This window comes from Diplotaxodon limnothrissa, linkage group LG9 (assembly GCF_057381915.1).
Source record: "Diplotaxodon limnothrissa isolate DT_005_m linkage group LG9, D_limnothrissa_male_GT1.1, whole genome shotgun sequence".
NCBI lineage: Eukaryota > Metazoa > Chordata > Actinopteri > Cichliformes > Cichlidae > Diplotaxodon > Diplotaxodon limnothrissa.
In genome coordinates this window covers 18,699,588-18,754,344 of record NC_140604.1, presented here as the reverse complement: position 1 = coordinate 18,754,344, position 54,757 = coordinate 18,699,588, and the positions used below count along the sequence as shown (strand labels likewise).

At 40.0% G+C, this 54,757-nt stretch overlaps 4 protein-coding genes and 1 long non-coding RNA gene across 5 annotated transcripts; 2 read left to right on the top strand and 3 right to left on the bottom strand.

Annotated features, from left to right (window-relative positions):
* Positions 1-527: 527 nt before the first annotated feature.
* Positions 528-7,567, bottom strand: LOC146625427 (patched domain-containing protein 3-like). The gene is made up of 4 exons (XM_085362066.1): positions 6,848-7,567; positions 4,629-4,750; positions 2,327-2,472; positions 528-2,098 (listed from the first exon to the last, which is right to left on the bottom strand). Exons 1-4 carry the CDS (start codon positions 7,565-7,567, stop codon positions 528-530), a joined length of 2,559 nt encoding a protein of 852 aa, XP_085218192.1.
* Positions 7,568-15,804: 8,237 nt separating this feature from the next.
* thnsl1 (threonine synthase like 1) lies at positions 15,805-20,161 on the bottom strand. The gene is made up of 3 exons (XM_085362065.1): positions 20,107-20,161; positions 17,630-19,033; positions 15,805-17,128 (listed from the first exon to the last, which is right to left on the bottom strand). The coding sequence occupies exons 2-3, from the start codon at positions 19,001-19,003 to the stop codon at positions 16,325-16,327; spliced, it is 2,178 nt and encodes a 725-aa protein (XP_085218191.1). The 5' UTR covers positions 19,004-19,033; positions 20,107-20,161; the 3' UTR covers positions 15,805-16,324.
* A 593-nt stretch (positions 20,162-20,754) lies between these two features.
* On the top strand, positions 20,755-23,485 carry enkur (enkurin, TRPC channel interacting protein). The gene is made up of 5 exons (XM_085362064.1): positions 20,755-20,837; positions 21,809-21,954; positions 22,041-22,273; positions 22,378-22,524; positions 23,309-23,485. Exons 1-5 carry the CDS (start codon positions 20,755-20,757, stop codon positions 23,483-23,485), a joined length of 786 nt encoding a protein of 261 aa, XP_085218190.1.
* A 2,329-nt stretch (positions 23,486-25,814) lies between these two features.
* Positions 25,815-54,491, top strand: prtfdc1a (phosphoribosyl transferase domain containing 1a). The gene is made up of 9 exons (XM_085362812.1): positions 25,815-25,865; positions 26,300-26,406; positions 27,135-27,318; positions 44,696-44,761; positions 47,010-47,027; positions 49,962-50,044; positions 50,404-50,450; positions 51,847-51,923; positions 54,444-54,491. Exons 1-9 carry the CDS (start codon positions 25,815-25,817, stop codon positions 54,489-54,491), a joined length of 681 nt encoding a protein of 226 aa, XP_085218938.1.
* On the bottom strand, positions 33,380-40,152 carry LOC146625424 (uncharacterized). Its single transcript, XR_014906506.1, has 3 exons — positions 39,297-40,152; positions 37,540-37,572; positions 33,380-33,489 (listed from the first exon to the last, which is right to left on the bottom strand). It is a non-coding gene; the product is annotated as an uncharacterized LOC146625424 (long non-coding RNA).
* Positions 54,492-54,757: the final 266 nt, after the last annotated feature.

Below are 54,757 nucleotides of genomic sequence, written 5' to 3'. Positions count from 1 at the left end.
AGTCTGTTCACCATTTATCATGCACCCAACAGTAGTGAGATGCATACTGTTTCCTGGAATGTGCATGCATGGGACACTGTAACAGCATAAGGATCCCACAATGCAATGCAGACAAAACATATAATGCACTGAAAAATATTCACTGTAGCTGAGATCCAGTGTCAATAAGACTTTAGTTTAAGTGTTCATACTTGATTTTATTGTTTACATTTGTCAATAAATCAGTGGAGCATCTCAAACAAGATCAAACAAGGTTGTTTTAGCCACTGGCAATGTGTCTAAAACAAGAATAAATAAACTGGGAGGGGCACTGTCTCAGATTTTGGAGTTCTAATTTAGACAATACAACACATTCATAAATGAATATCTTACATCATAGTCTAAATTCTTTTCTAAATTCTTTTCACTTGTAAGGTTGTTATTTAAATAAATCTAACTTATACTGAAATCACTTACGTTCAAAGCAGCTGTTCTAATTTCATCTAAAATTGAATCTGACTAAAAGTCCTTACTGTAGCCACTTTTGGTTATAGTTTGGTGACTTTCACAGTGTTCTCTTTGCTCTCTTCCTTTTCTGACCTGCGTGTGAATATTGTCAGGATTACTGGGATGAAAACAAGGCTGTGAACCATCCCGATAAACATGACAAGAAAAAAAATCTTAAAAAATGTTCTAAAGGTGTTAAACTTTGATACAGACAACACTGACACCCCGAAAATGGTGGACAAGCCACCTTGGAGGACGGGGAACCCCAGATGTGTGAGAGCATCCACAGCCTTTGCGTTAGGATCCGTCTTTTTGCTGGAGACGAAGGCGTAAGACACGTGAGCGGAGAAATCGACAGTGAAGCCAATGCAGACGGTGAAAATGATCATGGATATGGAATCCAGGCTGATGTCCCAGAGCGCCATGAAGCCGGTCACGCCTACAGTCACTGAACCAATCGAACAAGTCACCAGAAATGAGCAGATAGGCTTAGGAATGAGCAGGAGAGAGACGATGAACATCACAGCTGCGATCACACCAACATTTTTGATCGTGCTGCTCACTACAACATCATACTGGTCAAAGAAGATGAATTTCTGGTTATAGACTAATAAAGAAGCTGCTCTGCAATCAGCTGAGGTGGACCGAAGTGCTTTAAGTGCATAAAGTTCCATGCTGCCACTGTCAATATCAACCATCTGTACGAAAACTCGGGAGGCGTGGATGACATCTCCGGTGATGTTCACATCTTGCTGGTAGAAAGGGAATAATTCAAAAAAATGAGGGAGATTTTTGAGGAAGGCATCTTTATCATTAAGGGTTAAATTATTTGCCTGCCCATACAACAAATAAGAGTCCAGCCAGGATGAAAAAATGCCTTTATCTACAATGCGGAGCCCTTTAAAGTCCTCCACGCATGCCTGGAGTTCGTGCCGCTTGGTTTCATCCCAGTATGGAAAAGGCTCACTGATAATAACCATCACAGATGGGCCATAATCATAGAAATAATGCCGATCCTTCCTGTTGAATGTGTTAACAAGGGAGTCATCAGCTGCCAGGTCGTGAAGCTCAAACCCCTGCTGTACATGGAGGCATCCATAAATGCTTACAGCTAAATATGCCACAAAGAAGATGATCACCATTCCCTTGACCCAGGGTTTGATCAAAAATGGGCCGTAGTAATCCTTAAAGAAATAGCTGACTGGTTGCATCTTCTCTGCTCCAGTGCTCTTATCAAAGTCACCTCCCACGCAGCAGATGCTGTATAGCTCAGAGCGATTTTTAGGTCTGTCTGATGGGATTCGCTTGCAGGTCAGCCAGTGCCTGTTGCTGCCTTCCCGCCGCCCATTTAAAGCCAAGAAGGCTCCAAAGAAGGTGATGGTGTAGATGTAACAGAATATGATTGAGGTGCTGGTGTACAAGCAGAAGGCCTGCATGGATGGGAAGTAAGACTTGACACCTATGAAGAACTTGAGAACATCGGTCACAGCGGTGATGGTGATGGGCATGATGGCTTCTTTGTAAGTGTGAGCCATCCTCTTTGGGACCGGGTCATTCACATGTGTGTGCCGCCAGTCAGACACCATTATGAACATGTTGTTCAGACCAATTCCTGGAAAAAAAGTGATAACAGTTCATGATAGTTTTACGGTACTCACATGACTCACATGCTTATAAATGAATAAAGTCACCACCTTATAAAACACCACTGAAACTTTTTTTATGTTGTCACCTTTATTACTTTTATTACACTTTTAATTACTTGGCTGGTTTTGCACCTCCAGCTAAAAGCTAAAACTAAAGTGTGGAAGGAAAGAAGCCAAGAGTGAATTTTTCTCACCAAGTAAAAGGAAAACGGCGTTTGCGACGGTGATAACAAACGGCACTCCGATGTAAAGCAGCAGGCCAAAGCCAGACAGAACTGCCAGCACAGCGGAGAGGATACCGAAGACAGCCACCCACACCTTGTTCCTCACATTGTCCAGCCTGCCAAGGAGGAATAAATTGTATTTAAATCCATACAGATGATAAAGATAACAGTGAACTGAGGGCAAGGTCCAGTTTTTCTGGGCAGCCTGTAAAGGATCATTGTTGGATGTTTTATAACAAAACAACTTCCTAAATATGACCTTTTATTGTGGATGTTCTTACAATTTGTAAAGTGAAGCTTGTAAAAAAAAGCCTGTTGTTCATAGTTAATACAGAGGTGGCAACACCTGACACAATCTGAGCCATAAACCTGATAAACAATAGCTATCACACGCTCTGAAAATGTCCCGTCATAAAAAGAGAAACAGAAGGTAAATATACTGACCTGATTGTTAATTATTATCTTTCCCTGTTACTCAAGTTATATGTTATATTCCCTGTTGTTAATTATTACCTGGTTAAATATCCAGGAAAAAAAGATACGTGCCGCCTTAAAAATCTGTGGAATAAGATTATAAAAAATCTACATTTAAGCTAAATATAGAAATGTAGTTTTTTTTAAGAAAAATATGGAAGATTTCATAAATGTTTTTTAAATTGTATCTTCAGAAAGTAATCATTTGGTAAACATGGGCAGTTGTATGTTAACCTAACATGTAAGACCATGTTCTAATAATATTTTTATGTAAATTGAAAAGTAAGTAAGAATTTTACTGATTAAGTGCACAGCGTGTTGTTGATTAATTGAAGTTGTTAGTGATAATAAGTCAAGAAACTTTTAAAGACTCTACAATAATACAGAGAAAATCCCTTTGAGAAGCCACTTGGTGACAGTGGGAAGAAAAAACTCCCTTTTAACAGGAAGAAACCTCTGACAGAACCAGGTTGAGGGAGGGGAGGCCATCTGCTGTTACCAGATGGGGAAGAACTGCGGAAGCGAGTCAGAGTAATATTACCAATGATTAAATGCACTGTTGTGTATAAACACAGAGTGATTGAGTAAAGATTAAATATTTGGATGCATCATGGGAGCCTAGAACTAGCAGTGTGACTAAAGGAGGATTCAGGGACACCTGATCAAGTCCTGCCTATACTGTACGTGTTGTCAAAAAGATAAATTATAACCTAATCTTAAAAGTGGGGAGGGTGTCAGTCTCAGAAAATAGAGGACATTTCATGTGACATGAACTGTTTTTAAAAGCACTGTTCACCATACGTTCTTATGTCTTCAAACAGTTTGAAGATAGAGGCATCAGCTGCTTTAAATATGAAAAATGGAAACAATGTTTGGCTCTGATAAAGGTAAAAAAAAAAATGCCTCCGATGTGTAACTCTGAAGCTCTAAAGCTCGGTAATTGAGATTGTGTTTCTTCAGTTGGATTATAAATCAAAGTGCAATAAAAACTTTTCCAAGTACAAAAGATTTAAGTGAGACATTATTGCTCTTTACCTCAAGACAAAACTAGGCCAGCAGCTTCTCTCTTTGACTAAGCTTCTGGCTGTAGCTTGATTTTCAACAACTAAGCATGTGAGTCTTATCAGTGTTTAATAGGAGGGGTGATAATTTGCACATGTTTTGCAGCAACAGGAGCTGGGCACCTTGTAGTAATTGAATCAGTCATTAACTCCTCTATAGGAGGAGTTATTCTAGAGTCAAACGTGAGGCCATCTAACAGCTAAAACTGAAACTAGATCATGAGACATCCAGATCCAGGCCTCAACCTGACTGAAATGGTGGGACTTTAAGAGAGCTGTGCATAGATTTCAATGAGCTGAAGCAACGCTGTAAAACAATTGCTCACGTTACTTCAGATTATTAAGGCTAAAGGTGGTTTTACAAGCTTCTGACTCATGGGGGTGTAGTTAGGTTTCCACACATTGCTTCAGATTCAACTTCAGCTTTTTGTTTGTTAAATTAATAAAGACACTGTTATACATTGATATAGATCCTGGTTATTCTTCACCTCAGGCTGTATTTCCATAACTGTTAAGTACCAGATTAGTTTTATTGTCCTTAGAATTTAAAGAAGGTCTATTTCTTTTTACTAGAACTGTAACTATGAATTCAAACTTCTTAATCTACATGAAAATAGCTCAAAACAAAAAAAAAAGTTAATTGTACTGCACTACATGTAACCTGACCTGGGTCAGACAAGCGCTCTGCATCCTGGATTTTGCCACTTACTGCGTGACGGTTGCTGATCACTTCTTACCTCAGGCAGGATATCACAGAGACGGTGACAGCACAGGCATAAGCGATGAGGAATAGGGGGAAGCCATCTGTGGTGTGGCTGTCAATCTCATCCTGCTTGGATTTCGAGGTGTAGTAAGACACCTACAAAAGAGCACAGCAGAAGGAAGTCAGCTTGAGCGTTTAAGTCACAAAAAATGATTGCACATGGAAGTCCTGGCAGCTGTTACATCAGTGTTACTCAACAGTTTGGATTTAAAAGGGCAGTTCACCCATAAAAGTCAAATATTTAGATTTTTCCTCTGGCCTGTAATGCTTGCCTGTTCCTCCACTTAGACTTTTCTACAGTTTACTTCCAAAAACTAGGAAATTCAATCCAAACAGTCTATCTTCTCATGAATATAATGCACTATGTGATAGCAGTACAGTACTTTTACAAGAAACCCTGCAGAAATGTTTTTTGTTCTTCAAATCATACAATGTTAGTTCAACAAGGAAATCTTCAGACCTTGTAATGAGCATGTTTAATGTTGGAACACATCTGCCAACTAAAAGAAATGTGTGCATAGTTCACATTACAACCATTTTCAGGTTATAAATGACTCTATTATTCAGGAATACTTTCTTAATGGCTCAGTTTGTGATTATTCCATTTTTGTAGTTTCCTTTCATCTTGAGATCAAGAGCTTGGTCCGCATAGCCGACAATAAGTCAGACTCGTTTCCAGTGCATGATGGACTCTGCCAGGGCTGCCCTTTGTCACTGATTCTGTTAGTAAATTTTATGGACAGAATTTCTAGGCCTATCCAAGTGGTGGGAGGCTTTCACTTGGGTGGTCTGAGAATCTCATCTCTGCTTTTCGCAGATGATGTGGTTCTGTTGGCTTTATCGGGTGATGGCCTTCAGATCACACTGGAATGGTTCGTGGCCAAGTGTAAAACGGTGGGAATGACAATAAACACCTCCAAATCTGAGGCGATAGTCCTCAGGTGGCGTGCCCACTCCGGGTCAAGGATGAGATCCTGCCCCAAGTGGAGGAGTTTAAATATCTCAGGGTCTTGTTCATGAGTGACAGGAGAAGGAAGCGGGAGATTGACAGATGGATTGGTGCTCCGGCTGCAGTGACGCTGTACCGGTCCGTCGTGGTGAAGAAAGAGAACCCAAAGTAAAAGCAATGCTCTCAATTTACCAATCAATCTACGTCCCTACCCTCACCTATTGTCACGAGCTGTGGGTAGTGCCCGAAAGAACGAGATCGCAGATACAAGCGGCAGAAAAGAGCTTCCTCTAAGAGAGGACTCCACTTGGCCCACTGAAGATTTAAAAAGTTATTTTCCAAAAAAATACAGGGGGAAGACATGAACTAGTTTGTGCATAAAGTGAGAGAATGTCAGTGTCAAACAACATAAAAGTAAAGTAGTTATTCCTAAATCATATTTTGTTTAACTAAATAAAATGAGGCTTAAAACTAGAATTACATTACAATAAGCTGTTAAACCATCACTGATAATGGCATTATGAATTAAAAACACTGTAACGTGACATTTTGTGGGGGTGTTTTTGCATGACTTTGGTATTTTTATGGAGTTTTTCCATGCTGTTGGTAAAGAGAACAAACAACATAAAAAAGGACAATAAAAAAAGAAACAACCACTCAGTGTGGCTGGTAGTTTTCCACTGCTGATGGCACGTACTTGACCTTCATCCAAATTGTCTTTAACTCAAGTAGAACATTAAACCGCACAATGCTTCCAATGCTTCTTTTTTGTCAAAAAGCTTTTGGTGGCACATTCCAATGAAGAAAATCTTTCTGTAGTCGGTCTGTGGTCAAATGTATCTTTCTGTGATCATTTTATGTTGCTTTAGTTTTGTGATTGAGGTCATTGTTTTTGCCCCAATTTTTGCAACCATGTGACTGGAAGAGTTTGGGCTAGAAGCACAAGTCTGCACAAAACTTTTTTATTTTTCAAAATTTATGAAAGATTTATTAAAAAAATAATAATACTCATTACCAAACACAAAAAGCATCATTTGATGGCATTGTTAAAAGTATTTGTGGCTTTTGCAAAGCATTTCATCAGTCATGTGAAAAATAGTTCATCGTAAATGCACATCGAATAAATACACCCAAGAATCTCTGTTTGCGTTTAAGCATTCAGAGAGGTTATGTTACTTGCTTCAACTTTAAAGTTTAAAAAAGAAAATGAATAATAAAAACATGAGTAATGATGTGATACTCACATAAATGTGTTCGCTGTCTGTGTTGTCTGATAGGAGCTTTTTAAATTCTCTCAGCCATAATTTTGAGGCTTCAGCTGTGCTTTCCCGATCATCTAAGTAGTAGAAAAGTTTGACAGCTTCAGCATTTCTGACTGAGTCGCTATCATCTGTAATAACACCACCCAGCACTGCACCTAGAAAGAGTGGAGTAGCTTTGTGCATGTGGACTGGATAGGTGATGCTGGTCTGATTGGTTAGACTGTAGCTGAGGATTTCAAGGATGATGTTTGAAACACACTCTCCGTTGGCTCTGGCACACAGTTCATTGAAGCCCAGTCTTCCATTGTCCACAGTGATATCAAGGATCTTATTGTTAAGTGAGATGATGTCCTCTAAAACAAGTGTGTCCAGTAGATTACGGCTGTTCCTAGCCATAGCAATGAGGGATGCAAAGCTGCCCTTGTCATACTGCCTGTCTTCAGAAAACATGGAGTAATTGTAGGGAAAGTTTTCTTTCACAAAGGCTCTGGTTGCCTTTGAGGGTCCTTTAGTTGGCGTAAACTGGCGCTCAAGACTATTGTCCTGTCTTCCCTCGAGAAAAATGAAACCCCCGCTGAGTGCTGCTGAGAGTAACACAGGAACAATGAAAAAATATAATGGATAGGATCCTACTTTTGATCCAAGATTTTCAAAAAGCCGTGACAGAGGCTTTGTCAGGCAGTCAGTGCGTCTAGAATCCATCCTTAGTGTTGCAGGGCAGTGACACGGATCTGTTGTGACTGCACACTTATAAAGGGTGTCAAGATAAGCTTAATCCTAATATTTATTGCTTCTGGGAAGAGCTACCCTTATTCCAGGAAAAACAAGATGACATGCAAATTATTCAGTGTTCAGTTTTTATTCTGTGACAGTAAAACGATAAGGCAAGCCTTTAGAATGATAAAAGGAAATGTTGTGATATTTTGATACCACGGTTAGCATTTACAGGATATTGTTTTATACAGGAAAACTGTTACTCAATAAGGCCCATCTACTAGTTGTTTTTCTCTTTCTCTGTGACCCAAGAATTAATGTGTAAGACTCACAAGCTGGTACCCCAAGGTCGAAAACACCACAGAGATGAGACCACTTCCTTACTCCCATCCTCCCTTCCTTATCTCTTAGAAAAAGGCTCGTTAAAGGCTAGGTGGTTTGTTTCAGAATTCACTAATGAAAGAACTCTGTATTTTATGTCTAGGAGTGTATTTTGCTGGGATGATCATAAATTATAGCTGAACTGATAAACTACACACAGGATACTTCTTTGCTCAGAAGGCAGGAAGACGTTTCCTTATTTAGTCTGTACCGGTTTGAACTGGGAAAGCTGACACACGAACCTTTTTTTTCCTCTATATAAACTGCTGTGTATCAAATAAACCTTTGAGTCGATTTGGGAAGACAACCTGAAGCAGTCTGTGTTTCCTTGTTCTCCCAAGCTGCTCCCGGCGCTGTAACTAACCCAGCTGAATGGCATACCTGAGTGTTACTTTAAATAATTAGGAATCTTAGAAGGAAAGGACAGAACTCTGCTTATCGCTCACGCCACGGAGGAAACCCGGGACGGCAATTTCCTTCAGGAAACAAGCTAATTAGTGAACCTAGACAAGGATTACCAAATGCTGACCTTGCTCTGACTTAATGAAAATAACCAGGGCGGTGAAAAATCCGATTTTATGACATTATGTTGCAACTATACCTGTAAAACTGTGTTATAACTATGTGACTTTATAACTAAATTACTTTGTAGTTGTGTCATGTCACTAAAATTACTTAAGAAGACTCAATGCTGAAGACAAACAAGCTCATAAAAAAATTTGATTACTTCTTAAATTAGTTAGTCATATCAAAGTATCCCTTTCTGTGAAGACTCTTTTGACATTTTGAAATTTAAAATGAGTGGTCAAAGCATTTCTGTCACCAAGCTGTAGCATGTAGCTCCTCTCCTCCTCTCCCTTAGCTTCCCTGCTTAGCCTCTTATGTCCTTGTCTAGTCTCGTGTTTTTTGTATTACTTATCCCTGGAACATTCTCTCACAGTCCGTTCTCTAAAACCTAAAAGAGGAATTATGGATTTGATCAACTGGTCCCTAAATGCAATTGACACCCCTTTCTCAACGAGAAGTTTGGCCTTGGGTGAGCCTGAGTGCTGAAGATATCTACCTATTCGGAACCATGGTAACAGGGTTCTGGCGAATCAGAGCTGGCTTGGCCCTGACTTATCGAAGAATTAAGAAAGCGAAACCGGCTGTTCAAACCCCCACAAGGCTGCCCGCTGGGATTGAAACGATGGGAAGAGGTGAATAAAGCCTTGATTGATTTCACTGATTGATTGATTAAAGTCAACTCCCTGTGAACTACTTGAACCTTCCATTGCTGCTGCTATGATGCAACCTAAATCTCCTGTTATGACCATTTGTACCCACTGACCTTAGGGAACATCGACTTCTATGTCAAACTGTCCAGATGCTGGAAATCCCCAGAATTACCACAAACACTCTGGTTTGTGGTACTCTGGTCTATAGTACACTTCTACAATACATTTTGTATCTCAAAATGTACTATAGGTGTATGAAGGCTTGCAATTAGCTGTGAAATTAACATAAATTCACACTTTTCTCACACAGTACCTTTGTCATGTACTTACATTTGTTGCTCCCAACCCAAACACATCTGGCCAGTGACCAGACTAAACATTATCACGTGGTTTGTAGTGACACATTTTGGTTCACATGGAGTTTTTGTGACCACAGAGACTCGTCCTCTGACAATTTTTAATTGATTGTAATTCATTATAATATATTTATAATTCAACTGCACGTGCACCCCAGGCAGTGTCCTTAAAGTCAACATCATAGAACTATGACAGGAATGACTATTCGGTCATTGGATTTCCAGCTAACCACACCTGATTGTAACCTAAGCTTCACACTAAATTTACTGTACTGCAGTGTTGTGGATTTTGTTATGTATTTGCCTACAGAGAGTGATTCTCAACCAATGCAAACATGCTTCCATGCAGTCCAAATGCACCTCACTCGACGTGGATGGCACTGGGCATCAGTCAACAGGAAACAGTTAAGGAATTGACAATGAAGTTCACCAGGAATGGGAAAATTTAAACAATTGATGATCAAAAATGTTCTGCGAACAACGTGCAGGCAGTGTTCCAGTCAGTTTCCTTCCAGCTCTTTGTGTCTTCTAACCTTGCTCTTTTCCATGATGGACCAACAACAGCACTTAAATTCAATAGTTGCACCATAAACGGTGTTATAGATGCTGCCTTCATCTGACAACAGATGTTCAGCAGGTAGACAGGCAGTTCCTAGCTGGGCACAAAATGCCGTGGACTGCCAACGTGCTACCACCACTGAACTATAATTTCCCCCATAATGTTTCAAGGGACAACTGAAGGTCAGTTATAAAAATGTGTTTGGAATTTAGCAACACACACAAGGTGTGAAAATCCAGGAGGATTAGTTTTACACTTCCAAGCTTGTCTCCATTGATATCATTTAACCCCTGTCATTCAGCTGTCAGTCAGAGCCCTGCCTTCGAGCCACAGCTCATATCTCATCTTGCAGAGGTCCTTCATGGGGTCATCAATTTCTCATTCTCTTGGTGATTCTAGCAGACAGTTGGCAGAAGACTGCTGGAGACATCAGTTAAATCAAATCTTTTCTTCAACTTGCCTTTTGTCTTTAAGGCTATTAAAGACTGTAAACAATAGACACAAACACTGGTGTTTGTTCTTTAGCTCTCAGTTTGCATCAGCATGCAAATGAGTTGTTCCACTCCAAAAGCTACCATCTTCAGATGGATGAGTAAAAGTTGACACTTTCATTAGCTTTTCTCTCCCTCCTGTGTTAGTGAATGTGTTGCAGAAAACCAGGAAAACCTGGCTTCATTTGATGTTGACAAGCAATGGTTCTACTCTGAGCTCCTCACCCTACCTCTAAGGGAGAGCACAGGCACCCTTCAAAGAAAAAACATTTCTAAACCAGTCATGACGACCTTTGTAATATCATAATCGTATCATTAACGAAAATCAAATGACGAAGATGAAAACCCAAACCTCCTAAACCCATACAATGTTTATATTAAACTTTATTATTAATGGCTTTCCACCCAAACACTCTCACCAAAGCACGCAACCAGCTGCCAAGAATTTAACTCAGATCTTTGCAATGGTGGGCGAGTGTTTTTACCTTTGCTTCAGTACCAATATTTAGTGCCAGAATTATATGCCAATGCTTTCCTTTTTTTTAATGTGCCAAGATGGACAAGGATTAACTGTTCCCCCTGTGGGTTTTATTCTTGGCAGAGTGGAGAAGACTCTGAAATAGCATTTATTCAAAGCATCAAGGGACAGTAAAATGACACTGAACCAATGCTAATGACTTTCTGTGGGGATGTTTGAAGCTGCGGTTCATTTATACAACAAATGAGTGTAAAATTTGAAAAGACAGGGGAAACATTCTATATTTTTACACACATTAAACTCAACCATGGAAAGGCTTGCAGTTTTAATTTGACTGTGCCACATTGCCAGCCACTTCATTAGAATTGCTATTGTAAATATCATATCAGCCAATTACATGGCCTCAAGAGAACATGCTAAATTTCAAACCAAGCATCAGAATGAGGAAGAAGGATCTCTTAACTGGCTTTGAACCTGGCATGGTAGCTGAATCCAGATGGGCTGGTCTGAATATTTTAGGAACTGCTGATCTACTGGAATTTTTACACGCAATGCTTTCTATGGTTTACAGGGAATGGTCATAAAAAGAGAAAACACTCAGTGGGTGGTAAAAATACCTTGTTGATGCAGTAGGTCAGGAGAGAGTGACCAGATAGCTTACAGCTGACAGTAAGGCAACAGTAACTGAAATAAACACTTGTTACAGCAAAGGTATGCAGAAGAGCATCTCTGAATGCACAACATGTTGATCCTTGATGCAGAAGACCACACAGAGTATCACTTCTGTCACCTAAGAACAGGAAACTGAGCCTACAATTTGCACCATCTTACTTGAATTAAATTAACCCTCCTGCCATCCTTTAAAAAACTCACACCCATCACCCTAGGGACCATTCTCAGCCACGCCATAAAAAGACCATATATCCATATTTTATTCCACTTTAAATTAGCCAACCTTGTAAAACTACTTCTCCCTGAAATATTCATGTAAAGTTTTAATTATATTTTCGTTGTTTTAACCCTTCAAATCCCAGTGTTATTACATGAGCGCCCTGTGTTATAAGCCCCAAAAACCAAAAAACGAAACTAAATATTTCCACAAAAAACCAGTTGAAGTAATATGTGATTGTCATTATAAGTAGGCCTTTAGATGGACCAAAGATTGGCACCAACATACATTTTGACCTGCCATTATTTTTTTTGCATTTTTTTTGCAATTTAAAAATTAAAACTTCAAGGCCCTGAGTCTTCATTGACATCCAAGAAAAGAAGAAAAAATAAAATCATATGATGATAATTTGGGGTTGAAAAATAGCGTTTATAATGGAAGTCAATGGGCAGAAAATGGTCCCCAGGGTGATGGGTGTGGGGATTTCTGCTGCTCAGCCATTTTAGGCTGATTTAAGGAATTCACACTGGAATATTAACATTGACAGGTAAAAACTATCCTGTGGCAAGTTTGGTTATATTCCACTGAACACAGTGGAAATGGCAGCCATTTAACACATAGCAGTGGCACAAAAAGGTCCCAAGAAGGCAGGAAGGTTAAATTCAATTAAATTAGCTGAATATTATTGCTGACCATGTCCATCCTTTTATGGCCACAGTGTACACATCTTCTGATCACTGTGTCACAAAGTTTAAATCATCTCAGACTGGTTCCTTAAACATAAGAATGAGTTCACTCTACTCAGATGACCTCAACAGTCATCAGATAGCAATCCAACAGAGCACCTTTGGGATGTCTGGGAAAGGAAGATTTTAATCGTAGATGTGGAGCCGACAAATTAGCAGCGACTGTGTGATACTGATCACGTCAAAAGGGAACAAATGTCTGAGGAAGGTTTTTAACACCTCATTGAGTCTGTGCCATTAAGAATTCAGGCAGCTCTGAAGGCAAAAGGACAACACCACTGCTGATCGGTCTGGCCTGGCCCTGCTGAGATCCTCCTTGAAGTGTTTTGTTTTTTGTTTTTTTTTAGTAGCTCCAGTGCTTCACCAATCGTATTCTATCATTTTTAGTTGTGTTTAGTTTAGTATGTATTCTTTTTTTTTGGCGGGGAAAAATCCCAGTTCCCAAACCGACTACAGCTGACTGCAGTCGTGCAACACTTCTTCATAAACACCACAGGTTAATAAATTACCTGGCAGTGCTGTTGTTTTATAGGTTATATAAAGAATCTTTATAAAAGCAAGCAGCTAGAAGCAGAAGCACAATCTCAACATGGTCCACTGGATTTTCTTTCTAAACTCCTGCGATGCATTCATTTCTTCTTCTCTTTTCTATTTCCCTTCACTGTTAAAGAGGAGTTTCCATTATGCCAGTGGTTCACATTAAAGAGATGGGAACAGGCTGCTACCTGCAATTCTCCTTGCTCACCCAGCCGTGGGTCACTAGGTGCTGAGCGACAGCTGGCTGTCTCGTTCCCTCCACCACTCACACACACTAACAGTCACACACCTGCACACCACACTCATGTGGTTCCAGACTCCTTCCCACCCATTCTTTACATTCACCTGCCAAGCAGCTTTATAAGGCCAATGTTCAGAGCGATACAAACCGCAGTCATCGATCAGTCATCCTGTAAGTGTGGAAGAACAAACACACACACACACACACACACACACACACACACACACACACACACACACACACACACACACACACACACACACACACACACACACACACAATGTAAGCAACGACAAAGTGATTGTTAAGAAACAATACTGACTCGGTTAGACTTTTCTGATTGAAAAACAGTGGGATCAAGTTAGGAACACCAATGCAAGACTAAAGGTTCTAATAATGAATTACGACATTCCCTTAAATAACAAAAGAATAAATAAAAATGAAGGTTTTATTGATGTATGATGTTTGATACAAATTTGAATGGGGAATACAGTCAGGGGCTTTAAATTTGTGTGTTTTGCCCCCTTTTTATACACTCTCAAAGTATGAGTGTAGGAAGTACAAGACAGTCATAAACATGACTGTGCTAAAAAATACAAACAATAGCAACTACAGTTAATGGATAATGAAAAGGCAATCAAATGAGCTGATAAACCATAGCTCTAGAAGACCTAATAGGTACTACACACTGTGACTGTGATATTAAAGTGTTAACCAGATTGCCAGTTACTATTACAGAAAATACTTCTTCTCACTTCCTGCAAAGAGAGATAGTGATCCAGATCAGAGGGCATGCTAGCAAAGTGCTTTGTCAAATCCGGCCTGACTTTCCATCTATTTTAACAACTGCAGCCATAAGCAATCCTGCAGATCTATGAAACGTATCTTCCCCCTTCCTCTTGCCACAGCTGCTGAGGCAGCACCTGGATTTAAATGACTAGACTCATTTCTGAACGCCTGATGGTGACAGCTGAGGATGGAGAAATTACCCACAGACCTGTTTCTATTCTTTCTCATGTGAGAGGCATCTGGGAAGAATAACTGTAAATTGTTTCATTCCTTTATAACCACCACCTTAACAAGTTCACGTGCTGCATTCTTATCATCAAAATCCACGACGATACCATACAGTAAAAAAGTCTTTGACCACTTGTAGTTTGGTGATATTTTGTTAAGGAAATAGGAAACTTTAGTGGCCTTCATGAATAGTTCACAAGGACATTCACAGCTCTTCATGCCTTTTGTTTCTGTTCTCAGTCAAGATGATTGGGCCCTGAGGACACCAGTTAATGATCGATGGCGCTCCATTGTTCTTTCTTCTGTCCAGGTATGTTTTTACTGCACTGGCAGTGTGTTTGGGACCATTGTCATGCTGATAAATTAAGCCGTTGATAATTAGACACTATTCAGATCCATGGTGGATCAAAATCTGAGAAAATTTGACAAATCAGTTTTGACAAGATCGCCACCTTTGACTGAAATGCTAACTCCAAACCATGACAGAGCCACCATCATGTTTTACAGATGCCTGTAGACATTCTGAAAAGGGTCATGTTCAAGGACTGGACTGAAAATGGGTGAAAAAGCAGTCAATTACCAAAGATCTTAGAAAGCCCTTCAGAAAGGTTGGAGGACTATTGCTCAAGACCACTTTTGAAACAACTGCAAAAAAGTCTAGCTCCTTGGAATTAACAAATTTAAGAATCAAGTGATGGATTAAGACTTTTACACGGTGCTCTATAAGTCTGGTTTTTATGACAAAAAAAGCATTTTCTAGCTTATCGAGCAACTATTAAACTCCTCCAGGTTTACATGGTCAATACTGGAAAAAACGCAAATTACTAAGAAAAGATGAGGTGAATAAAACATCACTTTATAATTAAAAAATGATTTAACAGTCAGATTTTATTACTGCAGAAATGTGTGATTAAAGTAACAATATTGATTTTTACACCATATTTTACTGGTATTTGACCTTCCCCCTGCATCTACATCCATATACTGTTGATGAACGCAGCAGTAGCCAAGGGGTAGACATCCCCATCTAGTGAGCTTGGAATCCAGACTTTCATGAGAACAAATGTTGCATAATCAATAAATGAGTAATAAAGCTGTTTAAAGCTCTATTAGAGTATAATTTGTGTAAAATATGTTCATTTTTCTCAATCCTGGGGGCTCAGACAGATTTACCTTTTTAATTTGTCTTTAAATGCATTTTCACGAGGTTGCTCGCTCATTTGTTTCCCTTTATTGACATGTTAATCAAGATTTTAGGTTTTTTCTTTTGTAATGTGCAGAGGTGCACATAAGTGGTGCACATTTGCTGTCAAAATAAAAGACGTGCACCAGATAAGAAGTTGCAACGCGCGTTTGCGTACATATAAAAGGCACTGTTTTTGTCCGCTAGAGAGGGATTTTCACAGCACATTCTGCACCACATCTCTGTGCGTTCATCATTTGTTTGAAGCCAGCTCACCTTCTGCAACCACTTTTCCGAGTATACGCGCTTCTTTTGCGGTTCGGACTCCTGATATTTCTTTGGAGGTGGAGGAACACCAAAGTAACTGGTTAAAGGAGCTTCTTCAACATTTTTAAGAGTTCGAAACACATGTCTGTCCTCCTCCAGAAAATCTTATGTACACAAATGCGCGTTGCAACTTCTTATCTTGTGCGCGTTTTTTATTTTGACAGCGAATGCGAACCTGCGGACCACTTATGTGCACCCCTGGTAATGTGTTCTGTTTGCAGTAAAAATCAAGTGGATGAAACAAAGAGGACAAAGAAAAAGAGTACTTTTGTAATTTCTGGCTAATTACTTGAAGCTGGACATCAACAAAAGCTGGGATCATTTTACATAACTTTTAAGAAGGAGTCCTGTATCATGCTCTCCACCTGGTCTACCAGCACACTGTACTCTGCTTCACAAATGCTGTGTTTCCTCTTGGCACTTTCTTTCAGGCATTTTATCATCTCTCTGTGCATTTCTGGTCTGGATGCAATAAGTTCCAGCTTCTTGAGCTGCTCAGCGGGATCCTCTGGAATATTTGGGATTTGTAAAGCTTTGAACACAGCGGGAGCAAATTTCCCATAGTGAGCCGTGGAACAAAACACTACGGGACACGAGCCATCCTGCAGCCTATCAGCGACGAATTTAGCCACAGCCGTGTGTGTGTCCATGACGTAGCCCGTCTGTGTGTGAACTCTCTGGATGGCGGCCAAGCAGTCATCCTCAGAGCACCAGCCAGACAGCACTTCCTGCTGAATCGTGCCAAGAAGAGGCTCGGGAACCTGAAAGTGCTGCTGTCTGTCTAAGCGTGTGAACAGGTCCTTGACAAGATGGCTGTTTCCGTCGGAGACGTGGTAGATAAACCTCTCGAGGTTGGAGGACTTCAGGATATCTATAGCGGGGGAGTGGGAGAGCATCAGAGACCGTCCCCGAAGATCGTACTGGCCTGTCTTGATAAAGTCAGTGATGACACGGTTGTGGTTGGATGCACAGATAACTTTTCTTATCGGGATGCCCATTTGTTTGGCGTACACAGCTGACATGGCATTGCCAAAGTTGCCAGTAGGGATGCAAACATCAATGGGATCGCCGAATTTGATGACACCATCCCTGCACAGATCCAGATAGGCTGATGAATGATAGACCACCTGAAAGAGGAGAAAATGTTAGTAAAACTTTGCTTAGTGTTGCCAAAATAATACTGCCCTTGTGACTGACTAAAAATCACAGACTTTTAGCAAGTAAGTGAATTCCTGAAGAACAGCAAAACACCTGGATCAAACTTTTGGTGTTTTCACAACAACAGAATGGGAAACACAATAAAATTTCACTTTACAATAACGTTGTATTCCTGTTTCTGCATTTTAAAGAAAGACTGCATACTGGGGTCACAGTTTGAAGTTTAGTTCCACTTCCTTGCAGCACAAACCAGAAATGGACACCACTCACCTTCAAAATCAGTTTTTTAAAACACGTTGGCTGCAGCTCTGAAACAACCATTTTTGGTAACCATGGAAGTCTGCTGGCAACCAAAGCAATCACAATGTTGGCTACGAAAAAGCTTATTAAGATGTAATGTTATAATTAAATGCTTATATTTATAAAAATCAATGTCTTCTTGCAGCGACACTCGGTGATCAGCAACCTACCTGTGGCAACAGGCGTGCCCAGTTGATGGAGTTGCCGGTGCTGAGGACTGTGCCGTACTCTACAGCGAGATGCCCTGTCAGCCCCGCCTCCCCAAACATCCTCTTGATATTTCTCTGGCAGAAGTCAAAGTCTGACAGGACGCTGACACCCCTGGCATTGCCCTCCCTGTAGCTCATCATCTGGAGCTTCTGAATCTCACTCACTCCTCCCTCCGGGAAGAACACCAGGACGCCGGTGCGGTGTCTGTCAGTGCCGCTCAGCCTGCTGAAGCCACTGAGCACTGCACTGCCAGTGTCTCCAGATGTGGCTACCAGGATGAGGTAGTTGCACATGGGTGGGAGGCAGTAGGCGAAGAGCTGAGGCATCAGCTGCAAAGCGAGGTCCTTGAAGGAGGCGGTGGGGCCGTGAAAAAGCTCCTGAATGTACTGATTGTGGGCGAGGTGTTTTACAGGTGCGACAGCCTTGCTGCCAAAGTTTGATCCATACGCCTTGAATATCATTGTTCTGAGATCCAAAGCAGAGATGTCCAGAGGGTGGATGCACTTTTCAAGTAAAACTAACGCTCGCTCTGGGTACGACATCTCAACTAACCTCTGCCATTCGCGTGTGCCTATCTTTGGGAAGCCATTTTTGGGAACATAAAGTCCTCCATCTGGAGCCAGACCCTCCACAACCACATCACTAAAGTATATTTTCTGCTTGGACAATCCTGCGCTATCACATCGGGTTGAAATGAATGTTTCTTCATCACTTTTCTGGTATCTCTCCACAGCTTTCAGCACCTTCTCTGCTACCTCCTCCACTGTGTCTCCTGTTCCACACAGCACCCTCACATCCAGCCATTTCTCATAAAACTGTTTCCTGTAAAGCAAAATGTCCCTCATGGATACCCCTTCCTCCTGGCCCACTATCCTGTTCACCTTCATGCTGGTGAGTCTCTGTAAGATGTCCTCACTGTCCACATCCAGGTAGAAGACCAGCCCGCTCTGTTTGACATGCTGCATTGCTTCAGCATGAAGAGGATTAGAGCCCGTCAGGGAAACAACACACCCAGAGGCAGAGAAGTTACACAAAGCTCGACCTTCTTCCTCCAAGAAACACCTTCCGCCAACTGCTGCCAACTTAGCGGCAACAGGCATCTTCCATGCCGTCTCCAAGACATCATCATCAACATCTATGACAGGGAGTCCCAGTTTGTGGGCCACTATCTTCCCCACCGTAGTTTTTCCTGCTCCCGGAGGACCCATGAGCAGGATGTTCTTGTCTCCCAGGCAGGTGGATCTGGCGGAAAGCCATGATTTTTGTGTAGACAGTGAACTCAGGCACCATTTGGCAGCTCTTATTGGAAGCTGGCTTGTATTCAGTAAACCCATTCAGCAATCAAATGACAACTGCCCTTACCCCTGTGAAAAAGAACATATTTCAGTTTTCTTTCTTTCTTTTTTTTAGAACAATGGTATTCTAAGATTATAGTACACCTAAATTTACAAGTCAGCATGTTAGCTTTTTGACAGACCTTGAAAAGTATTATATAATCTTGTCACAAACCCCAACATCTTAAAGATAAGAAGACACCGTTCTAAAATCATTATCTCTTCCATTTAGACAATAACTCTTATTGCTTTTACATTGGCCCTAAAAAGCCATACCAAAGCTGTAAATGTAAACAGAAATTTTTCTGATTACTTAAGATGGGTAATAATAGACCTACCAAGCATATATGCAGTTACATTGCAAGTACATTTAAGTGCATTGACAGGCACACCTCCCCCTTTTTAGTCACATGCACTGATGTCCAAATGTGGTGAAAACTGTCCCACTTTAGGCACAGCATTTCTATGCCTTCTCCCTCATTGTACACAGCGAGAGGCTCTAATTTACAATGGCAGCGAGATGATTATCAGGCAGAAGAAAAGATAATATCTGCTGAAGATATCAGTATCTGATTACTGGGAGGTGGGGTTAACAAAATATCAGATAACATCATAAAAACAAACCTCCGCTTTGATTTTATACAAGTTGGTAAGCTTGTATAAAACAAGATAAAGTGCATCTGTCCTTCAGATGCCTGATGTGAGTTTTAACCTTCACACGCAAACATGTGCTTTACCCCATATGCAGTCTGCGGGGGACAAACTAGAAAACTCGAATTCATTGCAAGAACTTTTTTTTCATAATTCGTACAGTTCAATAGTGTTCAACAGCAGCATAAAAAGTATTTATTTGTTTTTTTAACGTAGGTCAGTTTGTTTCATTTAAATGGACCGTTAAGGTATAATTACAGATATCAGTAGCATGCTTAGATTTCTGCTTTCGAAGTTTAGAGAGTTAGCCGAGGAATTTAAAGACAGCTGCAGTTGTAATTACCAAGCTTATAAGCTTTGATAAAATATCGTAAAAGGCTGGGATAACTTCTCGGCTTATTCGGGACACTCGCAGATGACCGTAAATGAAATTGAATGAGCAATACACTTACGCAAATAACGACTTTCCATAAGCTCCACCTGTTAATAAATGGCTTTGTAAATTACGTAATTCTGTGATCTTGTTAGTTTACACAAGGAAATGAACTCTTTGCTGCAACAGTCTCCACAACAGTCGCCATAAATAACTATGGTGAGCCTAGAGGGACAAAATTATATTTATCACTGGAAGCAAAAAAAGAAAAGAAAAAATGCTTAATTACATATAAATTCAGCGACGTTTTAAACTGTAACCAAACAGCTTGGAAGTTGTAGCAAACATCTAGAAAAATCCACAAAACAAAGAGAAAATCTGAAGGCAAAGCTGAACTCTTTACTGCTTTCAAGTCTGCCTCGAAAATCCCCCCTCTAAACGCCGAACAAACTTCACGCGAAAATAGCATATAGCCCTAGTAATCTTAAAGCAAGAGGAGAAGAATATTTTATGCAATTTAATGGATAACGTGAAACATTTTACATTTGCAACTTTCAAAAATAACAAGATATAACCCTAAATGAGACACTTTCCGACCGCTCATGAACGCAACATCTGCTGTTCTTGTTTCCTAGCAACTAGCCGGTGTCAAACAAATTTGGACAATTTAAGGCTATTAGCCTTCAAAAGAAGCTACAGCACTCTTTCGTTAATCGCCTCTTTATTCATGATGTCTGAAGATGTCCATCCTCCAGAAAGTGCCTTCAATCTCCTTCCAGTGGAAGACAAAAAGAAGGAAAAAGCGCCCAGGTAAATTGCTTCAACTTAGCTCAAAGTACGCAGTTAGCTTTAAAGTGTTATTTGGGGTAAACAAAACAAAATCACGACATCAGTTTGACATTAAAGTTTTACAAAGTCTTTTGGGTTTTTGTTTGTTTGTTTGCTTGTTTTGTTTTCCAGAAATAACTAATAAACTTGGCGTAAGTAGTAAATTGTAGTTTTACAGAGAATTTTTTATTAAAATAAAGAGAAAAGAAAAACATTCCTATAGCTTTGTTTTTATTTGCGTTTTTAAATGTTTGCTTTTAGTTTTATGGAGATTGTTTTTAGAGTATGTTTGCTCATTTTTATTGAAACGTTTTGGTGTCTGTTAAAGGTTTCTTTTTTCCTTTTACGTATGTAAAGAGTTAATTAGAGAGATTTTATACTTGTTTGATGTTTTAGTAAAGACTCTGGATTCATGATTCCTTGTAAGCTTTTACTGTGTGTAACTGAGGAGACATTACATGCAAGTAGCTTGGTGGGAACCCAGTCCTGTTAGACATTTTTCCTGCGTGCATGCGCAGTGAACTGTTCGCTTCGAACAGGTATGGTAAACCCCCACTAGTCAGATGTTCTACACTACTGTAAATTTAGATTAGGTCGTAAAACAGATACGCAGCTTTTGGACGGTATTTTAAAAATAGTATAGGGGGGGAAATCCAGTATTGTGTAATAATGTAGTTGATTTAATGTTCTTTCAGTTTGTTATGTAAATTAAAATGAAAAACTAAAAAAACTCATCACTACCTATTTTGTTGACGAGTTTGACTTAAAAATAACAGCAGAAAAGACTAAAAATAGTGATTTATAATATTACATTTTGTGAGTACAGTATATCAATTCAGTTTTCTTTTATTTTAAAGCATAGTTTTCATTTGTTTTTAATTAAAATAATAATTTTGTTTTTAAGTTTTTGTAGTGATTGCTTCAACTAATGTGTTGCTTTTTCTTTTTTTAAGGTATGTATCAAAATTCAGGCCTGCAGTTATGTTGGAGAGAAAACTGGTGAAGGAGCCGATAAGGACGATGGGACCTGCCAGAGTGGAGTTGCCATCTCCAGAGAATTTCCTCAAGAAGCATTCGAAAGAGCCCAAACTGCCTGAACGTGAGTTCATCTGTCACACCGTTTTATTAGCGTGTGGGTTTGCCTTGAGATGGTGAATATGAGCTTCTTGGCATTGCATCTTTCAGAGACACAGAGCTCCAAAGATGTTCATAAAACCTGCTCTTTCACTGAGAGGAAACCTCCAGTCCCCAGAAGGAATGACAAACCACTGATGGGAATTCACACCAAGAGGGACTTTTTAAAGGAAACACCTGAACTGGTGCCAATGAAACCACAGCCTGCATGCGTAGACACCAGCAAGGGGCACAAACAGGTGCTGGAAAACTCAGGGCTTGTCCCAAAGTTCATCACACGAAAGGTATTTTCCTACAGTTGCTGCTTGCAGTCTTTTAAATATCAACATAAGGCATGCTAGAATAATATCATGTTTATATTTGCTCATAAAACACACCCTGCATGAAGGACTTTGGTAGAGTACCAGCGTACCTCCAGCAGCGCAGCGAAGCAGAGAGGAGGGCTCGAGAGGAGTATGAAAACTTTGTAAAAGCAGAGCGGGAGCAGAGGGCCATGAAACACATGACAGAGGAGGAGAGACAAGCCATCCTGAAGGTAAATAAATGCAGGGGAACCATGCTGGATCTTACAATTTAGTGGATTTAACTTGAGTTATACAGGGTTTTGAACTTCAGTTATTCACATGCATTAACACAGTGAAGCTGTAGGATGACAGTTAGATTGTTCTCAGTTAAAGTAAATGTTGAGGGTTCTTTGTCAGAGTACAGTTTTTCATTTAAACTTGATTTTTCTATATAAGGACTTGTAGTAGGAAGTCAGAAGACTAGCGGGACCATCGATATTTAACTTTAGATCCTTGATTTCTCAATGTGGGCATCATTATTTTGTGTTTAAGCTTTGCCTCGTGTGAGTAGGTGATATGGTATCCAGTGATTCATATGGCACAGAACAATGTTAATGTTTAGCCATTAACACGACACAGTGTCTGTCCCTGTGCGGGGTATGAGGCACAAAAACTGAGATCTCTGAGATCATTCCAGCAACATTTTCTGAGTTTAATTATAAAAATGTTCACAACTAAACTTGTATAAAGTGCATGTAACATCAAATTAATTAGAACTCTCATACTCGTGTATACTGTTTTTTAGTTCAAGAGATTTCTCCTCCTTAACTGCTGCACATGCAAAAATAAACAACAATACACCAAAGCCAAATCTGGCTGCAAAATATCAGTTTTCCTTCCTTACTCAGCAGGATTTCTTAGATAATTACCCTCTGTAACATCTCTGACTGATGCCTGTTTACTCAGAAAAGCCTTGAATACAGATAGTCTGTCTTGTGACATTGATGCGTTTCCTTCCCCAAATCTTCTGTCCAGCGCCTGAAGGAGACCTGGGATAAGCTACATCACGAGTACCAGGCCCTTCCCCTCATCATCGACACTATGTCACAGAGGGCCACCAAGGACTGCCTCGAAAGGCAAATGAAGCAGCTGGAGGACGACATCGACTTATTCGAGAGGTTCAAAATCATCTACATACCTAACGATGATTAAACTCAGCAGAGATGAGATGCAGTGTAGTGAATGTTGTTATTTGCCCCATTCATGAGGAAAATAAACTGGTTGATTTACTGTATATTTTTTGCAGTGTCAGTTCATTTTTTTACAAAGCTAATACAAAATACAAGATTTTTTTTCAGACAAACAACACTCACATGAATTTATGACTTGGGCCACTTCCATGTGTAGTCCAAAAACATAAATTTGTTGTGCTGTGTCATAACATGAGAGAAAGTTTTGGCTGATGATGACGAACCCTGCTATTTAGTTTCTGTGAGATTTTAACAGAGGAAGAAAAGCTCAAAACATAAATCAGGTTACAAGCTCAACACCGACTTCCTTTAACCCTCTTGCTCTTTTAAAGCTATCAGGGGAAAGTAGATTACAAGGTTGTTGTTGTTTTCCAGCATGATCTCAGTTTAAACTGAGTTTTGAGGATGAGTTCTGGCAGAAGATCAACCCTTAAGATACTGAAACTATGACTGTTCCCTCCTGCGCTCATGTCCCTTCCAACGTTTGGCCTTTTGAGTTTGAAGGTTGTTTCATGACTAAAGCCCAAATGATGCAGGATTTTTAAGAGCAATACTAAATTCACTATTTTGGGCATTTAAAATTCTGATATATCAGCCAATACATTTTTTTCTGTCAGTCACATGTAAGATAAACATCTTTTTCTGGCATTTGTTGTGTAGCTGCCAAGAGGGAACTTGCAGAGTGTCCTCTTTGGGGAAAACAATGCAATGTCAACACTCATATCATGGTTGAACGGTGTTTCTCTGATGTTGTCATTACTTTATAAATTTTCACTTGTCGCCCAGTATAAATAGCTAATATCCAAAACCATCAGACTCTATTCACAACTTTTCTTTCACGTTATCTCCATTACTCACAGTTCCAGTTAAATTAGGACAGTCGACAGTTGCAACGTGACACTTTAATACAAGTTAAATGTAAGTCAAAGTGGCACATGAATTTGCAAAATAAATGGAAAAACATTTTACAATAAATCTAAATGTTTGCTTTTGTCTGTCATGTTTTTGAGCCCGATGTGACGTCAAAAAACTTGGCAAGTCATGTACTAAAATTTTCCTCAGACTTTCTGATTTGTTTGACACTTGTGCAGGACTGTGCTGTTAACTGAAGTTTTTATTTCAGTTGGGCAGCACAGCAGTGGAGTGGCTAGAACAGTTTTTTCATAGCAAGGAGGTCTCGAGTTTAAATCTATCAGTCACTTGGTGCCTTTCTGTGTGGGTTTTCTTTGGTTCTCCAGCTTCCTCCCACAGTCCAATGACATGCTTGTTAAATGAAATTTGGCCTTCATTTGAATGGTGATCTGTCTCTTGCTGTTAGCCTTTTGATGGATTGGCAAGCTGTTCAAGGTGCACCCCAAATTTAACTTTATAACAGCAGGTCCAGCCTTTTCACAACACTAAATTGGATAAGGAGTTAAGAAAACGAATGGATTTTGGCTTTCAATAAGTATCAGAACAACGTGATCTCAGCCCCTTAGTTCTCATTTACAAGTGTCCTCCATGAAATCCCAAATTCACTCCCCCACAAGGCTGTGGCTGTGTTTACTTCAGGTCACATTTCTCATTTTGTTTTTTCTGATGAATTACCCACTATTTCCCCAAAGTAATCACATTACATTGTTGTGATCTCAATATCGACCAAAGTAATTGCAATTACAATTTTTACTGTCACTGAGCAGCCCTTCATTCAAGTGGATTTTCAAGTCTAGCTCTTCTTTTCTCCTTCTGTGAATACATAAATCCAGAGCTAAAATTTAAGCATTTATTAAATGACAAATAATTTCTTATTGTGTTCCTTAAAAAGTATAATCCCTCAGAAAACTGAATAAAATTTACTGCTTACGTACTGAACCAATCATTTGTTGTTAGATTTCTTTCCCCCTTCCCCCGTCTGCAGTGGCCTGCGATGCGGCCACGAGCCAGCACAGCATCACATGAAGCTGATTATCCATGTAAATCTCCACAACCAAAACAACGCTTTCCTTTTGCACAAATGACTCAAGCGTGATCGCACAGCCCATGAGGCTGGCTGGGACTCGTCTGGATGCCTCGCCTTCCTATTTTCCCTCTCTGCTTTGTGAGTGGGCGCTGAAAAGAAGGCAACAGTAACAGTAAGTGATGATTTGTTAACAACAGATTAGAGATGTTGCTCTGGATGTTAGTGAAGGTCGTATTTGAAGAAATGTTTCTCTACGTGTTACCACTTTTGTCTTGTTCAGAAGGAAGTAAGCTGTTTTTGTGTTTTCACTTAAGGTCACTTTCACGTGGATTCACCTATAAGTTGTGCCACAATGTCAGCACTGCTACAGATGGACAATGCAGAGATAAAAAAAAGAATTGTGGTATGTTTAACACCACGTTTAAACATCTATAGTGCTAAAGTATTGTTTGGTAGTTACTTTTACGGCTATTAGAGGCTATTATTCCCGTTTTTGCTACTTAATATCTTTTGTGGTTTTGTAATAAACAAAGCAGTAAAGACGACTGTCTGCTTTCAATTTTAGTTGTTTTTTTTTAATTCAGAGATTTAAAAAAATATATAACTTCCAAATTTTTTTGTTTATCAAGACACACAAGTCAACTAAATGAAACTAAAATGAAAAAGCAAAGCAATTTTATAGTAACGTAAATTAAATAAATATAAATAATTGATTAAAACAAACATCATCACACTATAATGATTGTAGCATATGTATGTATGTATGTATTGTTGTATCTTCCCAGCATATGTTTATACTGCCAATAATCGGTCCTGACAATAATTTGCCTGTCCTAGATAAAAGATGATTGGCCAGGCTACAGTCTGGACCTGTTCACCTATCCTGAGCACTACCATGATGACATCGAGAGTATTTACATTCCACATGGGGTAATCATGAATAGGTAAGAAAGGCCTACAACATCACAATGATGTCATAAAATTTCGTAAAATCACACGCTGCGTGAATATATGTTAAAATGTCACATTTTTACAGCTTATTGACAACAAAAGATTTCAGCCACTTCTGCTCCAATCGTATGGTAAATGGCCTGTATTTGTATAGCACTTTTCTAGTCCCCAAGGACCCCAAAGCACTTTACACAACCAGTCATCCACCCATTCACTCACTGGTGATGGCAAGCTACATTGTAGCCACAGCCACCCTGGGGCGCACTGACAGAGGCGAGGCTGCCGGACCCTGGCGCCACCCAGCCCTCTGACCACCACCAGTAGGCAACGGGTGTAGTGTCTTGCTCAAGGACACAACGACCGAGACTGTTCAACCCGGGGCTCGAACCTTGGCGAACTCCCAACTCTTGAGCCACAATCGCCCCTAATGAGGCATACGAGTAAAGAAAATAAAATACACTATTTCAGAATGTAGCGTTCAACATCACAGGTCAAAGGAGGACAATCTTTGTTTGAGCTTATTATTTTCCCAATACAACATTATGTTGCTTTACAATGACACGAAAACATTATATGCTATCCTAGATTTCTATATTAACAATGCTGACAGCATAAAACATCAAACTAAAAGGCATGAAACATCAAAGGGCTGTTGCCCTTAGGAGGGGGCTGCGATCTCTGAGTGTTCTCATTTGTAGTATGATTTGATTTGCTCTTGCAGGACCGAACGCCTGGCCCACTACATCATGGATGACTATCGGGATGACAACATAATGGTCCTGTGTGTTCTGAAGGGAGGCTACAAATTCTGTGCAGATCTGGTGGAGTTCATCAAGATTCTCGGCCGGAACTCCAACAAGTACCTGGAGACCCGAGTAGAGTTCATCCGTCTGAAGAGCTACCTGGTGGGTAGTGCAGCAATCTATGAAAAAACTTTCATAAATTGCCTCAAAGGGCATTTTGCCCAGCATCTCCACCCTATGGTGTGACAGGTACGCTGTTAGATTTTTACATTTAATTAATGCTTTAAGTTAGGAATGTTTCACGTAGCTTTGAGCTCTCCATCAAGTCTCAGAACTGGACCTCTTAATTTTAATTGAGGTGTAGGTGCCTATTGGAGTAACTATCTGCCAAATCACATGGCAAAAAGTCTGTAAATGAGTAAAGGTGTAGTAGTTTAGCCATATGCTGCTATCACAAATTACAAGACATCTCTGTCTGTGCAATGAACCCATAAAGTTTATGGATGCACCTTGTTAACCAAGCTTGCCACTGTGGGCTGATAACTTGGAACTCCATCATTTCATCCAGATGTGATCACTTCTGGCTGAAAAACAACATGGCAGTAGGTAAACTGAGGATTTACAAACTAATGAACACATGGCAAATGTCAAAACATTACAACATATTACATGCTTTAATCACATCGTCCCATTTTTTTCCTTCTTATACACTCCAGCTCAAATATTAGTGAAATATTCTTGGTTCTAGCTTTCCACCTGGGAGGACTTCCTTTGCAGTTTTATATCAGTCAATTGACTGAATATGTTGTGTAAACAGACGAAGCAAGCAATGTGAGGATTCCAATCTCCTATCAGGAAGTGGAACATGCATTTTTACTGTGCTTTTTTGTTATTTTAACCTTAAATAAATAAAAGTAAAACAAAATCTTAAATGATAATGACCACAATTTTTGCGGAAGCCCTGCTTTCAACGCAGACTTTAGCCAGAGCCACCAGATGTCACTGTTGTTCATGTTTAATGTGAAACATTCACACAGGGCAACTCAAGGACGACTCATTGTGGAGTGACTGCATAGCTCAGGTCATGAAAATAGCAGTCTGCTAATTGGTGCAGCTGTTGCTGCCAAGAAAAACTGCTCATGTCATGATGGAGTCCAACACCTGGAATGCATAAACTGTGGAACGATGCAGCAGTGGTAACAATTATATCAACTGTCGGCAAAGTCACTTGTTTTATTGTGGTGTGTTTTGGCAAGCAGCACATCTGAAAGGATGTGATTTGTTTTTCTCTACATGTGGTCACATTTTTTTAGTCCCTTTTGAGCACGGGGGAGGATTCACTGGCTTTCGTGGAGGTTAAAGCAGCGAGGACAGCCTAGTGATGCTGTGATGTTCCACGATATTAAGAAAATAAGGTTTTTATTTTTCTTAGGGCAAGGTTGAATGAGTTATTTAAATAATACCAAAATAAGTTCAACTTACTAGAGCTTTATTTAACTCTGTGAAGGCTACAGAAAATTAAGACAAAAGTACAAAACTGGCAGAAATCAACCTTAAATCTGAAAAGATATGATGACAAGTTAAGAGACCATACAAAAGTATAATCTTATATTAAAGTTCATCTGATTCCTGATCATTGTATTTTGATGTCAACAACATGGCTTGGGGTAGCGGTTGCTGTTACTGCACTGTAGGACTGTGTGTTTGAGTGATAATGTCATTAGTCAATCTCGCAGATCATGATGGAGACATGTGACCTGCCCCAGGCCAGGATTTTGTCCACGTCACTGCTGCTCTTATCCGAGTGATGCATCTATAGCAGCTACTGGAACAAGAAGGCATCGGTGGGCAAGGGACGAAAACAGGGCGTTGTTGGAATGCTACTACGCAAGTAACCCCGGCGGAAGGGGCTACATGAATAGGATGAGGGACCTATGGATTCTTCGATACCCAACATCCACAATGACGGCGAAACAACTAGTAGCTCAGTGTTCCAACATTCGAAAGAAGGGACTGCTCTCACAGCTAGAGATTGACGAGGTACAACACAAATGCTACGGCAAGGAGGAGTCAGGACGCCAGGTCAGGGGGGAGATATCATCACCCCCACCCGAGATTGGGTACATAGCCCCAAGTGCGATAGGAGAAGGATCGTTGAGTGCGAGAGGAACTGACCTGAAAAATAGGATCATGGCCAAGCTTGAAACCTGGATCCCCCGTAGCCGGTTACCAAGATTACGTGAAGTACCCTCAGAAGGTCTGCTAGATGATGTTAATGCAGCACTACGGGCAATACCTACAACCACGATTACCGACACTAACAAGCTGATCTACAATACGGCAGCAGTGATCAGTGAGATGCTTGGCTACAAGTTGAACAGCCACAAGGGGCAGTACCCTCCATGGAGAAGGAGGCTAGAGGGCAAGATCAAAGTAGCACGGAGGGAGGTTAGCCAACTAACGGAGTTGCAGAAAGGTGCGACGAATAAGGTGCCTAAGAAATACAGCAAGCTGTCCATACCTGAGGCCTTGGAAACTGCCAAGCAAAGACTCACAGCCTTGGCCAGCCGCTTGAGGAGGTACACCAGAGAGATAGAAGGCAGGAGAATAAACCAGCTGTTCTCCACAGAACCAACAAAGGTGTACTCTCAGTGGCAAGGGAACAATAAGAGAACAGCACCACCAAGGCTGGAGACGGAGCAATACTGGAAGAGCATATGGGAGAAGGATGCAACCCATAACGGCAATGCTCAGTGGCTAGTGGATCTGAGGGCAGACCACAGCGACCTCCCTGAACAGGGTCCAGTAACCATCACAGTGGCAGATATCCAAGAAAGGGTCTCCAGTATGAAGAGTTGGACAGCACCAGGGCCCGACATGGTTCACGCCTACTGGCTGAAGAAGCTGACTGCACTCCACGAGCGTCTGGCAGCACAAATGAACCAGCTGCTAGTTAACGAGAGACACCCGGAATGGCTAACTGAAGGCCGGACGGTCCTGATCCCCAAGGACCCCAAGAAGGGACCGGTCCCCTCCAACTACCGACCAATAACCTGCCTCAGTACTACATGGAAGCTCCTGTCAGGCATCATATCGGCTAAGATGAACAGGCACATGGGTCAATACATGAGCGGGACACAGAAAGGAATTGGCAAGAATACCAGAGGCGCAAAACACCAGCTACTGGTAGACAGAACAATCAGCCGAGACTGCAAGACCAGACTGACCAACCTGTGCACTGCCTGGATTGATTACAAGAAGGCCTATGACTCAATGCCCCACAGCTGGATACTGGAATGCCTAGAATTGTACAAGATCAATGGGACCCTAAGAGCCTTCATCAGGAACTCAATGGGGATGTGGCGTACAACACTAGAGGCCAACTCCAAGCCCATAGCACAAGTTACCATCAAGTGCGGGATCTACCAAGGAGATGCTCTGTCCCCACTGCTGTTCTGCATAGGCCTGAACCCCCTCAGTGAGATCATTAACAAGACTGGCTACGGATACCGACTACGGAACGGAGCAGTTGTCAGCCACCTCCTGTACATGGATGACATCAAGCTGTATGCCAAGAGTGAACGAGACATCGATTCACTGATCCACACTACCAGGCTATACAGCAATGACATTGGAATGTCGTTCGGACTGGAGAAGTGTAGTCGGATGGTAACAAAGAGAGGGAAGGTAGTCAGAACTGAGGGGATTGAACTACCAGAAGGCAACATTGCAGACATAGAGGACAGTTACAAGTACCTGGGGATCCCGCAGGCAAATGGGAACCATGAAGAGGCCGCTAGAAAGGCTGCAACCACCAAGTACCTGCAGAGGGTCAGGCAAGTCCTGAGGAGTCAGCTGAATGGTAAGAACAAGATCCGGGCCATCAACACATACGCCCTGCCCGTGATCAGGTACCCTGCTGGGGTAATAGGCTGGCCAAAGGAGGAGATAGAAGCCACTGACATAAAGACAAGAAAGCTCCTGACCATGCATGGAGGGTTTCACCCCAAGTCCAGCACCCTGAGGCTGTACGCTAAGCGGAAGGAAGGGGGCCGGGGACTGGTGAGTGTCAGCACCACAGTCCAGGATGAGACAAGGAACATCCAAGAATACATTGGGAAGATGGCCCCAACTGACCGAGTGCTCAGTGAATACCTCAGGCAGCAGAAACCCAAGAAAGAGGAGGGAGACGAGGAACCATCATGGAAGGACAGGCCCCTGCACGGTACCCAGCCAACATTTATATGTGGGGCCCATATGGTTTGGAAATGGGCTGAAAAATGGGCCCCATATAGGATTGTCCGCGGGTTCCGTAATGGCCCCATATTAAATGCCCATATAGGTGTTATGTTAGGAAAATCTGGGAACTAAATGGGCCCCAACTGGGAAAAGTACACAGAAACCCACCTGGGCCCCATCTTTCAAGTTTTTGTGGGTACCATGTAGGCACCACATAGGCTAAAAAGTGGGTTTTAAGTGGGATTGTCCGCAGGTTCCATAATGGCCCCATTTTATAAGCCCATCTCAGTGTTATATTGGTAAAATCTGGGAACTAAATGTGCCCCAACTGGGCAAAGTACACAGAAACCCACCTGGGCCCCATCTTTCAAGTTTTTTGTGGGTACCATGTGGGCACCACATAGGCTAAAAAGTGGGTTTTAAGTGGGATTGTCCGCGGGTTCCATAATGGCCCCATTTAATAAGCCCATCTCGGTATTATATTGGTAAAATCTGGGAACTAGATGGACCCCAACTGGGCAAAGTACACAGAAACCCACCCGGGCCCCATCTTTCAAGTTTTTGTGGGTACCATGTGGGCACCACATAGGCTAAAAAGTGGGTTTTAAGTGGGATTGTCCGCGGGTTCCGTAATGGCCCCATTTTATAAGCCCATCTCGGTGTTATATTGGTAAAATCTGGGAACTAAATGGGCCCCAACTGGGCAAAGTACACAGAAACCCACCCGGGCCCCACCTTTCAAGTTGTTTTGTGGGTACCATGTGAGTACCACATAGGCTAAAAAGTGGGTTTTAAGTGGGATTGTCCGCGGGTTCCATAATGGCCCCATTTTGTAAGCCCATCTCGGTGTTATATTGGTATAATCTGGGAACTAAATGGACCCCAACTGGGCAAAGTACAAAGAAACCCACCCAGGCCCCACCTTTCAAGTTGTTTTGTGGGTACCATGTGAGTACCACATAGGCTAAAAAGTGGGTTTTAAGTGGGATTGTCCGCGGGTTCCATAATGGCCCCATTTTATAAGCCCATCTCGGTGTTATATAGGTAAAATCTGGGAACTAAATGGACCCCAACTGGGCAAAGTACACTGAAACCCACCTAGGCCCCATTTTTCAAGTTCTTAGTGGGTACAACATGAGGAAAACATGAGCTAAAAAGTTGGAATGGCATTAGCAGTGGGTTCTGTATTTGCATCTTATTTCTAGTTTGAATTGACTAAGTTCTGGCACTGAGTGGGCCCCATGTAGTAAAACAGTCACAAAATCAATTTTTCAGACGGCTAATACGGGTTCTGTGACACAAAGACACCAAATATATTAAAGCTGACCGCAAACAAAATCTAGTTTGTAAATAAAACCATTTCAAAAATCACGAGGGTACACAAAACAACATTTTTCACATTTATTTTGTCCAACAACTGTGATTTTACGTAACTGTATTCCAAAGTGCGTAAACGTTTAAAAACTAGAAATGTCAAACTACAGCAAAATTCCTTAGATATTTGGAACTGTAGCAACATGGGGAAAAAGTCAGATGGAAAACTCAAAAGCTTATCTTGAATCAGCAGGGTTTGTTTTTTTACAGAGCCGTAAGTCTATTTTGTACCCTTGCAGCCCTCGGTCCTCCTCTGTCTTTAGCTCCACTGAACCACTTGGACAGAGCCTTCTCTGCTTCTTGCAAGTTGACTTTTGATGTTAAATAATTCTTCAGTGCCTCTGCAAATGAAGAAGAAGAAAAACGGGCAAGCCAAAGTAAAGTTAATCTTAGCTTACTTCATTTGGTGATGATTTTCAAAGAACAATGTTTATTTCACTTTATTGCCTCAAAAAATATATACAAATTGCATGATAACCAATCTCAGTTACACTTTCAAACACTTTATTAAAAAAGTTTAGTTTTCTAAAGTTCAAATGTCTCAAGTGAAACTAACTTACCATACACAACATTAAAAAGACGCAAATCTCTGAAGTTTTTTGCCCCATGTCGGCCAAGCATGTTGTACTCCACAGCCAGCTCAGGTGATATGAGGAATTTCATCATCCTTCTTGTGGCATCGTCTACACTTGTTTCCCCTGTATCTGCTACCATGGCAACCTGAGGGGAACATACAAAAAGGACAGATTAGATACTGGCATCTGGTTAGGATGCCTCCCTGGTGAGGTGTTTTGGGCACGTCCCACCAGGAAGAGACCCAGAACACCCAGGACATGCTGGAGGGACTATGTTTTTCGGCTGGCCTGGGAATGCCTTGGGATTCCCCCGGAAGAGCTGGGCCAAGTGCCTGGAGAGAGCGAAGTCTGGGCCTCTCTACTTAGTACCGGATTGGGTCGAGGGGCAGCAGCCTAAGCTTAAGATAATGGACCGGAATGGAGGATAAATGGACACTTTACATATTACTTAATGTTTACTGTGTGGTGATAAAAAAAAAATGGTAGTAAACACAAGCTAAACTAAAAAAATTAATTGCGCTTCCTTAACCCTTTATCCCCAATAATGTTACGCAGGATAACTGGTAGGTCTGGTAGGTTTTTTCCTCTACTGTATACTATATGAATGTAATCAAGGATTAATAACAGAAAGAAAAAAGAAATTGAAATTTTGCCATTTTTACTAAAGGCAATCAAAATGTACATGAATAAAATATTTAAATTAGTCAATTCAAATTAATAACTCTAAAACACTGAACAAAATTAAGTATTTGACCCTGTGGTTTATTTTCGGACATCTCTTTTCTTCTAAAAGTCCAGGCGTGTTGGGCCCCTGGCAGAGCCCAGGTTTGACGAGACAGGTTTGGAAAAACCTGTCGCTGGCGACTTTTTGGGGGCTAAAGGGTTAAAATAAATAGGAATTGGCCAAAATTTGTATAAACTATGAAATAGCAGAACAAAAGTAAAAAAAAAAATCTTTATCTGTTATCAGAATCAAATATTTGATTAGAATAAAAAATTTAACTTTCTGGAAGATTTCTCGTTACATCTGTCATAAAAGTAACAACATCTCAGAAAAGAAACATGATAGCAACAGAAAAATATGATAGCAGTGTGATGTGATGGTCCCTGGCCAGATTTTTACACATATTATAAGCCCTGTGACACAAAAACCACAGAACTCTGACACGCACAGACTGTTTTCCTTCGTGCTAATGAAGAAAAATGCTGGTCTGGTATGTAAAAGGGAATTTATTCTTCCAGGACCTGAAGCTCCGTAATGCAGCCCTCCAACAGCCAAACCTATCTGTTCTCTGATTGTCTTGATGCATGCTCAATCATCCAGGTAAGTAAATCTCCAAAAGTTGATTCTGTTCATCTGGACGTAGCGCTTGCAGCATTTTCTCCCACTGAAAATGCTACGTCCAGATGAACAGAATCAACTTCTGGAGATGTTCTCTGATTGGATTGTTTAATTGGTGATTGACATGAAATTGACCAATCAGCTGAAAGGAAGAAAAATAGGGTCAAAATTTGGATGTGTAAGTATAAATCCACACACAGCCAGGAAAGCCGAGCGCAGAGTTGTTTGTAGCACCAATTCAGCCAGAGTGGAGCCAGATGGATTTTCCATCCATCCACACTGTAAAGTCTATAGACCAGCAAGTGATAAATTAACAGTGTTGTTGGTATTTTCTAAAACAGTTGTATGCAATAGGAATTGCTGTTTATAGTCCTCCTGTATATCTGCATGTTCCCTCCCAATTAAAACCTGTGATAATGGAGATTCAAATTCATGTCATACCTATACCAACAGTTATCAAGTATCCAGATCGACCTTTACTGATGTGCTCTGTCAGTGCGCCCCAGGGCAGCTGTGGCTACAATGTAGCTTGCCATCGCCAGTGTGTGATTGTGTGTGTGAATGGGTGAATGACTGAATGTAGTGTGAAGCGCTTTGGGGTCCTTAGGGACTAGAAAAGCGCTATAAAAATGCAGGCCATTTACCATTTAAAGGAAAATTGTTATTTCCATGTATTTTCCTGTTCTGCCTTCAACTTTGAGGACTTCCCCCCACATTTCTAGTTGTGACAGTGCACCTACAACAAAAAAAATCTGCTGTGATTTACATTTGTTGAAAGAGCAATTTTGTAAAATAGTCTATTTTTGTATGCACAGTTTACAAATCTGTCCTGTACAGCATGGACTGATTGCATGCTAAAAAGTTGTTGCTTAAAAATAAAACAATAAATTTTTAATTAATAACATCAGCAGAAAGCCTTGTTATTAATTAGATGTACAATTTCTATAGAATACGAAACAACTCAGTTCATTTTTGATCATATCAATACCAGCATATTACACAACTAGTGATGGGATTTTCGTCTCTTTTTAGAAAGCCGGCTCTTTCGGCTCCCAACCGGCTCTTCAGGTTGTTTTGTTGCTTTAATTAATTTATTATTAACAACAATATAAAATTATGAACAAAAGGAATTACTAATGTAAAAAAAGAAACGTGGTTTTATTTATATATGTTTATATATAAATATATATGGTGGCCCCTAGAGACAAAGCATGTACAAACTCCAAAACCCATTTCTAGCGTCAACTGAACTTCCAAAACAGAGCTATCTAGATCACTTAATTTACACAATTGAAATCATATGTGTATTTTTTGTGTATTTATACACAAGCACTCATATATATTCATAAAAAATTCCAAAAGCTGTTCATTTACCTGTTACTACCACACACCAAATCCGGTCGTTGGTACTTCCTGGCTTGTGTAGCCACTAGGTAACAAAATCTCAACACTGTGCCTAGCATCCTGGAGCACTTCTGTTGTGTTTTGTACGTGCTTTGGAGTTTGTACGTGCTATGGAGTTTTTACGTGTTTTGGGGTTTGTACGTGCTTTGTCTCTAGCAGCCACCGTAAATATACTTTTATTTATTCTCTCCACATAAAATGTAATAAATAAATCATATAATACAAAAAAAACAACTATTCACATTTCAACTTTTAACTATTTAAATTTTCAGCTTTTTCCTTTTAAACAAATTTAAAGTGAAACAACACAAAACACTGCAAACCACAACACAATTAAATATAAATTATAATATGAAAACAAACAGAAGATGCACATTCTCTGTCATATGGGCCTGCATGAATAAACTTTCTGAATCCTTTATCATCCGCAATTGAAAATAGTTGTGGATGATTACTATACCTTTCTAATGTGACGTTGTTGTCCCTGGCTCTCTTTCTCTCTCTCTCCCTCCTGCTCTGTTACTGTGCTACTGCGTGTGTAACAACCGCCCCTCCCCCCTCTTCCCAGCGCAAAGCACAAGGCTCGCGTGCAGAGTGAAGCGGAAAAAAAGTGCGAGAGAGAGGGTGAGAGAGAGAGAAAAAACACGCTTGTGTCGTTCACTTCAAAGAGCCGTTTCGTTTTGACCAACACACCACTAACAACCATGATGAAAAACGCTCATCTGCTTCCATCACCATCAGCTGATTAACATTGAGCTGCTGCAGTCAACACCATCAAACTAATTTACTGTTTAATGTTATGTTATTGAATGCTTTTATTTTTAAATCTTTACCAGCGCTTAAAGACTGTAGATGTTCACACCTGGTGTTAGAAAACCGAGCTCACTGCAGTATTTTTTTTTTATAACAGGAAATTTTAATTTTTATTGGTTACCGTGTTTATTACCACTTTTATCAGTAATGTACTTCCTATAAAATATGGATTTGATAAGTTACCGGTTTATTGAAATCAGCTAGTGAACACATCGATCACTTTATTGAACTACACGCCTTACACTCTTGTGAGCTCTGGTTACTAACAGCAGGTGTGAATGTTTGGAGTCCAAAACGCAGATAAAGATTAGAATAACAAGGCAATGTAAAATCAGTTTAATGCAGTTGACAGTAGCAGCTCAGATGGAAATCAGCCAATTGTGAGGAGAGCAGAGGACCAAAACTGTCAGAGTTGTGGGTCAAGTGAAGAGAACACTGTTGGCATTATTGTTAGCATAAAAGATGAAAATTAAATAAATGTTAAATTTTAAAATAGATCATTGCCTCCTGTGCCTAAATAAATATATATACTTAATACCAATAAAAAAAAAAGGATGCCCCAAAGACCATCACTTTTCAAAAATAATAATAATAATAATAATAATAAGTAATACAAATAATATGAAAGTTACTTACATGTCAAAGATGGTGCTTGTGATCTTGAAGAATCTAAACGTGATAAGGAAATGAAAGAAAGTGCATGAGAAAATACAAACATTTTTGTTTTTTCCCAGGATAATTCAATATAAAAGATTCTCTTACTAATGCACAAAATGAACAGTGTAATTAAAAGTTTGAAAGGCACTGCATGTGTTTATATGATAAACTGACTAATTCAAGCAGCAAACACTAGCAGTGCAAAAATGTATCTAACTAGCTGACAGACTTTAAAGTCACAGGAAGATATATCAAAATGGTGACTTATGCCAGAACAAATGACTTGACAGACATAAATCCTAAATTCCTTTAAGTAAAAAAGGAATTACTTTTTTATAAGTGGTCCCTAGTGGTTTTCAAATTATTACATGGCTTGTTAATTTTTTATTAAATTATTAAGAAGCCAGATGAGTTCAAAACATTTACAAATTATTATAAAGCACTATCCAAACTTCAAATCAAGTGGCAAAATCTCCAAATTAAAAGTACTCGCAAACTATAAAAATTTGATTATACTTAAAAATATGCAAAAACTAATTTAGTGGAATTTTTACCTGCTCAAGAATACATTGAACATGCAATATTTAATTGAAAAGAACAAAATTTGTGTACTTTTAGAAAGGATTATTAAATATTTGGGGATACTAGACATAAAGAGGGTCTCGTACATTTACGGGCATCTAATTTCCTGGATTTAATGGTTTAAAAGTTTAATAGGTCTTTGAAGTTGATAATAAAATTGAGTCCATTATTAGCAAAAAGAATTTAAAAAAAAAAAGAGCAAAAAAATGCTTAATATATAATAATTGTTTTAAACTTAAGCTTTGTAATTGTAGCAGATTTCATTATGTCTGTAATTTTTTATTTAGCCCCACAGTAGTAAAAGCCATAAATGGGAGTTAGATTTATTACTAGTATTTTACACAGCATTCAGCTATAATAACATGTTCTGCATTTTCCTACTTCACCATCTGATCTGAACAGCTGCACTCTCTTAATTAATTAATGACCTAACATTTCTCAGTAACCAATAACTAGATGGAACAGCACAGTATCTAAGAGAGTGATCAGACAGTGTTTGAGCTAAAGACGCTGTGTGTTTCTTTTGGGGGCTTTTTACACACTGATCCACCACCGTTTTCCCATAGTACAATGCATATCTGGTAACATTACCGTATTCAGATCAGAAAACCGTTTCAGCTGCAGGCATCTACTCCTGTAATTTAAACAATCACCTTGCTACACTGCACATGAATATTACGTAACATGGTATGACTAGCTCATGTTCAGACATTTAAGATACTGTTCAGCCATTTTGTTTACTGGGTAGTGCATAATGGCCGAGTTAGCTGAGCAGGAATCCACTAAAGCCAAAAAAATAATATAAATTTTTTAAATTAATTACAAAAACCTTATAGGAAAACCCAAGAAACAGTTGCAGAAGCACAGAAAAAAACTGCCGTGTACGTTATAGTGTGTAAATTCAAAAACTGTATAGAGAGAATGGTGCAATGAAAACAGAATAAGATAAGATGAACTTTATTGAGTAGAATATAGGCAGTAAGAGTTTTTTAATTAACTTTAAATTATGTTTGCCAAAGACAATGCAGCAAATTAACCCAGTTCTACCTGCTAGCTAAAGATGTTATGCTTCTCCCCCTTATACCGTTTAGGACGACTATAGAAAGTTACTAAAATAACCATTGATGAAAACGTATCAAACTTTAAGTATTTACCTTTGTCATAGTTTTCGATTCTTTGGTATCCTTTTGTCCTCCACGTTCTTAAACACCAGGGAGAGAAAAGGCGCAACAGACGAAAGACCGCGAAGACTAGACGCTAGGCGGTGCAATCTGCTCCTCCCTCTTTTTAAACGAGCCAATAGGAGCTGCTCACATTAAAAACAACTTTATTTAAAAAGTCGTTTTACACCTGATACAAAAATTTTAAAAGTCAAACAATGCACAAGTTTAAAAGAACAATTTTATTTTTAAAAGTTTTTTAAGCATAGGGATGGTTAATATGTTTTAAAAAGTAATATATAATATTTATCAAAAAGTGTCACCCAAATCAACATCATAATAAAAATATAATTAATAAAAATATAATAATGATAAGAAGAAGAATAACAGTTTACCTAAAAGCTCTTCTAACATTAGACTGGTTTTGAAAAGTTTCAATAGTGTCAATACACCATAAGGACAAGGGAGTTTCACAGTTGAAGTGTGACTGCTTGAAAGACCCCATTCCCTCTCCTTTCCACTAGTTCAAAGAAAATATAAATTATTTCTGGTTATATAATTTGAGGGCACAAGTTTGAAGAGTAACATTTTAACAGATCGGTAATATACTTCAGGAGCTTTACTGGATCTGATTAACCAAAACTTCCATCTTCCATGTAACTAACTGTCTTTTCTCTAATACAGTAGAGTGTGTCTGATCTACTAAAAATCCTCAACTGCATGTTTGCTCAAGTAAATAGTCTTAATTGTTTGAACAACCAGTAATCCTTAATTTGCAAATGCCAAATCTGGATTTTGTCTGTGTAATTCACTTTTATCTTAGGTTTTTTATTCGTATTTTTTGCTTTTCTTTTTTTCTACTCTTTTGTCCGTTTTAATCACTTATTATTGCTGCTGTGACAAGTGAATTTACCTAAGAAGAATCATGAAGTCCTTATTTTATCTTATCTGAGCCTCACCATGCAGCCTACCATGCAGAGTTCACATTAAGTACATAAAATGAAATCTAAAATTAAAAAGTAACCAGTTTCAAACCAGTTATTTGGAATAGTGTGCAGAGTGTTTTGAGTAACATTGAATGTTCAAAAACACCAAAGTTCCTATAGTCTCACTTGACAGCTGGGTTGTAGTGTCTGATAACACATAACATCTTGAGGTCTCAATGTGGACTTTGAGTACATTTGCTAGCCAAGGCTAAATACTGAGAGGGTCAAAAATGAAGGGTCAAGAACATCTGACTGTACGTAAGGGTAGCAAAAGTGATAGACTGAGGTTGTGCCAAATATGTTAAAGTTAGGGTGATTTCTTAGAGAATGGTACCACATGGGTGCCGTCTGCAGGTTATAAAAGAGAGTTATGTTCATACTTTCTTTTGAGATTATTTTTACAATTTGACTTTCAGAACTCCCTGGGTTGTGCGCAATCTGTGATGGGCTTGTTTGGAATAAATCCTCCTTTATTCAAATAACACTTTCTCAGGCTCTTCACAGAAGAAGAATCCTCACATAAGCATGTGCTACCATTTTGAACCAATGTACACATTTACCATCACTAACCCAACTAGGACCTACATTGGATGCCCACCCATATGGATTTGATGTTAGAAACGCAAGTGGGTCCCATATATACTAAACAATCTTGAGCCCATGTAAAATATATGCCCATATTAATTTAACACAACCCATTTGGGGCCCACATAGACATGTTTTCAGGGTCTGACTTGCATTTGCCCATGTGTGACACATATAGTTTGACCAGGTGGGCCCCACCTATGTCATCAGTACCAAAAAATATATACCGATTACCTCACTTTGCCCCACCTGGGGCACACAGCAAATGCTTTTCTTTAAATGACTGTGTTTGCCCATGTCTAACCCAGGTGAAAAACCCAAGTGGGTCCTACGTGTGTTTCCCATTTTGAAACAAGTGAAGTGTTTCCCATGTTTGACCCAGCCAGGACCTACTATATGTTTCCACTCGGTTTTGCCCATATGGCTTTAATGTGAGAAACCTAAGTGGGTCCCATATATACTAAACAATCTTGAGCCCACATAAAATATATGCCCATATTAACTTAACATAACCCATATGGGGCCCACATAGACATGTTTTCAGGGTCTGACTTGCATTTGCCCATGTGTGACCCATATAGTTTGGCCAGGTAGGCCCCACCTGTGTCATCAGTACTAAAAAATATATACTGATTACCTAACTTTGCCCTACTTGGGGCACACAGCAAACGCTTTTCTTTAAATGACTGTGTTTGCCCATGTCTAACCCAGGTGAAAAACCCAAGTGGGTCCTACGTGTGTTTCCCATTTTGAAACAAGTGAAGTGTTTCCCATGTTTGACCCAGCCAGGACCTACTATATGTTCCCACTTGGTTTTGCCCATATGGCTTTCATGTGAGAAACCCAAGTGGGTCCCATATATACTAAACAATCTTGAGCCCACATAAAATATATGCCCATATTAACTTAACATAACCCATATGGGGCCTACATAGACATGTTTTCAGGGTCTAACTTGCATTTGCCCATGTGTGACCCATATAGTTTGACCAGGTGGGCCCCACCTATGTCATCAGTGCTAAAAAAATATATTGATTACCTAACTTTGCCCCACCTGGGGCCCACATAGACATGTTTCAGGGTCTGACTTGCATTTGCCCATGTGCGACCCATATAGTTTGACCAGGTGGGCCCCACCTATGTCATCAGTGCTAAAAAAAATATATTGATTACCTCACTTTGCCCCACCTGGGGCCCACATAGACATGTTTTCAGGGTCTGACTTGCATTTGCCCATGTGCGACCCATTTAGTTTGACCAGGTGGGGCCCACCTGTGTCATCGATACTAAAACATATATTGATTACCTAACTTTGCCCCACCTGGGGCACACAACAACAGCCTATCCTTAAATGACTGTGTTTGCCCATGTCTATCCCAGGTGGAAAACCCAAGTGGGTCCTACATGTGTTTCCCATTTTGGACCAAGTTAAGTGTTTCCCATGTTTGACCCAGCTAGGACCTACTAAAAGTGCTCACTTGGGATGGCCCATATGGGTTTAATGTGAAGAACCCAAGTAGGCCCCATACAAAAAGCCCAGTTTGAGCCCATGCCCACATGGTACCCATCCAGCCCGAGCAAAAACCAGGTGGGGCCCATATATACATGTTGGCTGGGTATGTACCACCGGCAGATAGAGGAGGTGGCTGATATCCAGAAATCCTACCAGTGGCTGGACAAAGCTGGACTGAAAGACAGCACAGAGGCACTAATCATGGCAGCACAAGAACAAGCTCTGAGCACAAGATCCATAGAGGCTGGGGTCTATCACACCAGGCAAGACCCCAGGTGCAGGCTGTGTAAAGATGCCCCAGAGACAATCCAGCACATAACAGCAGGGTGCAAGATGCTAGCAGGCAAGGCATACATGGAACGCCATAACCAAGTGGCCGGCATAGTGTACAGGAACATCTGTGCCGAGTATAACCTGGAAGTCCCGAGGTCAAAATGGGAGATGCCCCCAAGGGTGGTGGAGAATGACCGAGCTAAGATCCTGTGGGACTTCCAGATACAGACGGACAAAATGGTGGTGGCTAACCAACCGGACATAGTGGTGGTAGACAAACAGAAGAAGACGGCCGTAGTGATCGATGTAGCGGTTCCGAATGACAGCAATATCAGGAAGAAGGAACACGAGAAGCTGGAGAAATACCAAGGGCTCAGAGAAGAGCTGGAGAGGATGTGGAGGGTGAAGGTAACGGTGGTCCCCGTGGTAATCGGAGCACTAGGTGCGGTGACTCCCAAGCTAGGCGAGTGGCTCCAGCAGATCCCGGGAATAACATCGGAGATCTCTGTCCAGAAGAGCGCAGTCCTGGGAACAGCTAAGATACTGCGCAGGACCCTCAAGCTCCCAGGCCTCTGGTAGAGGACCCGAGCTTGAAGGATAAACCGCCCGCAGGGGCGTGCTGGGTGTTTTTTTTTTTTATATATATATATATATATATATATATATCCCTGTATCACTATATCTTCTTTTCTGATGTTCCCATGGTGGCCTGTCTGATGAAGTAAAAACACCTTCATGTTTAAATCCAAGTTCAGCCAGTTCGAGTTCAACCGATCTTGGATTACAATTAAAATTTTTGAAACCACCCATAGCGTTCCTATTATATTAGCAAGAACGGTATTTTTTTAGTGTTCTTACGCCCCTGTTTTTGCAGGTGCGTCATATAATAGTGATACATTTCATTAAGCTTACTGATCAAGCATTCATTATTTTCTATCCTAACAATTTTGTTTGTAGCATTAGCTAGCAGTTAGCTGTTGATTCATACCATTAGCTAGCAGTTAGCTGTTGATTCATACCATTAGTTAACATATAGCTGCTAGTCTATTTAGAAAAAAAGCTTTTTATTCATAGTTTTAAGAAATTACTGCATTTCAAATATCTGTGTGAATGTTTAGATAATTTTTTATCTAGTGTTAGCTGTTAGCTAATAATTATAACTGTTAGCAAAATATTTAGTGAGATTTTACAATCATTTAATCACTTTAATATACCATATAATTTTATCATTAATGTGTATTTCTTTTCAATGGATATTCTCTACTGCTTATCCATTACTTTTACTAAATTATTATATTTTCTGACCCTTTTTCAAGCCTGTCAGGATCTGTTTGCTTTTTTAACACAGTGGTTCCCAAATAGTGTGCCTTAGATTTTGTGTCAACTAAGCATTTGTGTTGTCACTGTACAAAAAGTAACAAATGTAATTTAGATGTGCTATATTAGAACACATGAAATTCCCTGATTAGAGGCCCTGGTTATTGAAGTCAAATAATCACTATCATGTGTGGAGAAAACCCCGCAAAAGAAACTGTCAAAAGACACTACTGCAAAAGCTACGCTTCACCTGGACTGGGGTTGACAGCCTTCTGCCCAAGTGTATCATTTGCTGAAAGGAGTTATTAAGATACACTCATTCACGCATTCAGACACCAAAAAAGTATCTGATAACAAGATTGATGCAAGTTATATACAAGTGGAGTTTATTGCAGATGTAAGGATCTGTATTCCTGCAAGTTCCTTCATCTGACAATAGCAGCAAATGAAGAACTGCTGATATTCCAGATGACTTAGAGGCCATTTTCTCCAATTATGAGAATGGGTGTGCCTTGAAATTTTGGTGTGGCTTGAGCAAAAACAAATTTTGAAAACCAATGCAGTTAATTGAGGTTGCTGCAAATATCCCTGACTGTAAATCACAGTTAAAGGCAATTTATTGTAATTAACAGGAACCATGGAGTAACAAAAAGGGCAAAAATTACAATTGCTGGGTTGCAAAATAAAAATTAACTGCCCTCTTTTCATCTTCTCACCAGAATGACCAATCAACAGAGGACCTGCACATCATAGGATGCCGAGATCTGTCTTTTCTGCGTGGAAAGGTGTGTGTTTGTAATTAAGCAAAGTCAGGATAATGACATGGGATAAGGATATTTTTACATGCTGTTTTAAAAGAAACTACCCTAGCCTCAAGAGGGAGCTGTCAGTTAATCTGTCTTTAGGTAGAATTTTTTCCCAAGTGATCAAAGTCACACAGTTACATTTGTTAGACTTAGTCTTAGACAAGACCGCACCGTTATGCTCTGACTTTTGAGGCTTGCTCACCATATTGTCCTACAGTCTCCAGGCTGGCCATGAATCAGAGATTTCAGGCAAATGAAGAAGGCAGATTTATTGACTGTTTGTCCCTGCTAATCCCTGGCAGGGAGGACTGAGGAGCCTGTAAGGACAGTCTGTGGCATTGTGAGGAATTACCCTGGAGTAAAAAAAAACCACTGATGTTGAATTCTTTAAAGTTAGCTGTCAAAATGTGCTTTAGCTACAATATATTTTCACTTCGGTTAAGAAGGTCAGAGGGAATAAAAACAGAAAATCTGACAGGCACCTTACACAGAAAGCATGAATCATTTGGGGAAAAAAAATGTTGGTGCTCTTGTCATAATTCTTCCTCTGGACGGAAATGTTACACACAAGCCTCCCACAAGTCTCATACATTATCAACAAAACTAATCATCAGTCATCATCATTTCCTCGGCGAAATATTTCTGAGGCTCAGTTCCAATTCGAGTATGAGTTTCTTTGTGATGATGCCAGCATAATGTCAGCTCAGTGATGTAAATGTTATGTTGATCTGTGAGGTGACATGAACACAGAGCTGTGCCTGAGATGACCATATTAATGATACTACTACTACTTTGATTCGCATCACAGGGGGCATCTGCACAAAGTTTGGTGCACAGGATGACCCACAGCCAATTAAGTTTCTGAATTTTCCTCTGGCGCCATCGCCGGGTCACTATTTCAGTGATAAATTAACACTTATTCCTTCTAATGGTAATTAAAAGGTGTTACAATATTTAAAGAATAAACTAAGAAAGGTAAAATTGCAGTGGGTCTAAATCAGGAAAATATAGCTCTCCTCCTTCAGGTTAAATCGGGGATGTCAAACTAATTTTTTTATCGTGAGTCACATACAGCTCAGTTTGATCTTAAGTGGATCGGACAAGTGAAATACCTCTTTCTGTCACACATTTAATCCCTGAGATATCTTAATATAAGAAATGGCACAATTTCAACAGCATATCTCAGTTTTTCAAAACAAAAAAATATAAAAATACCTTAAAAGTTCAAAAGTGTATGCCCTCTTTCACATTTTCTAAAGCCATCCAGTGGGCAAAATTGGAGTCTTTGCACGGCCAGTCCTGGTCCACGGGCCGTATGTTTGACACAACTGGGATGGATTTTCAAAAGCCTGAAAACAGAGACTTGAGGAGGTGCAGACAACTAGTTCCCTCTTAGATCACTTGAATCACAAAACGTTAAAAGTTGGATGACCTGAAAGCCTTGTTTGTTCCAACTGGCCATGTACTGAATGCATGCCTCACTGAAATAAAAGCAAAAATCTCAATTAGCAGGTTTCTGACATGTTTTGTCCCCCCCAGAAAAAAAGAAAAACGTTGTAATGTTTACCAGCTTTAACTTGGTAAACATTACAAGTGATTCCCAAGGTTCCCAAAAATGTAATTACAAAAACAAGTCAAAACATCTCATTTACAGATCCTAGGAGAATCATAAAATCCCAGCCAATGATGCCATACACAGTGAAATAATTGCCAGTGCATATTTGTTGCCCAACTGGCTCCATAGTTTGCAGCAGGCAGTAAGACAGGTATGTTGTGCTGTAGTTCTTGTGTTCTTTACTTGTTCCTATTAAGCATTATGCAAGAGTGTTCAGGTGTAGACTGGGAACACTGGCCAGGCGCCCGCATTCTCTGCGATCACTCTCCCCAAAACCATAGATACTCTCCACCGCTCTCACAAAGAGTCCCATACACCCAGCCAAGGAAACAAGAATTCATTTGAAAGTGTGCAGCAGTGAAAGTGTGCAGCTCCGAAGTGACTTTTGCTCACTGTAGACACAGATGTTCATTACTGAGGAGAAGAGAATGAGTCGTCTGTGTTTTTGTTCAGGCGCTAAAAATACTGCCAACATCGCTGCTATAGATACCATCTCTAAGAAATTCAAAGACACAACACCGCCTTTATTTTTGCTTTGCTTGAACAGTATTAAAATTCAAAGGTGACCGTTCTCTAATCTTTTTCTTTCCTTGTTTTTCACATGTTACCAAGAGTGTGCTCATTGTTGAGGTGAGTGTGTGTGTATGTTTTTCTATTTTTGTCGGATAAATCCCTTCAATTAGAACCATTTCTGCCCCCTTTGAGACATCATTTACTTTTGAAAAGTCGTTGTTGTTGTTGTTGTTGTTGTTGTTGTTGTTTATGTCAACGTAGGGGGAAAAAACTCATTCTGTTCCTCTTTGGGATCATGTTCCAGTTGTGAAGGTTTCTGGACTAGATTCAGACACACATAAGAACATGAAAAAAAAGCATGCTCTGATAGCTTCAGATGCAAAACAACGAACAGCTGCTCAAGCTCAATGTAATCTTTCTCAGTTATACGATGTCTTAGCTCTTAAATGAATGTAACAGAAAAGTTTTAAGTACAGTGGGGCAAAAAAGTATTTAGTCAGCCACCGATTGTGCAAGTTCCCCCACCTAAAATGATGACAGAGGTCAGTAATTTGCACCAGAGGTACACTTCAACTGTGAGAGACAGAATGTGAAAAAAAAAAAATCCATGAATCCACATGGTAGGATTTGTAAAGAATTTATTCGTAAATCAGGGTGGAAAATAAGTATTTGGTCAATAACAAAAATACAACTCAATACTTTGTAACATAACCTTTGTTGGCAATAACAGAGGTCAAACGTTTACTATAGGTCTTTACCAGGTTTGCACACACAGTAGCTGGTATTTTGGCCCATTCCTCCATGCAGATCTTCTCGAGAGCAGTGATGTTTTGGGGCTGTCGCCGAGCAACACAGACTTTCAACTCCCGCCACAGATTTTCTATGGGGTTGAGGTCTGGAGACTGGCTAGGCCACTCCAGGACTTTCAAATGCTTCTTACAGAGCCACTCCTTTGTTGCCCGGGCGGTGTGTTTTGGATCATTGTCATGTTGGAAGACCCAGCCTCGTTTCATCTTCAAAGTTCTCACTGATGGAAGGAGGTTTTGGCTCAAAATCTCACGATACATGGCCCCATTCATTCTGTCCTTAACACGGATCAGTCGTCCTGTCCCCTTGGCAGAAAAACAGCCCCATAGCATGATGTTTCCACCCCCATGCTTCACAGTAGGTATGGTGTTCTTGGGATGCAACTCAGTATTCTTCTTCCTCCAAACACGACGAGTTGAGTTTATACCAAAAAGTTCTACTTTGGTTTCATCTGACCACATGACATTCTCCCAATCCTCTGCTGTATCATCCATGTGCTCTCTGGCAAACTTCAGACGGGCCTGGACATGCACTGGCTTCAGCAGTGGAACACGTCTGGCACTGCGGGATTTGATTCCCTGCCGTTGTAGTGTGTTACTGATGGTGACCTTTGTTACTTTGGTCCCAGCTCTCTGCAGGTCATTCACCAGGTCCCCCCGTGTGGTTCTGGGATCTTTGCTCACCGTTCTCATGATCATTTTGACCCCACGGGATGAGATCTTGCGTGGAGCCCCAGATCGAGGGAGATTATCAGTGGTCTTGTATGTCTTCCATTTTCTGATGATTGCTCCCACAGTTGATTTTTTCACACCAAGCTGCTTGCCTATTGTAGATTCACTCTTCCCAGTCTGGTGCAGGTCTACAATACTTTTCCTGGTGTCCTTCGAAAGCTCTTTGGTCTTGGCCATGGCGGAGTTTGGAGTCTGACTGTTTGAGGCTGTGGACAGGTGTCTTTTATACAGATGATGAGTTCAAACAGGTGCCATTCATACAGGTAACGAGTGGGGGACAGAAAAGCTTCTTACAGAAGACGTTACAGGTCTGTGAGAGCCAGAGGTTTTCCTTGTTTGAGGTGACCAAATACTTATTTTCCACCCTAATTTACGAATAAATTCTTTACAAATCCTACCATGTGGATTCATGGATTTTTTTTCACATTCTGTCTCTCACAGTTGAAGTGTACCTCTGGTGCAAATTACTGACCTCTGTCATCATTTTAAGTGGGGGAACTTGCACAATCGGTGGCTGACTAAATACTTTTTTTCCCCACTGTAACTGGAAATCCTCTCTCAGATGCCACTCATGTATTCATTAATCGCTCATCAATGCATTTACCTATTTCAGTTGATCAATATCTGTGCAAAAGTCTTGAGCTACCCCTCATTCCTTTTTATATTTCTGGGAAAATGGGAAATAGGTGCAGAAATTTATTGAGATTTGTCTAAGCATAAATAAAAATACAGTATATAACACAAAAACAGTCTTTGTACAGTTCTAACAAGCTTGAAAGTCAATATTTGTTTTTTGCTTTTTTCATTCTTCAACACAGTCTGAACTTTCTTGAGCAAGCTTTCTTTTCATTTCTTTAAGTAGTCTTCAGGAATATTTCTCCAGGCTTCAGGAAGCTATTCAAAGACCCCACACTGCTTCTATAATATTGCTAGTGTTCCCCATTCGACCGTGACCATTTCTGACGAGGTTTTAACAAACGCATGGATCAACAGAAGGGTCACATGGATCTCTAAGGTCTTGTGTCAAGTCTTTGCTGGATTTTCTTCCTAATTCTTAATGACATGACTTTCAGATTCTGTCCATCTGCTATATGTAGCTTTATGAGACCTGCTTCTTCTTCTTTTGTCCACTTATCAGGTTGGTGTCCTCCTAAGAGTTCTTTGGGAAACACCTCAATTGCATTATCTTTGGCATTTTTCATAGTGAAAAGTGTTTTTGTGACAGGCTGCTCATAAATTGTCTCAGAATTCCTCTGATGGACGTGTGCAAGGACTGAACACATGAAAACCAGCCAATGTCCAAAGGCAAAGTTTAAAAGACCTTCATAAAGCCTGAAAAACTTTAAAAGTACAAAAAAATCTGCCTCCTCCTGGCAAGCAAAATATAAAGAAATCAGTTGTGGCTCAAGACTTTTGCATAGTACTGTATCTTGATCTTTTTTTTACTCTCATATATCCCACGTTCTTTCCTCCAAATCTCTTCCTCTCTTCCTTTGCTCTTCCCTCCCCTCAGGCCATAGTTGACACAGGAAAGACCATGAAGGCCCTTCTGAAGCATGTGGAGACCTTTGAACCCAAGATGGTCAAGGTCGCAGGGTGAGCCAGTCTGTGTTTTCCCCTGTAAAGGAAATGTCAAGCGTGTGACAAGCACAAGAAGATATCACTTGTCCACAGTCACTGCTATCTCGTGTCTGTGGGCTGTTCCTATGCATTCCCGAGATCACAGAAACATGATAAACATCTCTCACACATGGTTCATGTTGAAAGTTTATTTCCTCTGGATTGTGAAAACACTCCAAAAATGTACATTTTTAAAAATATTCAAGTCTTTGTCTTATCACCATGGTTTTTGGACCAATAAATGTCTTGAAATTAAACTGAAAAAGTCAACTTTTTGATATTGCATACATCATTTAACATTTGAGGGTAATTAACGTTATTATTTTGTATTTCAGGCTGCTTGTGAAGAGGCTCCCTAACATGGCTGAAAGTCTGACAGACTGTAACTATGCTCTTTGTTTTAACCTTCGTAGCACCCACACCGTACCCTACTTGCCAGTCTTTTTCATTTATTCTTATTCTTTCACTTTTTTCAAAGTTGAGATAATTTAGCAAATTGTTCGTTATTAGGGAAGTGTCCTGACCTGATAGTCCTCCCATAATTAATCCCAAAATACAAAAGAAGTGTGTGTTCAAGGTGCCTTGCCACATGACACAAGTAAGTGACCTCCTGGAGTTCAGGAAGTCAGTTTTTGAACAAATTAAACAAACAAGATATAGCTTTAGGTTACAAATATTAACTACTGGCTGCAGTCATGGGAAAAAAAAAGTATACTCTTGTTGAACTCTAAAGCCTTGCATATCAGGACATAATCAAAATGATCTAGTCTTTAGCAGGTTCTGAAATGACCTAAATACAACCTCATATGAACAATCATACATGATCTACGCCACATCTTTATGTGTAATAGAAAAACTAAGCCAAAATGCAGGAACAGTCGGTTAAAACTAAGTACACTCCATGATTTTTTAGCTTGTAAAACAATCTTTAGCAAGTCATCATTTTATGTGGGATTTTATCAGTCTTTCACTTTGTTGTGGAGGAATTTGAACCCACTCTTCTTTACAATGTTGCTAATGTTGTTCATTAGGATTTGCAGTAATTCGCTTATGCACAGATCTTTACTACATGCCTCATTCACATGCATATTCATATAAGCACTTTTTCCTATACCTAAGCGCTGTGTCTAACATTCTCACACACACACTAACACACTAAAATAGAAGCACTGGAAACACAAAAAGCATCAAAGACAGTCCTTTTATGTCCAAATCAAATGAAAAAACAATTTTTTGAACCAAGCTTTGAACTGTGAACTGGCCTCCTGTGGCTAGTGGAGGTGTTGCAGATTTTCTCACATCATCTTTAGCTTAACTTTTCAGCTCTAGATACTGGTATTTAAAAATAAAAGTTTACAGCAGCTTACAGCAGGGTACTCAGAAGTATTAGCACAAATTTAAAAGTCTGCTACATTAAAAAAGTCACATACCTAGTTTTCTCTTTTCATTTAAATTTTCTTTCTTTGAGTTTAAGCTCTGGGTGTTAGATTTTCCTCCTGACATGTGTCACTTGTTTCTCTTGTTCGCTTAATCAGATGTGATGATTCAGGTGAGACTGCTTCATCAACACCTATCAGTCATCTTTAATTTGAGCTGAAATTTATTTGTTACACCTCATAATTAGTTCAAATAAAGGCATCAAAATGTGTATTTCTAGCTGTTATGTGCGATATCACAGCCGCTCACTCCTGGTTTAGTCAAAAGACTAACATGGAATTTTTGTTTAATGTTAAACAAATCAGGATACTTAACATTCGTGTCTGTGTTTGCATTGTCAGATGTTGGATTTGAAATTCCCAACCGGTTTGTTGTTGGCTATGCCCTTGACTACAATGAATACTTCCGTGACCTGAATGTAAGTCTGACACTCCAAAGAGCTGAGAGAAAGGGATGAAAGAGACAGGAGGGGAGAGTAAACATAGTAAATCAAAGACGACATTTCTTTTGCCTGAAACCTAAACTCACCCAACAGGTATGCTCCCCGCCACGAGGAGATTTTACATGTAGGCAAAGTAGCTCAGAGCAGGTGGTTTCTGTCTGTGTTCACAAGGAGGTCTGTGTCACCCAGGACAGGAGTCACTGAATGATATGGATGATAGATTTTTTTACATGTAAGATAAAAATGAATGAAGTATTGTGTCTATTTTTTCCAGTTCCTGATAAACCATAAATGGTGAGTTTACTGGGTTGTATGAAGATGTAACCAACAGACTTGATGTACTAACCCCCCAAAATGATCTCAAACAGCGCTCATTAGCCAACTTGTGAGGTACATTAGTTCAACTGCTTGTTAAAACAAATATCTAATTCGCCAATCACATGGCAGCAACTTAGTGCGTTTAGCCATGAAGCCATGGTCAAGACAACCCGTTCAAACCAAATGGGGAGGAAAGTGTTCTTAGGTGACTTCGAACATGAACATTTTTTCTTGGCACACTTTGGCCCACAGCTCTTTTCTGACACAGTGTACCCACCTTGTGATGACTCCTTTCAGCAGGATAAAATCACCATAATATAGAGTTTAAATCACATCAAACTTGTTTCTTGAACATGACAGTGACCTCACTGTACTCAAGTAGCCTCCACAGTCACCAGATCTCAATCCAAGTTTTGGATTTGGTGGAACGCAATGGCGTCCACATAGAAGTGCAGCTGTCTAGTTCTGCAGCAACTGTGTAATGCTATCATGCCAGTACGGCCCCAAATCTCTGAGGAATGTTTCCAGGAACTTGTTGAATCTGTGTCATGAAGAATCAAGGCACTTCTAAAGACAAAAGAGGTCCAACCCAATACTAGCAAGAGGTACCAAATACAGTGTACAGTGAGCGTACGTTGTTGTTGAGTCAAGATTCAAACTGTAGCACAAATATTAATCTGAAAAATTGTTCTAAAGTGCTTTAAGTTGAACAAAAAACACAGATTTATCCACTGCTTCTAAATGTTAGGATTAAGAAGACTGCTGTTTTATTTTAAGCTATGTAAAAGTTCCTCTGGAGAATAGAGTGGACTGCACAGCACCAATGGCAGCAGTTATTACCAATGAACTAATATCACAGTGCTTCACTTTACGCAGGGGTTCTAGGCAAGGATAGCTTCTCTGCCCTCCTTTGTTTTCCATTATCATTTATCCTGCTTCAACCTGCTAATTCAAGCATAAAATAAACTGAGCGCTATACCTGCAAAGCCTTCCTCTTCAATATCCAAATCCACACACTATTCACACTTTACAAATATCATCTATCTTTTGCACATTGTTAAATGCACATTTTTAATAGTCACCAAACTACAACCCAGTCTTAAAAACAGCAGAAGATAACCCTTAATGTTGAATTATTCTATACCTATGATAAACTACTTATTTCCAAGCCCCCATCCACTTGGTTCAAATTCCTAGAAACTCCAACCTCCAAATGGCATTACACCACTAAGAGCAGGACACATGGTTACTTACTGTAAGCGCAATGTGCTTAACACAGAAGGTAAAAAATATTAAACCCTGTGTAGGTAACAATGCGTTAAGGTAGTGAAATAAGCTAAATAAATAAGCACTGGTCAGAACTCAAATAATAATGTACATGCATTTTATTTTTGTTCCATGTTTTAATTTGAGAAGGATTACCTCTTCCTGTGCTTTTATATCATTATTCTTTCTGCTGAAGCTCAGCACATGACCCACAATTTATAATTACTCTGTATTTTCCTTGCTTTCTTTAAATTACTACACAAGCATTTGCGCAATCTTTTTCTATCGGTTTATTTCTGTTTACTTTTAGTGGAAATATAGTAAAACATATGGATTATTTAGATTAGTTTTTTTCTTTAGGCTGTTGTTCCTCTGTAAATATTCTCACTTTCTTTTTGATATGAATTCAGTTTAATTCAAGTCTTTCTGAAAGCGATAAGTTCAAATCTATATGGACCCTGCTGTTTTTATCTGTGAAACGTGACCTCGAATTTACCTCTTACTCATGTGAAACACTAAGCTTGACTCCCATAGTCACGTACAGTATGTGCAGCATGCACTGTTTGTACTGTATGGTTGTGTGTGTGGCTCTTGTCCATGTTTGAGCGGGGTGGTATTCGTTATGAAAGTTTGAAGGCGTGTGACCTGTGGAATGTAGAGGTTAGGCTCTGATAATCAGACAGAGTTAAAGCTTACCCTCTTATCTGTCCTCATCCCACAGAAGAAATATGAGTTGAATCCCCAGGACACCCGAAGCTAGATTAATGAATGAGTCATATCTTTGGAGATCACTTTCTTCTCTTTTCAAATTTGCTGGTTTTTATGGTTTCATGCTGCAAATGGAATTTAAAGTTTGTAAAAATGATCACAAAGCTAATTGTTTTGTTTTTTTATCACCCCTTGTCATTTCAGCATATCTGTGTCCTCAGCAGAACAGGAAAGATGAAGTACAAGATATGAGAAGACATGAAGCCATTAGTTATACTCAGTTTTACAGCAGCACATATTTCTCTCCCGTTGCTGTAACAATTTGGGAGGGGGGGTTGGTCTTCATTACAATTCAGTGCTGGATGGACACTGTGAAATGTTTTTATGTGTGAATTAAAAGGCATTTAATTCAGTTATTGCCTCATTCTTTATTTGCATGTTGATGAGATTCACACTGCAACAAAGAAAGTGTTAAATAAAAGAAAGACAAGCCGCCCACCAGGACAGGACGCTGGTGA

What these genes read in the sequence shown, in the direction of transcription:
- LOC146625427 (XM_085362066.1), bottom strand. Translation starts at nt 7,567, where the DNA reads ATGGATTCTAGACGCACTGACTGCCTGACAAAGCCTCTGTCACGGCTT. An exon ending in CAGACAGCGAACACATTTAT is followed by an intron (nt 4,751 to 6,847) that starts GTGAGTATCACA and finishes GCTCTTTTGTAG; the next exon opens with GTGTCTTACTACACCTCGAA. An exon ending in CGCCGTTTTCCTTTTACTTG is followed by an intron (nt 2,099 to 2,326) that starts GTGAGAAAAATT and finishes CTTTTTTTCCAG; the next exon opens with GAATTGGTCTGAACAACATG.
- thnsl1 (XM_085362065.1), bottom strand. Translation starts at nt 19,003, where the DNA reads ATGGGTTTACTGAATACAAGCCAGCTTCCAATAAGAGCTGCCAAATGG. An exon ending in GGGCACGCCTGTTGCCACAG is followed by an intron (nt 17,129 to 17,629) that starts GTAGGTTGCTGA and finishes CTCCTCTTTCAG; the next exon opens with GTGGTCTATCATTCATCAGC.
- enkur (XM_085362064.1), top strand. Translation starts at nt 20,755, where the DNA reads ATGATGTCTGAAGATGTCCATCCTCCAGAAAGTGCCTTCAATCTCCTT. An exon ending in AAGAAGGAAAAAGCGCCCAG is followed by an intron (nt 20,838 to 21,808) that starts GTAAATTGCTTC and finishes TCTTTTTTTAAG; the next exon opens with GTATGTATCAAAATTCAGGC. An exon ending in AGAGACAAGCCATCCTGAAG is followed by an intron (nt 22,525 to 23,308) that starts GTAAATAAATGC and finishes TCTTCTGTCCAG; the next exon opens with CGCCTGAAGGAGACCTGGGA.
- prtfdc1a (XM_085362812.1), top strand. Translation starts at nt 25,815, where the DNA reads ATGTCAGCACTGCTACAGATGGACAATGCAGAGATAAAAAAAAGAATT. An exon ending in TCCGTCTGAAGAGCTACCTG is followed by an intron (nt 27,319 to 44,695) that starts GTGGGTAGTGCA and finishes TCTTCTCACCAG; the next exon opens with AATGACCAATCAACAGAGGA. An exon ending in AATACTTCCGTGACCTGAAT is followed by an intron (nt 51,924 to 54,443) that starts GTAAGTCTGACA and finishes TTGTCATTTCAG; the next exon opens with CATATCTGTGTCCTCAGCAG.